We start from the raw sequence: 72,089 nt of genomic DNA, 5'->3' as shown, positions 1-72,089 counted from the left end.
ATGCTAGGAGAGGTGGGGAAAAGTATATTGGTAGGTACAAGGTCGATGGATGGCACGAAGGACTCAACGCTGCCTTCGAGTATTACGGATGTTTTTTCCATGCCTGCCGCCATTGTTTTCCCTTTAACCGTGACGCGGTTTTGCACGATGTACAAGACTCGTACAATACGATGGAAAAACGCTATGAGCAAACCATGCGCCGCCGTAAGTACCTGAAAAGTATAGGTGTAAACCTATATGAAATATGGGAATGTTCTTGGGATAATAAGATAAAGACGGACAAGGAAGTGCAAAAGTTTGTTAAAGAACGTTGTACTAATCTACCTGATTTTCTTATTCCTAAGAACTGTTACAACGGTGGTCGCACGGAGGTCTTTCGTTCTTACGTCAATTGTACGAGTGATGAGCGTATATCTTATGCCGATGTAACTAGCCTTTACCCATGGGTAATGGCACGTAAACCTATGCCGGTTAAATCACCTAAGATTCACACGGGACCGGACTTTCCAGATGTGGAAAGTATTCACGGTGTAGTCAAATGCACAATTGTCCCTGCAAAGGACCTCTATTTTCCGATCTTACCATACGTTGCGGGAGGTCGATTACTTTTCGGCCTTTGCCGCACATGTATGGAAGAAGAAAACACTAATGAATGTACTCATAGTGATGCTGAGTGTGCTCTCACAGGAACATTTTGCACTCCAGAGTTACACCTTGCTCTTAAAAAAGGTTACAAAATAATCGATATACATGAGATATGGGAATTTGAACTCTTAAATCCTGAAGAGGGGAATTCAGGTGGACTGTTCGGGAGCTATGTCAATTCCTTCCTTCAGATGAAGCAGGAAGCCTCTGGTTTTCCTGCTTACTGTACCACTGAAGAAGACAAACATAAATATATCGAAGAATATTATGCCCATGAAGGCATACGATTAAATTATGATAATATTAGGACGAACCCTGGATTGAGGCAATGTGCAAAACTATACCTCAATTCATTGTATGGAAAGTGGGGGCAGCGCACAGATATGTTACAGAGTATAATTGTTAGTGATGAGGTTACATTTCTTAGGTATTTAACTACGGCAAGGTATGAAATTCAAAGTGTGGTACCAATTGATGATGACCATCTCATTGTCACATACAGAGACATTGAAAACGAAAACGTACCGTTAGCGTTTTCTAATGTGATACTAGCCGCATTTATTACTTCGTGGGCTAGACTTAGACTTTACGAACTACTGACGACTGTAGGACCTGACAGAGCAATTTACTGTGACACTGACAGTATCATGTATCTACAGAAAAAAGATGAGGAACCCTTGTTACCGCTCGGAAACTATTTGGGAGATCTTACAAATGAAATTCCTGAAGGTTGGGAGTTTACAACCTTTATAGGTCTTGGCTGTAAAAACTACGCAATGCGGCTAACAAATGCCCAAGGGGATGTTCGCGATATATTCAAAATTAGGGGGATAACACTAAACGATAGAACCTCTCAAAAAATTAACTTTGAGAGTTTCTATAAATTAGTGTCTGGACAATTAGAGTCCACAGTAATAGAAAACCCAAACAGTATCGTTCGTAGACCGGGGTTCCGTATCTTTAGCTGTAGAGAAACAAAGACACACCGTGAGGTCAACAAAAAACGAAAACGTATTGACGAACCTGACGTAACTGACGATGAACCAGTACAAAAACGTGCAAGTGTACCTTACGGTTATAGACCCACGAATGAATGAATGTGAGTTGTATGAATGTCTCTTTTTTTAAACCGCCTCGTATGCACAGCATAACCGTTCTTAAAAATATTTAATTTATTCCTAATTTATTTTAATTTATTCATAATTTATTTTAATTTCATATACCAGTGATTTTTTTTCATTTCAAGCTTTAATTTTATATCTCAGTGATTTTTTTCATTTCAAGCTTTAATCTTATATCCCAGTGATTTTTTTTTATCCGTTTCATTAGTATGTATACTCCGAACAATCAACGATTGTGAAAATATTAAAATTCACATGTTCGAAAATATGTGAATGTATGAGTGTGAGTGTGTATATAAAGCAGAGTCTCTATTGTATGCATTCATTTGATTACAAGATGTTAAAGTTTCAACATCCCTCTACTATTTTAATTGCTGGTCCTTCAAGGGCTGGTAAAACTTGTTTTGTAAATCGGTTACTTAATGAATGTGATAAAATGTTTAGTATAAAATTTAATGATATTGTTTGGTGTTATGGCGCAGTAATACCAAAATTAGATGCAAATGCAAAAATACGTTTTGTAGAGGGGATACCTGACATGAATAATTTTGAAATTAAAGAAAATTCATTATTAATACTTGATGATTTAATGTCGGAAACTAATGGCGATGTTGCTAATTTATTTACAAAGTATGCACATCATAAAAAGTTAACTGTAATATTTATTATTCAAAATTTATTTCCAAAAGGAAAACATGCACGTGATATTAGTTTAAATGCACATTATATTATAGTATTTAAAAATCCACGTGATAAATTACAAATACAATATTTAGCAAGGCAGATTATGCCTCGGTATAGTAAAGAAGTCGTGAGTGTGTTCGAAGAAGTAACACGGGAGCCTCACACTTATTTATTATTTGACTTGACACAAAAAACAAACGATGCATTGCGAATACGTACAAATATTTTTCCGAATGAAATAATGCATGTGTACGCTAACGTAAAAGACATGCATACAGAAATTTTTGTTTAGTCTACATCAAGATGTTGAAAGTGAAACAACACTACAGCACGCTCCGTGCTCTGTGCAAATGCAAAAATGCAAAACGAAAACAAATTTTACAAAATGCTTCAGGGGATTTAATAAGAACAATATCTCAAGTAGCTAAAAACACAATAAAAGGAAACATTCCTTTAAATTCTCGTCAGAAGCAACGTTTACGTAGACATAAAAAGATCTTACGTGCTCTATCTCAGCAGCGTACTGCATTGAATAAAAAGAAGAAGTTGTTATTACAAAAAGGTGGTGCGCTTTTACCGTTAATCTTGGGACCACTTCTTGCAGCAGTAGGAAGTAGTATTTTCAGTCGTTAAATATGTCAGAATTACGTAAAATGATTTTAGTTCCTGAAAATGCTGTACATGAAATTCAATCAAATCTTAAATCCATAGATTCACATCAGTCACGTTTAGATGAAGAAATGAATAATATCTTAAAACGCCGTGATCTTAGTGTACAACAAAAGTGGAAATTATATCAACAAGCTTTGCATCGTTATTTACAGTATACATCTTCTTCTTCACATAAGCCTATTACTTTACCTATCATTCAAGAAGAAGAAGAAGAAAAATTATCATCAAGTTCCAAACAAGATAGCAATACTTCTATTTTACCATTTGTATCAGACATTTTACAATCAGTACCGAAAACACTTCGTAGGAAAACAGATCTATTATTAAAACAGTTGACAAGTTCTGATAAAATTCAGTGGGATAAGTCTGGCATTGTACGTATTCAAGGAAAAACAATACCAGGTTCAAATATTATAGATTTAGTAAATGATGTTGTTCGTACAAGAAAATATTCAAAAAATCCTTTAGGTATTCATGAATTTAAAAATTTATTAGAAGATCTTAATGTTCCTAAAGAATTTATTGGTACACCTATTAGCACACCAGCATCAAAAGTAAATAGTAGTAGTAGTAGTAGTAGTAGTAGACAACGTATTCGTAAAGTAAGAAAATCTACTAGTCCTGCAGTAGTTGCTAATTTATTTAAACAGTGGAAAGAATATAGTATGTAAAAATGACAAAATTATCAAAAATATATTATGATTATTCAAATCCTGATTCTTTATCAAGTATACAAACATTACAACGCAAAACAAAGTTATCTAAAAAGAAAATTAAAAATTGGTTAGCTTCTCAAGATGCTTATACATTACATGCACCAGCTCGTAAAGTTTTTGAACGTAAAAAGTATTATGTTAGTGCACCAAATGAAACATTACAAATGGATTTAGCAGATATGCAAAATATTGCAAAGTATAATAATAATTATAAATATATATTATGTTGTATTGATATTTTCTCACGTTACGCATATTGTGTTCCGTTAAAAACAAAGAAAGGTCCTGAAATGGTAAAAGCAATAACAAAAATTTTTAAAAATTTCAAGTTACCCGTGTTTAACGTACAAACAGATTTAGGCGGTGAATTTTATAATCGTCATGTAAAACAATTGTTTAAAAAATATGAAATTAATCATTATAGTGTTCATTCCGAAATTAAATGCGCATTAGCAGAACGTTTTATACGTACATTAAAAGAAAGATTGTATCGTTATTTTACTGCAAAGAATACTTATCGTTATATTAATGTATTAGATCAAATTGTAAAAAATTATAATCATTCATACCATTCAAGTATTAAAATGGCACCTGCACAAGTAAATGATTCCAATGTGAATCAAGTGTGGAAAACATTATACGGAAATAAAAATAATAAAAAGAATATAACATGTAAATTTAATGAGGGTGATTATGTACGTGTTAGTAAGTATAAACATGTATTAGAAAAAGGATATTTACCTAAATGGTCACAAGAAATATTTATTGTTGACAAATGTATTAAGGCAGATCCTGTCACTTACAAATTAAAAGATTGGAACGGTGAAGAAATTAAAGGAATATTTTATGCACAAGAATTACAAAAAGTAATTATAAATTCAAAGAAAACATATCTCATTGAAAAAGTATTAAAACGTAAAAAAGGGTGGATGTATGTAAAATGGTTAGGATATCCATCAAGTATGAATTCGTGGATTAGATCAGATTCTATTCAGTCTGCAAAATGAATTCGAACTTTACACACGACTTTTACGTTACTCTTCCTTCAAATGCAAGTAGCAATCTTTTTGAGAATAATACTACATCATCATTTCGAGTTAAATTGGCACAACCTATTGATTTAAGTGATGGGGAATGGGGTGTTGCATTAACACAAATTAATATTCCGTGGAGTTTTTACAATGTTGGTGAAAATGAGGAAATTATAATTACTAGTGTTATCGATGATAAAGTTGAACGCTACCATGTTCCAATAACACCGGGATATTATTCATCAATTGAATCAATTCTACAATTAATTCCTGAAAATGTTCGTATGTTACACTATTTACAAAATAAAAATCAAGTTGTTATTAAACATTCTTTAAAATTAGAAGATCAATGTATGATTGGTGTTACACCAGGTTTACAACAGATTTTTGGATTTATTAATGAAAATACGCTTGATGTTAAAAATGTTATATACACAGAAGTTAAAAATGTTGATTTAATATTAGCACGTGGAAAATTTCCATGTGATTTAGATTATAATATTCCCAATACAATTAATGTTTGCATTGATATTGTAAAACAACAACAAAATATAGGTCCATTAGTTCGAAAACTTAGTGTATATAATGTACAACACGGTCATGTAAAATCTTTTGTATTTCACACACCACATTATGTTAAAGTTGAAAAGAAATATTTTGATACAATAGAAGTAAACTTAAAAGATGAACACGGGTTAAAATTACCATTTCGTTTTGGAACTTCAAACCTAACACTTCACTTTAAACGAAAATGATTTCTGAAAGTATTGATGATAGTTTTTACATTACATTAGTTTCAAATGCTAGTGCTAATGTATATCCTACAAATAGTCCAACACATTTTATTAATCAATTAAAAAATAATATTCGTTTATCAGAATCCGATTGGTATGTAGGATTAAGTGAAGTACATATTCCATTAACATGTTATAATGTTACCGCGGGTGAAAACGTTATATGGTACAAATTTAAAAATGCAGAACCTATGAAAAGTAAAATTCTTGTTGGATATTATCCATCCATTCATCATTTACTAGAAGAATTAAACGCAATATCGAGTTTTATAAGATTTAGTTTTTCAAATGTTGTACATGTTGAATGTGATGAACATGTAGAATCAGTTACATTGTCGCCTACATTAGCTTTACAATTAGGTTTTTCTGAAAAATCAGATCTTGTAAAAGAATCTCACGGATTCAAACAACCATACATAGATATCGGATATCCACATCAAATTTTTATTTATACAGATATTATACAATATCAATTTTTAGGTGATACAAAAGCACCATTATTACGTATAGCAACAATCTCTGATATTAAATATGGAAAAGTTCAAACAATTACATTTGAAGATATTCATTATATGCCACTTGCAAAATTTTGTTTTAATACAATTGAAATACTATTAAAAGATCATGCAGGACGAAATTTGCCATTTCGTTCTGGGACACTGACCGTAACACTACATTTTAAACGCTCTCCGGCATCTTCTAAATAATAATAATAATAATAAAAAATGAGAGCAAGACGTGTTACTTATCATCGTGGGCGCGGAATACCATATTTTTCAGGACCTGTATATCAAAGGGGACATGGTATAGGTAGTTTCTTTAAAGGATTATTTCGTTTTGCTTTACCATTTCTTAAACAAGGTGCAAAAACTGTAGGACGTCAAGCATTACAAACCGGTATGCAAGTTGCGGGTGATGTATTAGAAAATCGACCATTTAAAGAATCGGTTCGTGCACGTGTAAAAGAAGCTGGTAATAGTTTAAAGACAAAAGCAATTAATAAAGTTGGGCAGTTGCTAACTGGTAACGGCAAGAGACGGTCACGCAAGAGGAAAGCTCCTGCAATTGTAAAGTTTGGACCACCAACAAAACGTAAACATATACAGGACATCTTTTCATAATGGCGTTCCTAAATTCAAATAGTTTTGAATGTTGTACCAATGAATTTGATTTCTTTTCTATACCAATGACACAAACAGCTATTGAAGCAACTACAAATGCTGAATATCGTCCTATTTCCACATTAACCTCAGAAGGACCTATTGAATTTGTTATTCCGGGAGAAACAGGTGAATTTATTCATCCTGCATATCTATATCTTTATGTACGTTGTAAAATTACTAAAGCTGATGGTACAACTTTAGCTGACGATGATGTTGTCGCACCCGTAAATAATTTCTTACATTCTTTATTTAGTCAAATTGATATTTCGTTAAATGATAAATTAATTAGTTCTTCATCAGGATCTTATCCTTATCGTGCATACATTGAAACATTATTAAATTATTCTCATGATGCTTCTCAAACACATTTAGCATGTGCCATGTGGCATAAAGATACTGCAAAAAATTTTAATAAATTAGATAATACAAATGCTGGTTTTCAAAAACGTGCTAATATGGTGAAAAATAGTAAATCTTTTGAAATGTATGGACGTCTTCATACGGATATTGTAAGTTTAGATCGTATGCTTCCTAACAAAGTAAGTTTGCGTGTAAAACTACATCGTAGTAAAGATAATTTTTGCTTAATGTCTGCTGAAAATACAAGTTATAAAGTTGCACTTGAGGAAATTATTCTTCATGTACGTCGTATTGATGTAGCTGCAGATTTAGCTATGCAATTAAATACACGAATGGGTTCGGAAACAGCCAAGTTACCTCTGACGAGAGTGGAAACAAGATCTTATACTATACCTGCACAAGTAAAGTCTTACAGCCTTGATAATCTTTTCCTGGGTAATGTTCCTAAAGGCCTGATTATTGGTTTCATCTCCAACACAGCCTTCAATGGGAAATCACATCTTAATCCCTTTGAATTTCGAAACTTTAACGTTAACAAACTGCAATTACAAGTCGGTTCAAAATCATTTCCTCCCAACCCCCTCACACCTGATTTTAATAATAATTTATACCTTCTAAGTTACTATACTTTGATTTCAGGTACTGGTATATATTATCAAAATTATTCACATACTGTTACTCTTGATGAGTATCCAAACGGATATGCTCTGTATGCATTTATTCTATCTCCAACAGGAACTTTAGATGATAACACGTGGGATGTAGTACGCGATTCCCCTGTAAATTTAAAAGTATCATTTTCAGAAACTTTAACTGAACCTGTTACATGCATTGTGTACGCACAATTCGATTCTTTAGCACAAGTAGACAAAGACAGAAATATTTATACTGATAACACCTTCTAATTTATTTAGTTGAGTACAATGCGGGTTGTTGTTCACTTCTCGGCGTATCATGATAACGAAGATGAGTTTATTATAAAAGAGCTAGCCATTGTAAATCCTGACGTTCCCTTTTTTCAAAATTGGGTTTTTAAACCACCATTTCCTTTAAATAACTTATCTGAGCCAATCATAAGCACAAACAAATATCTAGGTGAGAATGTGTATGGCATTACCTGGCACGAAGGGGATGTAGAATATTCATATCTTAAGGAAATTCTTCAAACATATTGTTCAAATACTACAACCATATACACATACGGAATAAATAGAAAGTGTTTTCTTCAAGAAATTCTTCAAAGAGAAGTTACAAATTTGGAAGAAATAAACTGTCCAAAGTATACTGCATTAAGTTTTCACGTTCATCGGTGTGCACATAATAAGCATCGTTTCGGACAATATAGATGTACTGTTCATGAAGCATTACTGTATAGTGAATATGTGAAAGTGTATGATTATGTGTTACATGTGAATAACAGTGATAATTACATACCTACTACAATTAAAAATAATCTTTATCATGTATAGTGATGAATTATTAAAAGTGTTACTAACTGATAAAGTGACTGGTGCAAGTGTTACTGGAATTTACCCTATTGACAAACTTCCTGTAACGGTAAAACCTCCTGCAGCACTTGTGATTAATCTTGATACATCTGATTCTGCTGGTTCCCACTGGGTTGCAGTGTACATCAATAAGAAAAAACATGGATACTACTTTGATAGTCTTGCTATGGACATTCCCAAGGAAATAAAAAACTTTTTGTCGAAAAATACTAAAATGTACTTTACAAATATTCAACAATATCAACATGATAATTCTGTGTTATGTGGTTATTTTGTCTTATATTTTCTGCATCATATTATTCGCACTCAATCATTTGAAAAGTGTTTAAAATTGTTTAACAAGAAAATTTTGAAAAAGAATGATGCTATTGTTTATAAACATGTAAACAAATTTTTAAAAAGAAAACACAAATAATTTTTTTTTATTTTTTTATTTATTTATTTTTTTTTAAATTTACATTTTTAATTTACAATAAATTTTTTTTAAACTTACACCCATGCATTTTATTTACAATTCCACATTACAATCTTGATAATGCATTAGTTAATGCTGTTGATCTTTCATATTTCCACCAATAATTCAACTGTTGTGCATTACGATATGCACATCCTGATTTCTTTACAATACTTGTGTGAAAAGAACAATATTCATTAAATGTATTTCCACATAATTCATTTAATGAAGGACAATGTTTTGTTTCTAAATCAATGACATTATCTAATGCAAATATTCTTTTAATCCAAAGAGATTTCTCTAAACCTTTACAATAAAAGGTTGAATTCTTTGCACATAATTGATATACAAGGTTTCGTATGCATGATACAGTATATCCAGTTTTGCTATTCCATTTCAATCCATGCAAATTTAATGTTAACCAGTCAATTTGTTTTTGACATCCTAGTGATAATAAATTATATTCAACTGGTGATTTTACCAAGCAATGGATATTTACTGTATCATCGCATGCAGTTAAACAAAACTCACGAATAATAAATTCGTTATCAGACATTTTAAAACCTTGAATATCAATAATATACTGATTTACACATGGTGAAATTTCATTTGTATGAAAAATAAAAAACGGAATTATCTGTCCAACAAATTCTGTATTTTGTAAAAGATCACAAGTTTTATGCATAAAGCATCGAAGTGAGATTTCACTATGTTCTTGTTCAAACACTTCAAAGAGTTCACTAAGAGTTTTGTCAAGAGATAAATACTTCACTGCAAATGATCCAGTATTATGAAAATGTCTACATTCATGAGGAAGATGTAACTTGCATTCCACGCATTCCATTGGATTATTGTTGTGTAAGTATACTTTTATAGTTTTTAATACACAGTTCACATTAATGTTTTCACCATTACATAACACACATGAAACACTAGCACTATTCGAATACATTTTTTCAATCTGAAATATTCGCTTTCCGTTTGTCTTTTCTTATGAAGATCTCTAGTAATTCCGGTAAATAGTCTGTATCACTTAATAATTCCACATAGGCGTCATAAAATTTTTCTCTTGTTAATAGTCCGATAATATGCGTGTTTGCGTACAAATAAAACACATCATCTTCAACACTAGGACTTGCTATAATACTCCAAGCACGGATTTCCAATAATTCTGGACGTGTCGTCATACAATCATGATCAAAATCATGATTAGATCCTGTCGTACAACCCTCACATATTAGTGTCTCATTAAAATTCCATTTTTCAATAGCCTTCTTTATACATTCACGATCCACTTTTTCACTATTACAAGAACAATCTAAAGCCCAAAATCGTGATGTTCTTGATAATACAATTGGAGATGCTGGCGGTGTTGGTGAAACTGTTAGCGCTGGTGAATCTATTGCATCAAAATCAAATTCTTCATCTGACGATGATTCGTATATTTCTGTTTCAGCATCAGATATTGCTTCAATATTGCTATTGCAAAGATCCTTCTTCTCATACGACTGCATGATGTATCTTTATATATTTTGTCTCTTATAACCTGTATTTAAAGTAATTTCATAACCGCAAGGTAATCACGTGTTCGGCATTCCCAACCTTAAAGTTATTTTTATTAGTTTGTCCCCAATTTGTAATGCTTATCTCCCACGTCCGCAATCTTCCTTTTGTTCACCTATCGCGGCGCCAAAGTTATTTCTATCAGTCTGGCGGTATTCTGTAATGTTTTACCAAACGTGTCAACGGTCTTCCTTTGTATTAAAATTCAAGTTTTAGCACGCCCTGCAAGCACACATCATCACTCTTACCCAACCGGTTTTCCAAAAGCGCGGGAAAAGTTCAGTTCATGTCTTAAGTTCATCAGCAACAGACATACGGAAACCACGCTCTGTATATGTACCATCATAGTGTATCATACCGTACACGAGGTTTTACCACGCTCACCGAGTATATTCACACAGTGTTCGAGTAATAATTACAAAAGAATAAAAAATACGATCCAACAAATTAAAAAAAGTCCCGCATGAATAAATATTTCCCTCCCATCATACAGTATTCAGCTCCAATGATAAGGGTCCCGAGTTCGATCCCCGTACAATACAGCATTCATCTCTTGTGCTAAGGGTACCATATTCAATCCCCGTACAATGCAACGTTCATCTCTGGTGTTAAGGGTCCCATATTCAATCCCCGTACAATGCAGCATTCATCTCTGATGCTAAGGGTCCCATATTCAATTCCCATAAAATACAACATTCATCTCTGTTGCTAAAAGTTCCATATCCAATCCCCGTACAATACAGCATTCATCTCTTGTGCTAAGGGTACCAGGCTCATTTTCAGTACAATACATTGTTCACCAATAGTGTTAAGGGTCCCAGGTTCGATCCCAGTGCGTATCACACATTATAAGTGTTCTAAGCTTCTTATTTTTAACAAATAAAATAATCATCATCTCCTTTAGCCTAACAGGTGGGACTCAAATATTAATTTAATCACTACTACGAAAGTACGTGATACAGAATGACGTATCACCAGATTTAATTCAAATTTCCATTATTATTATTTTTAAAAATACCCAGTATAAAGTCTCTACAGACACGTATACACACTCGAAAAAGAGTACATGACCTTTCCATGTCAGCACAACTAAAAACAGAAATATAACAACTTTCCAAATCCATGTCATCAACCCCTAATGACCTACCAAACCGTCTGACAACATCCATTAAAGAACCATGTTAGAACATCATTATTACGTAAAGTACCGCTAACATTCCAGCTTTCGGGTGTAGAAGGTCGTCAGGTTCTACTTGCCGACTGATTTTCTATTTTTCTGGTTGTTTGTCAAAAACAAAGGAGATAACTAGATAATGGACAGAGGTTAAAATGAATGTCCAGGTGGCGAAGTCAATGCAAGCATCCCACAGATTTCCGTGAATTAGATCTTCCCGTACTACAAACTAAAACGAGTGGAGCTATTTTATTCGGAGCGCAATGGTATTCTGCAGTTCGTAACTTTGTTGTCGAGAGATGTTTTGGAAGTAGTTTCACTTGTAGCCACTGGCAACTCACCGTTTGTCGACCTATAATAGCATCATCTGTGTGGGGGGCCACTAGGGGGCCAAGAATTTGAGCAAGGGGCCCTGGCCCCCCTTGGCCCTCCCTTGGCTCCACCACTGCAGAATCATAACCAAAATCAGAATACTCATTGTCATACTGAGGAAGTGGTTTGTGGAGAGTGAATAGGCAACCGGGAAAACTGTGCTCTGGTATGAAGATGGCAATAAAATTATGAAAGGAACAAAGTAAAATATCAAATAAGAAAGAAATGAAAGTAAAATATCAAATGAGAAAAAATCAACTTTCAAAACATTCCACACAAAGTGAGTGGACAACGATTTTTTTTTGTATCGTTATACTCAGGCGATGGCACAAAGGCTTGAGGTCTAACAATAAAGTAGGCTTTTATCATTAATGAAATAATTATTTACAAACTACTATATATATATATATAGAAGATAGGATAATTTCATTTCATATACTATTCAAAAGAAAATGGAATTCAAAATAAAAATATTATAGCATAGTAATTATTTACAACTTTTCTATAGAGCGTCCCACCCTTAGATTGCAGTACAGGAGTAAATGGCAATGCTTTTCCTTATGCCCATTGTTGCCAAACTTAGCCTGAATTTTAGAAATAGTTTCTTTTACTAGGTATGAATAAATTATTGTAGAACATTGTATTCTCTATCAAATAATCTGTTTTTCTCACATCGAGAAGAATTTTCAAGTATTGAAATACATTGAAAGAGTGAAATCTTGCTAATGGCAAATTCTAACGTCGCGTTAGATATATCACGTCATAAGTTCGGAACTCTAAGAGATACAACGTTGAAACTTATACAGCTATTAACACCATATTTGTTGCCAATGTTGGAAAAGTTTGCATTCAAAAAAACTTTTTGAATTTTAAAATAAAAAATAAAATGTAAGAGAAAGTGCGTATACTATTGCAATGCAATATCTAAAAAGTTGGCTAGTGAGAAACTTTTTTATTTTTCAGGTTAGATGGGGGTGCAAAGCGAGAAAAATACTGAGAAAGGATTGAAGTTATTTTTAAAACAAATTGCAGGTCGATATCTTTCTTTATTTAGGTTTTATGACTTTTAGTGTTAAGAGTCAACTTTCCAAAGCGCGCGCATCTGACCAGAAGAAAGGCAGTGACAAATCTTGCCAATGCTATTTTCCTTATAATGTTTGTTTTAAAGTTACTGATGTAGAGTATTGTGCTATACCGATGAGTGTTTACTGTTGATGCTATGCGAGCAGGAATCTACTGCTTAACGGAAGCATATTCGCAAAATCGAATCCTGGACCTCACCTACGATAAACATTGCGTCAACTCCACTCAATCTTACGTTCCACTACTTACTTCGCTTGTTTTCCTTGAGTTGCACGCACGCAAGCACGTACACACACAGACACACACACACACACACACACACACACACACACATATATATATATATATATATATATATATATATATATATATATATATATATATATATATATATATATATATATATATATATATATATATATATATATAATATCTATTAGTAATAAATCTCCTCATTCCTGGTGATAAAAAGCTATTAGTTTTGTAATTGATTCATTATGGTTCGCATGTAGTCCTTAATGCTGTTTCAGATGCTGACAATTTTGACAATAAAAGTTGGTTTCGTTTGCAATTCCACTTCTCTTATTTACTTGAATACACAGATGAAAATGACAAAAGCGTTCATAACAAATAACTTTATGAGCTCACAAACCAGAATGAAAGGCCTCTTTATTCTCCCCCCCCCCCCCATGCTTCTTTAGGAAGCAGGGTTTGATAATTCTGTTTTGTTCCTCGCCCAATGATTTGTATCTTGTTGCGCGTTTGTTTAGAACTGATATAATGGGGTTTATTTTCATTCTTCTTCTGTTTCCAGATTGATATTGTGTGTCTGAGGTGTCAGAAGTGAGTATAGAAACTAGGAGGTTCAGTTCCTATTCACCATTGCACATGTCATTATCATCATCATCATATTTTATTGGCAGACCACTTGCTGCAACTCAGAAGCTTCCATAATCCACGGTCTTCGGTTAACTTCTTCGTCTTCACGCATGATTTTTCTATTTTGATATCGTCCAGTAATTGTAGTCTCCTTTCGTCCCCTCCCTCTTTTTCCTACCACCATACCCTCTAGCACGTCCTTCATGATACAGTCTTAAACATCGGAAGTGGGGAGAAGCCGCCTTCACAATATACTTTATTATGTAACTTGTTTGACAAACGGAATCGGATTAGCGGATATTTTGCGTACACAGACGAATGAGCGTTCTCGTACGTCACATTTTCTCGTCACTTATCACTATCACCCTACTCCAGTTTTCACTCTTATCCAACTTCAATAGCAGTATCTTACCCATTGCTATTCCTTAGTTTTCCGCACAATCGGTGCAGGAAATTTCTGTTTAGAACTGTTTAGCCTGCCATTTATTTCAATCACATGTTTTCTATTCGTTTCATATGTTCTCTCGATTTCGTATTGCTTCCATCAAAATTTTATTGCAACGATTTATAAATCATCATTTAAAAAAAAAAAAAAACCTTCTAACACACAATTGTTAGACTTATTTCGTACCCTCCAATTCGCCGTTCTAAATGAATTTGCGCGATTGGAATGACAAAAGAGTTGAAAATATATGAATTTAAGAAGGATTTATTTTCAGACTTATCACCCTTTCTTTCTTCTTCTTTCTTTGAAAGAAAACATACGGCGGAAGAAATGTGGCAACAGCGCGCTCCATTTACGCTGTACTGCAATCTAAGAGTGGGACGCTCTATAGTTGGCATCACTGACTTAAAAACTCGAACGCAGAGCTGCCAACTAAGCCATAATTATGGTAAGCATACCATAATTTGTCTTGTACCATAGAACTTAAATTATGGTACTGGTACGCAACTGCACGGTCTTCAACATTGGGGGGGGGGACAAGTAAGACCATTCTTTTTTTTTTTTGCTAAGCGATTCTCAAGATAATTGTGAACTTGAAAAACAATCCTGTGGAGGATCAGGGAGCAGAGATTCTTTAACATTGGAGGCGGGCAGATTTGAGGTTTATTTTGGCGGGACAACAATTTCATCTCACTTTCCTTTGTGGTAATCGGACACAAATCATCATACTTTAAAAAGAAATTCAAATCAGATTATTGGGGGAACAGTCCTCCAGTTCCAAGATTGGAGGGGACATGTCCCCCTCATCCATCCCGGGATTTGAGCCAGTGCTGATACGCAAGATATAAGATTGTCATTTCTCTTCGTTTAAATATTAGAAAGTCAAACTGATATGGAATTTTTTGTAGTTTTCTTTTCCATATAGAATATCGAGCCATAGGTATGTCTACTGGTTTCACTTCCGTTATTTTTTTTAAAGGTATATCTCCAGTTTGCAACATATACGCAGAATCGGATTTAGATTTTGTGGGGCCCTAAGCTATTGAAGGAAATAGGGCCCTTTAAATATCAAGATGAATGTAGGAACCCTATTATACAGAAATAAAGAAACTAGTGATATTTTAGGAAGCAGGCTAGCAGAAGGGGACCGGATTACTTTCATTACAGGAGTCTATACAATACGAAGCACTGTTGCTATATGTAGATTTTATTTTATTTATTATTTTTCTTATATTTTGGAAATGTATATTCAGTTGTTTCCTTTAATTTTAGAGACCCTCAAGAGAGTGGGGCCCTGTCCGGCACGCTGCATATACGGTACTACTACTGATTGTTCTTTTATTTCGGTTTTCCGAAAAAGACAACTTTGTTGCATTTCAGAAGTAAGTGACTGGAGTGGTTGTCTTTTCGGAGAACTGTTATTGCCAGATGAGAACTCTCTCTGTCCCTTACCGCTAGTCTCTGCGCCCCAACAGAAATTGCGAAGGGGAAGAACAATAAAAGGGGGCCATGTTTTTTAATGTATTGCAATTTTATTTAAATAAAAATTTTTCATGTATTATAGATTATTAAAGGCACGAATAAAATGGACATGTCTTATAAAATACATATAATAATAATATAAAGGGTGATTTAAGAAACTTTTCTTTCGAGAACGTAATTTTGTAGTGCATATAGATTGATTCCATTGTGTGCATGTTAATCTTCCCCACATACCGTAATGTTTATGTGAGTGCGTGTTTAAATATTTTTTTCAAGGTATAGTATGTGTTTATCTTTCAGCACAAACAGATTTAATGTTTCCACTGGGATGAAATTCGTAGCTGTCTCGTCTCAAAAAAAGTGTAGTGAAAAAACTGCCTCGTCTCGGAAACCGTATATGTTTCTATTTGAAGAGGCCTGTTCATCTCGTATTTTGGCACGAAAATTTTTTCTCTTGCCTCTCCTCATGGACAATATTAAAGACATTAAATTAATCGGGACCCGAATGGCAGGAATCATATCGGAAATTAAACTCAGGTTTTAAACACAAAGAAAAAATAACACGAAGGTTCCTTTTAAAAATTGAATATATCATCGAGCGAGCGTAAGTGATTGGTAAGTACGGGTGCTTTGCAATTAAAAGGTACTGGATTTAAATCTTGAGGACGCCCATCCTGATTGAGATTTTCCAAAGCTTTCCCCAGTCTCACCAGGTGAATTCTGGGGTGGTACCTTTAAATGTATAGCCCCAGGTAGACTTTTTTAAAAAAATTTCCGTCATTAGTTGCTGATAATGTTTCAGCTTAAAATGTCTCTTCAGTTGCTGCATTTGAAATAATTTAATAAATAAAAGAATAATTGTATAAAGAGATGAAGTAGTTATTTACAAAACCATCATCTATTGTTTTGTGCATGAAACAAGAACATAGCTGAAATTTATCACAAATAAAGTTTTGCAAGTGTTATTTTCAATAAATTCTGGGTGTGCATTTTAGCGTTTTCTCTTTACTTTCCTCATAATGCAGCATGCTAAAAAAAAAAAAAAAAAAACCCTGATGCAATGGTCTTTTAATTACTTTTATTATAATTTGCTGCACAATGTGGATGTGGTATAATCCATCATATAAGAATGAGATCATGTAATGTAATATATATCCTTCACAGGGACTATACACACACAGGTTGTATGATTAGGGACTATACTAATACGTAAAACAAAGAAAGCTCATTTTATTGTCACAAAAAGAAAATAAAGCTAAAAGTGCTCGGTGGGGGTAATAATTACTGTATGTCACGCTCGGTTTTTGGAGCGTATCATAATTTCCTACAAAATACTATAAATGTGATCATCGCGCACAATAATTGGCAGGGAGTGAGTTGGCAGCGCTGCTGGGATGACTTTCGGACGGTGATGCTATAGCACGGCCAACAAGAGATGGTCTCTGACGTTTCTTACCACATGCGGTGGGACATCGCAGCCCCTACTTTGATACCAGTGTTACCAACCACAATCACTCTAACTTATACCATTAATTAAATTGCCACTACAGTTGCACCGAAAAAAAAAACTTGACACGCGAGTAGTGGCAATGTCACTGCGAGCTGTCAGAGACGTTCTCTTACTGGACGCACTATAGTTTGAGGGAAATTTCCCGTGGCGTAGGGAGATGTAAAGAATTTTTTTTAAGGAGGGGAAAAAGAGAGATTTTACGTATATGAAATAAAATGTAGGGAAATTTAACTTTTCAACAAATTTTGTTACTAAGTACTGCGGCAATATGACGAAAGACGGTGGCGTTCTTTTCAGAATCACACTCATAAAGTGACAATTTTTTTCTTTTTTTCACAAGCGTTCCGGGACCTGTCTTGAGGATGTCATTATACAAGATAACATTGAAGTACTAATAGAAGATCAAAAGCACAAGTATAAGTTGTGGAGATATGAGCACAGTATAATAATCTATAGATAGCACTAATGGTCCTCTTAAACAATGATATGTATATAGTGAATTAAAATTAGGGAAATTTTATCCTAAAACGGGAATTTTTGAGCATTCATGAGGGAAATTTTAACTTTAGGACCTAGCATCACTGCTTTCGGAATGAGTTTTCAAAACAAAGTGATGAGTTTGTGGTACATAAGAAAACGCAAAACGCGATAAAGAGTAACCCAGTATTTTTGACAGTAAGTATGGTCAGGGTTAACGAACTATGATATTATTATGATTTCCTTGGCATTTTTAAATTTATACGAGACGAAAATTTTCTATTACAATTTGAGACGTAACAGTTGTACTATTATCATGTTTCATCAATTGCATAATTAAATCACTTAAATCTGACGAATAGACTTCCTGACTGCAGAGACTGGGATAACTCCTAAATAATTAAAGTCCACTGATATAAAAAAGTCAAAATAAAATTGGTAGTCAATCGGAGCAGTTGCACATTAATAATAGAGAGTCAACTTCATATAGCATTGGAGCTCGTTCTGTAAATCATTTGGAAAATGTTTGGTTCACGGTACTATCCTCTTTCAGAGCGACACACATTATAAAGTACTATTTTAATGCGAAGCGTACTCTTAGTGCGTTAGAAAATGTATCGTAAGATAGGTGTTGGATTACTGGGTTTAGATTGACTTTAGAAAGGCTGTTTAAAACAAGAATTAGCTTTAAAACACCAACCAATTTGTGCTAGGTGGTTACGGGCAAATTTCGTATGGAAGAAACTACTGGACCCCGTTAACGGAACATTGGCCGTAGCCGCTTGAAAGCAGGAGTGCATCTAACCGAGTCAAGGAAAAAGCGACAGGAGGCCCATGATAGTGCGTATGTAGGGAATAGGCGCGTCAGCGACGGTGGTTATACGCATAATCGAGACTAGTGGAGAAGGACTTCATATGGCATAAAGAAACATGCCTTGCATATGACACAGCTTTTTGTCACTTCTATTATCACTTTATACACCTTCTTCACATGACACTTTCTTATGAAGTAAAGTTCAACACCTTTTACACTGAGGAGGTTCACCTCCGGTGCTTGGGGCCCCTGATTCGATCCCAGCTCGCGTCGTGTAGACTGTGGTGGACAAACACCGTGCTCGTGGGTTTTCTCGGGGTTGTCCCGTTTCCTCCCACTTTCTTCATTCCACCATTTCATTCATTTCTCATCATCACCGTCTCTTTTAGCCTAACCGGCATAATCATGGGACGTAAAACTAAAGATTTCATTTTTTACCTTTTACACTGACAGTCGGAAACGCTCGAAAATGTTCTTTTTGTTGCTGATTTTCCAGTAACATTTCACAACATTGATTCTTGCATTACATTTGGAAACCTATATTTTTTCCATATCTTAACATCTTTCTACACTTTCAACATTGCGTCTTTATGTTCATTAATCTGGTCTTTCACAGAAATTCAGCAGATTTTCCTCATTCTTGATATTGAACTGCACAGAACTAAATAGTGCACTGCCAAATCACAGTCTGGACATATATTCGCCATTTTCTCAATATACTCCATAATAGAGCAACCTTCCGCCAAAGCAAAATGGATCCGCCTTCATGTCACCAATATTCATAAATTCTAATTTCTACTCTTTTCTTATTCTATCGCAATACAACCACCACATTCATCAATTATTCGCAGTAAATTTTGCAAATTTTCAGTTATTGCGGCGGGGCGTAACGGAACTTAAAAGCCCCTTTGGTAACTAACTTGGCAAGGTTAAAGTTACGTGCAGATAGAGAATAAGAATGATACTACAAAATTATTGACCTTTGTGCCGCAGAGAAGGTTCAAGATGTTAAGGCTTATGATATCTTTCAACCAACTCTCCCGCACTTAACCCTAATCATTTTACTTAAGAAATGCCCAAATATATTCTAGAATATTTTCCTAACGCGTGCCCAAGTAACTACGTAGAGATTGGTAATATGCCGGCAGACTGATATGCAATGAAAACCATGGTTGGCTTTTGTGCCGGAGAATAGATTCAGCATTTTAAGGTGTATGTTAGCTTAGGATAAGGCAGGTTAGGTTCAATACTCTTAGACCAACTTTGCGCAGGGTTGTAAAGGACCCTTTAAAAAAATGGCACAGTGGGTTGTATTGGTCAAGTTGGGTTTTATGAAATTTTGTACGCAAATTTTAAGTTGTATTTGTACTTAATATAACCACTTAAGCATGCTCTGTTGCACACGTTTGGAATGAGACTATAAGATTCCCGTGTCGCACAAAGGGAATTCATGAACACCCATCCGAGTTTCGTTGGAAACACTTTTCTACTTGGCACTGGCTTGTTTCGATTTCTAGAAAGGAATAATAGACAGATTTTAGAGTAATAAACAGGTAATTCTGTATGATATGGAGTAGGGATAAAATCTCATATTACTTTCACGATTCATGGGCCAGCCATCCTGATTGAAGTTTTTTTTTTTTTTTTTTTCTCAAAACCTTCTAGGCAAATACTAGGATAGTACCACAAGTCAGAAGGCACAGATGGAATTAAAAAAAAAAAAAGAAGAATGTCAGTATTGTTTGTGGCAGGGTTGGCTGGTTTAAACCAGCTGTTAAAAAAAAAAAAAACTGGTTTAAACCAAAAAAAGAACGAAAAATGCTTTAAATTGTGTGAACTTCGTGGTGACATTTCCACATAACAAACCATCCGCATTATGTTTATCTACTTTTCACCTTTTAGTCAAGGGGTCCCGTGTTCAATTCTCGGTCGAACCCAACCCATCTTTCAAGTGTAAAGCAAGTAGCGATTCAAGGTGTCCCTTTAAGCGAAAGTGTTCTCCGTGATAACCTTGGTATTTCATAAGGATGTTAAGCCTAAACATACGAAATGAAACCAAATTATATATTTCTACTTTAATGAATGCCTGTTGTTCTATAAAGAAGCCAACGTTGCTTAAATATATTGATAGAAATTGGCAAAATTTATCAATTGCCTACGTAGCTTCCAACATCAACTTGGATTTGAGTTTAATTTTATTGAATGATATCTACATACCAAATTTGTAATTTAATACCTCAGTTTTAGCGTAGTGATTATGATACGTTGACCTTAAAACTTTACATACAAGTATATTTAAAGTAATAATAGGATTTTGCCAATGGCTAAGGCGGGAGTTTCCCGATTTATATATAATTCTGGTATAATGTTTTTACTTGTGTAACTGTTTATCTTTTTGTCCTTTTGAAATGACTCTTGACAATTATAGTAACAAGTAGGCCTATGTAAAGATCAGTACAACGTATTTTTGTCTGGAATCCTTCGTGAGTGAATCTGCAATCGCATTTCTGACCAATTAGTCCAGGTTTCGTGTCGAAATGGACAATTTCTCTTGGATGTAAGTCGAGAATCGGTTTGGATTCCGCTTTAAGATTATGTGGCCCCTTCCAGCATAACCTTGTTGTTGCATAATAAGACCAAGGCAAAACAAACTAATTTCTGTTCATATCTGATATAAATACATAGAATAAATTATTTAAACAAAAAAAATCCGGGTTTAAACAAAAAAAACTTTTTTTTTGTTTTTTCAATAAAAACCTTGGTTTTTGCAAACCCTAGTTTGTGGGTACTTTAGGTCTACAGTTCGGGCGCTTATTTTACATAATGGTCATTATAGCATTGTCCCATTTCCTCTCTCAGTATTTCCCTATTGACAGCCAGAAAATTTCATATGATTTAGTTCCAGGGTTGGCAAAAACAGTGGTTTTTGAAAAAAACAAAAACCCCGTTTTTTTGTTTAAACCAGGTTTTTTTTTTTTTTTTTAAATAATTTGCTCTATGTATTTATATCACATATAGACAGAAATTACTTTTGTTTCGCCTTGGTGTTGTTATACAACAACCAGGTTATGCTGGAAGGGGTCACATAAGCTTAAAGTGGAATCCAAACCGCTTCTCGGCTTACATCCAAGAGAAATTGTCCTCCATTTCAACTCGAAACCGGGACTAATTGGCCACAAATGCGATACGTCTGCCAACTCACTCCCGAAGGACTCCTGATAAAAATATGTTGTACTGATCTTTACATACTTGTTAATATAATTGTCAAGAGTCATTTCAGAAGGACAAAAAGATAAATAGTTGAACAAGTGAAACCATTACACAGATTTACATATGGACAATTTCAAAATACTGCAGAGTACAGAAGAACTAATTTAGTCCAAGTTAGTTCACTACGACTTTTATTAGTCCAAGTTAAAGAAATACAACGACTAAATTGGCGTATCAGTACGAAAAGTGAATAAAGATACGAATTATTTAAGTCTGTTTTGACCCATCTATATATATAAAAGAGAACGCACAAAATCCTTTGTCCGCTCATCACGCTAATACGGCTGAACCGATTTCTTTCATTTTTGGGGGGTTGTTAGGATTTGGACCCTAGATGGTTTTTATCATATCACTTTAATTTTCAATTACCAGTGTCTTGAGATAATTGACCAATCAGGTGTCAATACGTACAAAAAATCCTTTGTCCGCTCATCACGCTAATACGGCTGAACCGATTTCTTTCATTTTTGGGGGGTTGTTAGGATGTGGACCCTAGATGGTTTTTATCATATCACTTTAATTTTCAATTACCAGTGTCTTGAGATAATTGACCATTCAGGTGTCCATACGTACAAATCCTTTGTTATTAGTTCATCATAGGTATAAAAATAAACGTATTTATATGCAACCCGCATGACCCTGTGACTCGGCGGGTTAACATAACTGACAGGCGCTATAAATCACTTGAAAGCGAAAAAGTAAAAATTATCTAACAAGGAACCCTAGGTATCTATCAGAGCCCGATCTTCATGAAATTTTGTATATAGATAGAGTACCTCGGGAAACACTCACAGCCAAAATTGTAGCTGCAGAGTCCAAGAGGTTTGGACACTAGGGCTCGAGAAAGATCAAAAGTGGAACGTCAGTACATTAAGGACATGGTGAGAAAATGCACTTTTTTCTTTAAAACTGGTAATTGTAACGACACGAAATGAGCATACATGGATACGAGTTGGTAGATTTGATATGTTAAAAGCGATAAAAAGAATATCCGCCATCTTGAAAGAGGCCATGTTGAAACTGGTGCGATTGGTGTAAATGGGAAGAGGGTCATGCGATGCATCAATTTGAACATAAATATACACAAAAACCTGTTGGTGATGTATGTTGTGGGATTACGTTATTCCTGTGCTTCCTGTGCTGTGAGTCGTCTATGGACAAGATGAGCAAACTGTATCTCATGACACTGGAGCAGATGAAGAATACGGAGCGCTATGAGTGAACTGATAGACGTTCTGATTTCTGTTCGAATTAATGGCAATATAATAAATAGTTACAAATTAATGCTAACCCTGGCATTATTATGAAGAACCCGTTGTATCAGCACATCCACACCAATTATATATTGACTCTGACACTAATCATGTACTGCTAAAATTATATTTTGCTCCGTTTTTCTAGTTGCACTCATCCTACTCATAGCGCATCCTAACCTGCATCTGCTCGAGTGTCATGAGATACACTTTGCTCATCTTGTACCTAAATCACTCTGCCAGAAGCACACAAATAATGTAATCCCACAACATACTTCAACAACTGGTTTTTGTGTATATTTATGTTCAAATTGATGCATCGCATGACTCTCTTCCCATTTACACCAATCGCATCAGTTTCAACATGGCCTCTTTCAAGATGGCGGATATTCTTTTTATCGCTTTTAACATATCAAATCTACCAACTCGTATCCATGTATGCTCATTTCGTGTCGTTACAATTACCAGTTTTAAAGAAAAAAGTGCATTTTCTCACCATGTCCTTAATGTACTGACGTTCCACTTTTGATCTTTCTCGAGCCCTAGTGTCCAAACCTCTTGGACTCTGCAGCTACAATTTTGGCTGTGAGTGTTTCCCGAGGTACTCTATCTATATACAAAATTTCATGAAGATCGGGCTCTGATAGATACCTAGGGTTCCTTGTAAGTAACAAAGTTTATTGCGTTCCGGGATGACCGCAGCGAAGCGGGGCGGGTTGGGGTGACCGCAGCGAAGCGGGGCGGGTTAACATAAATGACAGGCGATATAATGTTAACATTAGTGCAATCTTCTATGGTTTTTATCATATCACTTGAAAGCGAAAAAGTAAAAATTATCTAAGTAACAAAGTTTATTGCGTTCCGGGGTGACCGCAGCGAAGCGGGGTGAACGCTGCTAGTTTGTACATAAATAGATACTTCTGATTTCAATAAATGCCTCTCGTGGGGTTTGTATGACCCCTTCCCCCCAAAAAAATAACTATGACATTTCGATGTATTATATCAATAGTTAACATTATTAAAACGAAACAATATTTAGAATTTTTCTTTGATCGCAAATGCATAACAATAATAACAAACTATTAAAATAAAATCACAGAAGAAACATTCATAAACTTATAAAAACAAAAAAGTTGCTCTTGTAGTATAATCTCTGAGTAATGAATGGGGAATTTAGGTCTGAATATAATACGAATAATATACGGGAGTGAAACGTGATAACGCACAAATGTGTGCTCATCAAGATTTTCCGAACACACACTTGTACGAACATTTTTCGTCTTTTGGTTTAAACTTTTTTACCAGCTGGTTTAAACCAGCCAACCCTTTTTAGTTCTGAACCAAACAAGGAAACTGAATGCTGTTTTAGCTGCAATTTATTTTTATTGCATTTACATTACAAAATGGTAATAGTGGTATATTGTAATGTGTGGTATATTAGAAGGATCAGAATGTTGTTACTGGTTTCAAAGGTCCGGTACTATCTTATTTGTATTATCAAACAGGATTGAGAAATATTCTTTCCCTCTTAACTATTCTAGATATTGCAACGTAACGACATACGCATTGCTTATATACTATAGTGTTTTTCAAGGTAGATTATATTGGGATACCTGTAGAGGAACAGCAAAATTTCTAGAAATAAAATTATCCCAAATCTCTCTCTCTCTCTCTCTCTCTTTTTTTTTTTTTTTTTTTTTTTTTTTTTTTTTAAACCGTACATTGTGATTATATTTGCATGGTACTGTTCGAAAGCTTGATTTATCCTGAAGAGACTGACGTATTAATCATAATACTCAGATATACAGTACTGTATAGGAAACTTCTATTTTATATATATATATATATATATATATATATATCCTACATTTTCCCTATTTATATATGAAATTTTGGTATTGGTAAACAAAATTGGTTAATATTCCCCCCTAAATTCTAGATATTGTGATAAAGCCTGGCACACACATTGCATACAGACCATAGTGTTTTTCAGAGTAGGTTATGTTAAGGTATCTGTAATTGAGGCCACCACGAAAGAACGCCAAGTTTCAAAATAGAGAATTTTTGGAGGTACATTTCCCTTCTTTCGTGGATCATGCACATGCACATGAGACCATTTGAAATTTTATTTTATTCTGCAGAGATTGTTGTATTAGTCATGATACTTGGATGAATAGTACTGATGCAGTAGCTACTTAATTGAAAGTCAACATTTTCCTCAAAAAATGCGAGAGCGTAAAAAGGTTAACTGGAAAGAAACGTTTTTGAAATAAACTGAAATATTAGATTTTAAAAAAATCTTATTTTCAGTTGACAAATTGCTTTCTTACAATATATTTTACGATTAAAGGCTCTTTGTCACATGCGATAATTGTACTATAGGCCTGCGCCAAGTATTCCAGTAGGTACGCAAGAAGAATTCGGGAGTTTCCCAATGTTTTTTTAATGCAAATGTTTTTCGGTTGTGTGTGTATAATTACCCATATACTGTTGAGAAAATAGATCTTTAGTAATTTTCTGTTTTAAGCAAAGAGCGTTTGTATTGTCTTTAATTCAAATTATGGTATTACAGAAAACACACACACACAAAGTCTGAATTGTGCATTTGTAATTATCATAAAAGAGTTGTTTCCAGGTACACGGTGGCTCAGTCCTACAGCGCTTACCTCTGGTGTATAGACCCCTGGTTCGATCTCCGGCCGAGGAAATTTGTAATGGACAAATTCGTGGGTTTTCTCGGGGTACTTACGCTTCCTCTCACATTATCATTCCATCATTATTCATTGTCTTAATCATCCGTCTCCCTTAGCCGAACGAGCATAACCGGGATAATAAACTTAAAGATTCGAAAATTTTGTTTCCTTTTGATTTACCTCTTTCGTTTCAGTGTGTGTAGTTGTCCAAATGTAATATTGAGAAATCCTTATTAATGAAACATTTTTGATTTGTAATTAACTAATACGTGGAGAAACACATTTTATTTGTTTGTACTTAACGCGTGTATGTACTATCAAAACGCAGGAAGCATAATCGCATTGTTTTTAAGCAAATTCTGAAACTGGGCGTGTACTGTGAAGCACAATTGAAGAAACTAATTATGATCAAATTAAGTTTAGCATTTCAGTCCAAGTTTTGAATACATTTTTGGAAGTTTTTAAGTAGATTTTCTTGAACTGAAGAAAATTGCAATAAACTTGACTTTGCGGCCCAACATATCACCCCTTTACGGCTGCACTGCTGTGAACTTGTTGCAGTATGTGCTCCTTAGTGGCAACCTGGCACAGAACCCAAACCAACTTGTGCTAGGTATCCACTAAAAAGCACGAATGCAAAAAGTTTATTGTGGTGGAGCCCCAAAAACACGATGCATTATTATACAGTGCCAGTTGGCCATAGTCACTGTCACTCCGTACGTATTCACCGTTTGTTCAGGTTCGAACAAATACTTTAATATCGTTTCATTTAGAACAAGTACCTTGATAAGTTAAATATCTTATAAAGAAATTTTTGTTATCGTGAAGCATATATAAATTTATACTTCTGTTACTAATATTACTAAATGCTTATGTTGTATGTGTTATCTACATAGTACAATATGATAGTAATACAGTTAACTTTTTAGTGCTGTTTCTACGTTATTATTTGAGTTAAAGGTTTGTCACATATTACATTAAGTTCTGATGCTAGTCAAGTTTTGGCATACCGGATTTTGAAAATTTTACAGGTTAAATTCAATACTCGGCTTGTGTATAGCCCGCTCCCCCCAGTTCTTTGTCACCGGAACTGGAAGAGTCGTCACCACTACCACCACCACCACCACCCCTACTACTACTACTACTACTACTACTACTACTACTACTACTACTACTACTACTACTACTACTACTACTACTACTACTACTACTACTACTACTACTACTACTACTACTACTACTACTACTACTACTACTACTACTACTACTACTACTACTACTACTACTACTACTACTACTACTACTACTACTACTACTACTACTACTACTACTACTACTACTACTACTACTACTACTACTACTACTACTACTACTACTACTACTACTACTACTACTACTACTACTACTACAACAACAACAACAACAACAACAACAACAACAACAATAGTACTACTACTACTACTACTTCTTCTTCTTTAGAGAACAGAACCCAACCAACCCCTGCGGGGCTTCTAACCCGTTCCTACTACTAGTACTACTACTATTGCTACTAAATACCACCAATACCACTACTACTGCTACTACTATTACTACTACCGCTACTACTACTACCTATACTAAAGCTTTCTTACCACAAGATTTACATCTTATATCTTTATAACATGCGATTCCGATTCATTATGAACTAATATGAATCGTTAGAATCACTATGATTCGCTAAAAATCACTGGGGGGAGCGGGCTATACTCAATCCCAATACTCTCCGTGAATGGATGTGTTTATAAGAAAAAGTGATTACAGGCGGCATAATTAAGTAGTAATACAGCTGTATTTTGTGTTTACAAGTGTAAGACTCTGGTGAAAAAACATTACAAGTGTTTTATGGAAAATGACTATATCAGGTAGCTACTATTTTCCGCTGGCAGAGTAATTCTACAGTGTACGAAGGTTGTATTTTGTGTTTACAAGTGTAGCGTTATTATTAGTGTGAAACCATAGCAAGTGCTATAGGAACTGGTATCATTGCGAAACTTATGTGTTTTCACTACTCTTGCATACACGCATATCCACCTGACTTGCTCCTGATCCCTGCGGACGCACCCCCCGCACTGATGTACGACCGTCCATCTTCCTACCCTGACTCAATTAGTCTTTTTAGTGGCTACCTAGTAGAGGTTAGTTTGTTTTTTGTAAACTGTAGTTTTTATGGCATGTCCAAACGCTGTATTTATACGCAAATCCTGAAAGAATTGTAATTTTTTAACAATCAACTGTGGTAGTCCTGTTATACTTCATCAGTATTAAATGGAGTTTTGTCGTCATCCAGCGCAAATCTTTTGGAGAACAATGGGAAGGAAATTAGTGAAAGAATTATAATTTTTCAACAGTTATTTCGAATGATGTGCCTAACCTTGACCTGCACGTAAGTTTCTTAAATATTATTTATCTTTTGTGGCTTAACACATTTTATCTATACATTAAAAAAATGGACCCCATATTTCATATCTGCTCTTAAGGTTCCTGAGCACCACCACAAACTTTTTTTTTTTTTTTGACATAATATCCCATAGTGCTTTCGATACCCTTATTTGCTTGGTTCCTGCTCACTAACTGTATACAGTTTATAATATGTGTGCAAACTAGGATTGCCAACTGACCGGCATTTTTGTGACAATCACTGGTTTACTGATGAGACGGACCAGAAATATGTTGGTGAAAACTAATCCACGGTTTCCTTCTTGTTTATGTATTATCCATTTGGATCCTTGTGTGACATATTGTCCGAATCAGCTATGTATGTCAGGATTTTAAATACAATTATTCTTCATCTGTTTTCAGTATTATGAGGAGGTACCGGTAATTTTACTTTTCAGAATTGAGAATCATATGCTATGAAAAAGACTAGTGCTAGAAAACATACACTAACCTGTGGTAGATATTCACTAGAAGTTACTTTTGCTTCTATCCCGGTTCAGGGGAGGGCAAAGCTGAATGTTGTCTTATGGGGTGTGTTCGTAGGAATAGATGCATTTGCGACATAAGGGGAAACAACTGCTAAATACACGTACTAACTTATGTTAGGTGCTACTAGCTTTGCATTACATTTGACATCGTATAGAGGATTCTAAGCAGAAAATTTCATATGACAATTTGTCCTATTCTGAACGGTTTAAGAGCCACAGGTTTTGAGACATTTTTGACCTTGTGATATTTATTGCTCATCCTGTCTACAGAGGTGAGAAATAGGCCATGGTAATGAAATGGCTTTTCCAGTGATGTGTAGCATGTGGTAGTTCTGTCTGAAAGGAAGTTATTGGGGAAAATTAGCAAAATTTAATATTATTTAGGGCAATTGGATGGCTACACTTGGTTTCCATACACGTACGTGTAAGAAAGAATCATTCCTGATGATACAATGAGTGTTTGATGGAGCCCCTTTTGATAACAAGTCAAGTTTCAACCTACGTGACATGGTAACCAGTTAATTCATCGATTGCATTATGTAACCGGTGATACCATTCGCCTCAGAGTGTCTCAGGTAATTGCTGCGGTATTTCTTTGCGTGCCTGTGTGACTGTTTGTGCAATTTTAGATGTAGGAAATGCCAAATACTTTATAGATTCAATTCCGAGCTACGGCAGAGTGCGAACTTCTTTTAGCCTCTTCCAGCAGCTTACCCTATGACATGGTGCTCCGACATCCATGAATTGTTGGAGTCCCCCAACATTTCGCGTACCTTTAAATAAGGATAACAATCCATCTTGCAAGATCTCGACGTATTTCGCAGTACTGATCTGCTCGCAGAGTCCACAGACTTATTTTTCAGGTGTCTATACTTACCTTCAGGCTAGGGTATATACCGGGAATGATTATATTCTTACACTTCGAGGATATAGTAATTTTAATATCTTAAATGGTATTATATGATTTTCATGAACACAAAATAAGTAAGTGTCAATGTATAGTATGTGTCAAATGAAAGAGAACTTTAACTAAAGATTTTTCTTATTATTTATTTATTTGTTTTCCCAGGATGTTTCAGATGAATATTAAAAAACATGCCAACATTTGTAACTCGTAATCGTCATGGCTATGCAGTGCGATTTTCACCGTTTCATCCTCAGAGACTGGCGTGTGCATCATCACAGTATTTTGGAATTGCTGGTATGTAAGTAAAATAATTATTTACTTAGTGATAAAAATAACAATTTTAATAGAAATTAATAGAAAGACAAAGATTTGGGAATTGTCTTCTGCATCAAAAAGAAACAGTCTTACGAATAAGTTAAACCAGTAGATTGAATAGTTCTGTGTGTGAAAAATGACTCAGTGGTAGAGCGTTCACCTCTGGTGCTTGGGGTCCCGGGTTCGATCCCAGCCCCCGCCAAGTGAACTTTGTGGTGGACAAACACCGTGCTCGTGGGTTTTCTCGGGGTACTCCCGTTTCCTCCCACTTTCTTCATTCCACCATTTCACTCATCTCTCATTATCACCGTCTCCTTTAGCCTCCCCGGCATAACCGTGGGACGTAAAACTCAAAGATTTCATTTCATTTTCGTTGAGGAGCCTAGACCCTTGAATGCATTTCGTATTCCATGAAAGATTTTTTTTTAAATTATTATTATTATTATTAGTGTACATTGTAAAAACCTTCGATTGGAAGTGAAACTTATTTTTACACAAGGCAATAAAGCTTTCAACTAATAAATAATGTATATGTATAAATAGGTGTTGATTTTTTTTTTTTTTTAAATATATTGTAATTATTTGGAATTAATGTGATTCAAATCATGACGGACGTGCTAGAAGGTGTGGTGACTGGGAAAAGAGAAAGATTGCGAAAGAGGTTACAGTTGGTGGACCGTATTAAAATACAAAGATCGTACGTGAAGTCGAAGGTTTAGCTGAAGAGCTTGATGCATGGAAGCTCCTTTGTGGCAGTGACCTACCAATAATGGCAGAATACCTGTGGTGATGATCATTATATGATTTAAGGGTCTCGAAGGATTATCGCTGCAGAAACAAAAACTCTTTAAGTGTATTTTGTTTATCATAAAGGCAACATATTTGATATTGATTGCAATCTGTCCTATCATGACATCTATCTATACATGATTCTCTGCCTATTTCTTGGTATTTTTTAAAAAAATCAAAAACTCCATTTATTTTTTCCATACGAGTAACATGGCGATATTAGACATCTCAGTCCAAAATCTCTATTAATAAAGTGCCACGTCAAATAATTTGGAATCAGTCTATTATAATGACCATGTCGGAAGATAGTTGTTAAATACAAATTACAAAATAATTGGCAACTGTAGCAATCTGTAAGAAACGGGACAACATAAGACGAAACTTAAGGGTTTCTTGGCGGCATGTCTTCATTCTGAAAGAATATGTCTTCAGTTCGATTATATTGTTATTAGTGTAGAGAGTAAATTAACCGAGAGACATTGATTTACTTTACTAAGTAGTAATTTGTGTTCTCTAGAAACTCACACAAATGTAATATTTTTCTTTCATTTCTGAACAATGGTGAGTCTTGCAATATTGTGGTACACAACATACCTCTATTTATTATAGCACAATGAGATCAGATTAACATTAAAAGTGTAGCCCCTCGTGTTAGAACGTGTGCAGCCACCTTCCTGTTACTGGCTCAATTGCACGTTGATACCACGTCTTCCTTAGAGGCGAAGAAATCAGGCACTCTTGTTTCTACCTGCTGCCGATTGGTGAAACATCGTGATTTCAGGAAATGTGCCATGGACCGAAACAGGTAGTATTTCGAAGGGGGCAAGATGAGGACTATATTCCAGGTGTGGCATCAGTTCGGTGCCGTCAAGTTCCTGCATCTTTTATAGCATTTTTCGAGCCGAGTGTGATTTCCCTGTTGCAGCAGGGTACGTTTTCGATTCAACAATGCGATACATTTCTATTGTAGAGCAGCGTATATCTGTTCCAGCTGTTCGAAGTAAAGGTCGACATTGATGGTACGACCTTAGGAACTAACTCGAAGTGAATTACTCCCTTGTAGTTTATCAGAAACACAGCATGAACTTATGGTCAAAACGGCTCTGTTTGACGACCGGTTTTGGCAGTTGGTCCTTGCTCAACTACTGTTTTCGCACATACGAATTTCGGAAGAAACACCCACTTTTCGTTACATGCGAAAATCTGTTTCAGAAAACGCACATGATGCGGATTTTACAGCAGTTGTCGCCACACATCTAGTCTCGTCTGGGCCAAAGCTGGGGTCAACTCAATGACACAATACGGAAGCTCTTGATGGTTTTCCCGAGTTCGTGATAGAGATGCACTACAGGGACTGGGACATACCGAATTGGTCTGACAGTTGTCATGTGCTGGTGGATGGATTTCCCTCAGTGGCATGTCGATGAATTCAGAATCTGTCACCGTGGGGCAGCCAGACCGTGGCTCATCGTAGCCACTTTTACGACATACACTAATTTTCTGGAACCAGTGAGTTACTGTGCTGCGGTTCATTGCATCTTCCCCCTTCACATGACAAATGTCTGGGTTGCTGCTGCATTATTATGCCCGAGTTCGAAATCATATTGTAATAGTTGAGCTATCAGGCGTTGTGGACTATTCATTGTCACTCCTACAAACTGACTGAAGATAATGATGGAGGGTGGCATCCCCGTTAAATAGTCTAATTGGCATAGTACCTTTTGGACTAGTTTGACCTTGTATTCACGGTGGGTGTAGGCGCGCCTGCTGTTTAGGTTGTGAAAATGTTGAAGGACTTATGTCTCGTTCTTGTATTTTGAAAAAGAAAAATGGAAATTGGCGTGATAAGCACCTAAAGCTCTAATACACAAGTCACAAGTTGCTGCAGATACACTAATATCATATTGTTTCGTGGGGGAAGCTCGATGCTACTACGCTTTAGGGATTGCTTGTCTTCGTCTCGAACTTTTATAAATTGAGACAAGATTAAGCTCACAGTCTTGAAAGTCTTGGTCTCATCTCGAATATTGACATAGAAGTAACTGAACTTAACTTTACTTAAAATTCTTGGGTTTTGAAGTTAACTGTACGATAGTGGAACAATTGCCCTTGTATGACTGTAGTCATAGACATAACACGGGAGAAAAAAAGGATAAGTGACACCAGTCATCGTAATTACTCAGACCATGTTGCCAACATCTAAAACATAATTTTGTTAAACAATCACGTACGATTTCAGTCTCCCAGTATTATTTGTGCACACAGTTCAGAATTTAACCGGGAAAAGATTTGTTTAAGTTTTCTTTGTTTTAGTACAACCGCTTGTGTGAGTAAGGGTACCAACTTTTCTTTGAAATTGAGGGTAAAATCTCTGTTACTGGAAACCTTTATTTTCGCACGTGTTAATGGAGGAAAAGCAATGTAAATCCAAGGTGGCAGCAGATGAAAAATCTGATGATTTTTCTTAGCATGTCATTAATGAGGTAACCTTTGGTGAAAATATATATATATATCCGATGGTCGATGAGTGGATGATTAGACATGGAATGACCCTCAGATCTGCGGGCCATGTTATGAGTAACACTACCACAATTCACCTACAGCTCTTTGACTTTCGCGCGCACACTGTCCCCCCCTTTTTTTTCTTAAGATTTGGACACTAGTTTGTATATCATTTATATTAATTATAAATTGCTTCTTAGTTACAGTCAACATTTCTGCGCAGCAGAATTTCGTTTGTTTTTCTTTCTTCGTCTTGTTTAGAAGCAAAAGTTGACTTTTCTTTCTTTTTTTTTTGGGGGGGGGGGGATATAGAAGCTTACAGTGAAAGGAGAGTCAGATGTTAAGCGAGTCTCAAGAAGCTATGTAAGCCTCTTCTTCCTTAAAAAAAAAAATAAATAAATAAATAAAAATAATAATAATAATAATAATAATTGAAGTGAGGTGAAGATGATTGACTTTCTCAGTACCAAATTTATAGAATAAAATTTTGGGTTTAGTACTTCCGTGAATGAAGGGAGAACTTAACTGAAGGCGAACTGAGAGCTAAATTAAGTTAGTGACCAACCAGAATGATGGTGGAAAAAAGTTCTAATTAGTTAGTTATGGCGTTAGGAAGTGTTCAAATTAATGGAAGCAAAAAGTCCTCTTGGGAACTTGAGAAACTTACAAGGAGTGGCTTGTAAACCGAAAATCTTAGGTAATTCATTATTAAGCATTGGTACGCTGGGATGCGTTTACTTCAAACGTTCGGCAAAACATAATCCTGCAATCTGTATCAGACCGCCTGACATCTCAAAAGAAGTTTTACTGCTACATAATATGGTATATAGCATTGTCTCATTCATCCTATAAACCGAATGTAGTGGAATAAAAGTTTGTAGATTGTTTTAAAGTCCATTCAACGAACCTTCTGATCCAGAAGTAAACATTGCAGAATGGTATTACTCCGCCAGTCATCGAAAGATTGGCTATCGGTCAGCGCTTCTTTCGAGAAGCACGGCCTGTCCGTGTTTTACATACTTCCCGCACGCAGCCATATTGTAAACTGTGATTCGCGCGTCAGATGGGTCAAAGCCACCTTCTACGCATGCGTATTCTCTTTTATTGCATTAATTCAATTTAGTTCTTACATACAATGTTGTTTCTGTTATTTAACTGTAAGGAAATTGCATTTCTGATAATGAGCCTTATAAGCAACAAAAGCATTAAAAACAGCTTACTTAACAATGGACTATTTTCTTCTGCCGCATGGATGTTCCAAGGCTCTTTAACCAATAAAATGAAACAATCACCACGTGTATTTGTTTACATGAGGTACTGAACGTTCCTTGAATAAACTTTAAGCAGTTTCCTCTCTTACCAGTTTTTGCGAAACAACAAACTTGCTGATATGAATTTCTATTCACACTTACTCAGATTAATGTGTTTTAAACTACAATACACTAAAAACTGATAACAAATTTATACATTGAAAGAAATGATTTTAGGATTATTGCCCACGAAGTTGTTAATCTTTCTCATTACTCCTATATACAAAGTCTTATCTCACAGCAACTCACTGCTTAAGTGGTGTAAAGAAACGAAACATAAGAAAGAAAACTCAGCGTTCTGTCAGTTCGGTTCTTGCACAGTATTTTGTGATAGTAACGAGGATTTATGGACAACCAATATAATAAATAAAAATGGATGTGCTGTATGAAAGTATATTTTAGGAAGTTTGCTTCTACAGTAATTCTTCTAAGATCAGTGAGTAGTGCATTTTTGTATTTGAGTGAAAGTGACTGGTGAAAAGTGGAAGTTAAGTAACTTATATATACTTAATATTTTATTTACTTCTGAACATCTTAAGTGAAATGGAAATACTCAAAGTAAATTGTATTTTTTTTTCTTTCTTTTTAGGAGGTGGAACATTATTTATCCTCGAAGTTACTGAAGTAGGAACCATTACTGAACTTACGTCTTTCCAGTGGAAAGATGGTCTCTTTGATGTAGTGTGGAGTGAAAACAATGCTGATATTGTGGTTACTGCTAGTGGTGATGGAAGCTTGCAATTATGGAATACCAGTCTTCCAGAGGTAATTTTTATTTTTTTCTTTGTTTAATCTTTTTTATGTATTTGACAAATGGAAATTTAGAATTCAACTTATATTCAGAGACCAAAATTAAACAGCGGGTGTCAGATAGAATACCTTGTTCTGCGTCTTTTGCAACTTCTTGAAATTAATTCGTGTATAAGTTTCGTAAAGGCCATAATTCGTTTAACACTTTAAGTCCTGGCCTTATTTATGCCAAATGTCGTTTGGTCCTGGCCAGATTTGATAATTTTACTGAGTTTTTATTTATTAACATTCAGTAATGAATCTTGGTCGGCTTATTCTCCCCACCACAAGCACTTGCGAAAAGAAAAAATATAACTTTTTCGAAACTTTTTTTTGTTGAATTCATAAAATACTTTGTGACAATGTGAAATTTTATTTAGGTATAGATTATATCTGAAATTTTATTTGTTAAATATCATTAGGTTTATATATTATTATATATGGCGTAGGTCCTTAGCGCCGTTAAATATCAGATATGTCTTTAATAGATCTGCAGCGAGTTATTTTCTTTCTGTTGACATGAACTTTGATTCTGAAGCCGTAGAATTGCAGAACTTACGTATATTTATAATTATACTCTGGATTTCTTCCCGTAAATAATTGGACTACTGTATGTAAGACCTGTCACGTAGCTTGAGAATAATTACTTAATTTTGTTGGTCGTCTTGCTTTTGAGACTCTTATTGAAAGGAATTGTCTTAAAACTACAATAGTTGTAAGTAAATGATACGACTAACTTTAAGTGCCAATGTATTTATTAGAGCGAAATGATTTCGAAAGCCCTTACTACTCTCATCCTCTGACGCGCCAATGACTAAAATCATTGAATGCACAGAACTGCAAATTTAGTGGTCCATAACTAACATTAAATAAACCTGGACATATTATGGTTTGCGTTCCCATAAATGTGATAAAATGCATTGATACTGTAATGTCATTTGGTGAAAGAAAATGTGCAAGATGGTTTCTGTAGTTCATTATAATATGTGAAATCGTTTCTTTCAGATGCCACCGCAAGTTTTTCGAGAACATTCTAAAGAAGTCTATTCTGTTGATTGGAGTCAGACGCGGCAAGAACAGTTGATACTGTCTGCGTCGTGGGATTGCAGTGTGAAAGTAGTAAGCAATATATATTCTCAGATAAAATATATTTGGTAATATTGTTTTGTGATTTTTTTCTTGTTTCTTACAAATAAAATACTAGAATTGCTTTGTGTCCAATGAAGTAATCGAGCAAGAGAATATTTACGGGCATGAAACCAATTTTTTAATGAAGATTTGCAATATAGGGAGTCTAAAGTCTTCATCCGATTTCAGTGTTGTAGCTTGGAAACGACTAATCGTATTCCAGTGAAACTCCTAAAGTTTCCTGAAGTTCGAAAGAGGAGTGTTCAAGTTTATACACATATTAACTTCATATGCATATACGGTTCGATTTCAGAGTGTGGTATTGGCTTAATACTAATAAAAGAAAGATTTTTATTTCTTTTGAAAAAAAAAAATATCCATTCAGTAAAGCCTGTTGCTCCTGAACTTGAGGTACTGTCCCAGTATTTGCCTGCTGTGATCAAGGGATCTAAAGAAATCTTCAGTCAGGATGGCTGGCTCAGCGATATGAATCCTGAATGTAAGAGGGGATTTTATTCTTATTGTGTGTTACATAAAATTATCCACCTCTTTGTTATTCTAGAAAATTGAGCACTTCCTACTTTTTAGAAATCAAAATATAAGCGAGTCTCAGTGGTGCAAAGTGTGTTGCACGAAACACGGATTTCTTGCGCTGCGGTTTTTTCTTTCTTTCTTTCTTGTTTGTTATTTTTAAGTTAGTTCAATATCTCATGACTATGCACCGGGGCTAAGGGAGACTGTGACTATAAGATAGATGATAATGATGTCATGACGAATCTGGAAGGAAACAGGAAAACCCATGCGCATGATGTTTTTCCACTACCAAGTGCATTTGGCGGGAGCTGGGATCGAACTAGGATCCCGCGCCAGAGGTGAATCACTGCGGCCCCACAAGGGAATTCCACAGTGTCATGTGTATAACAGAACATGAATGTTTAAATGGTATTTTAAGTAGGAATATTTGTTTTAAATATACTTATAGAATATAATAAAACGCAATATTGCCCAATAAAATCCAATTTTACCCAGTAAAACTCTCTGGGTGTTTTTAAAGAAAGAATATGGAGTTTTCACAACCCTGTCCACAATACACATCATAGGTCAGGAACACATTTTTTAAGTCAGGAATGTCCTTATTGTTATAAGGGTCCTGGAAGATCAAAAAATCACATCCAAAGGGAGAGGCAGTGCAACTCACAAGACGTATGCTAGGGATCAGAAATATTGTGGCCTGTGAGAATCCATTATCACCACATATTATGGTCAAACGTTTGTATGTGTCCGAATCAACAGTGAATCGTACAATATATCACAGATGAAGGCTGCAAATTGTCAGCAATAGAAATTTGTTGTAATGGACGAAGCATAAAACTACCTAAGCGGCTGAAAAGTTTCAGGTTTCTCAAAAGGTTTTGTGGTTATTATTGAGTTTTGCTACGAGTGAAGCTCAAGATTCATAAAGTTGAAAAAAAGTCAAAAATCAGTGTTGCTTGTTAGTTGGTTGATTTAGAATGTAGCGCACCGTTCAGCAACGAGCCTATAAGAGGTGTGGATCTATAGCTTAACGTGGTATCCGAACCATATGATTTCCCAACGGAAATCGAACTCGAGTCTGCCACAGGGAAGGCTCGTACGCTAACCATATGGTAACTAGAAAATTCAATGCTGAAGGTTCCCAAGAACATATTATATCCTCAATTTACACAGATGAAATATCAACATTCGATGGTGATGTCACCCATTGTGTGGAACTGCACTAAGGACGAAGTTTAAATTACATCGTCAAAATATCGCTGGCCTTCTACCAATGCACACCACTTACAACTGGTATGCATGCTATTCCGTTCATGTATATTCCCGCTAAAAGCCCTATGGATTGCTGTTCTTTAAGATTTCTTAAATGAAGCGTGTAATCGTGTTGGGTTCGCACGATAAATGAGCACTGAAAAGCCTGGAAGCAGTAGTGAGATAATATTCTCCTGTCACAGTCGCAAAGAAGTCTTCTGCAGTGGGAACTGTGATGTCGTACATTATCCATATCTGTGGCCATTACGTAGCTATGATCGATGGTGGCAGAGTAAAATATTTTTAAGTAATCAACAACTTCTATTTGTTCAGATGCAAACGGATCAGCTTCAGGATTAATTTTCTCTAACTAAAAGAATGTGTAGTTTTGTTTGAAGAAAGAATAAAATAGTTTTTGTTGTCAGCATTTTGTATGCTCATAGATAAGACCGGGTGTTATAAAAGAAAAAGATGACTTGATTATATTTTAAGATACTATTATTAGTATGTGTATTATAATGTTTACTCCATAGGATGGCGATCCAGATAGAGCAAGCATTATATTTGATAGTCGTAAATAGGACGTTTGCTCGAGCGTTGACGATGAAACAAGTTATCCGAAGAAAGCTCCTTTCAACGCCAGCTACACATAAGCAAAATTCTACGTACAACTTTTAGAGACACAAAAGATTCAGCATCATATTTTCGGAAAATTAATGAATTACACACATAATTAAAAGTAAATTTTGCACCATGTACTCAATATACAGCCACGAGGCGTAGGAGATGACATGCACAATCGCAGAAAATACTCGTCAATCGATTCGAAAATTTTAATTATATTGATACTTACATAGCCTCAAACAAGGAAATAACGATTAAGAGAATAATAATAATGGATGTGTCTTAAAATGTGAAAAATAATTCGATTCGGTTAAGTGCAGAACATTATTACGCAGTGTCTTGTTGCAGCAGGGTAGAATGTGCTGTTATATGTCCATCTTGTTTGCGCCAAGTAAGTGTCTCCCGCTAAATCTCTTCAGCTCTCGCTGTTCGCGTGGGTTTCACGCGTTAAATGACGTAAGAGAGGACAGAGCTGTGATTGGCTGAAGAAGTGTTGATCAAGGTCACTCCGCCCACATGCGTCCGATGAGTGAGAACACACACACACTCACACATAGAAACGTCGTCTGCTAGTATATGCTAGTCCTTTTAAATTAAAAAGAGAATTAAATTGCTTGAGCTGCATACAGCCAAAATAATGAATAAACGAGTTTATGACAAATGGCACCCGAACAGCTGATAGGTAAAGTTCTGATGAGATACGTTTATCCTAAGAACCCTGGCAACACTTATAGTTTGTGTCTGCGTATGACGAGGACACACTGTAAGTTTTTGAAGCACTCTTCACTTGGGTTATAGTTCACATTAATGCTTGGTTAACACTGCACTCACTAAAATAAAATGTCTATTCAGTCCATAAATATGAATAAATGTATGGATATGTATTCATTGTAACCTATTAGTTCAAATGTAAATTCACTCAATACTTAAAGAAATTGAATATTTAACACATACACTAAAATATTGCAAATAATGTGAATAAAATGAGAAAACACTTCAAGCAATGAATTAATTTCAACTTTTAGAAACACTTTCACCTTTGCAATTAATTGAACATAAAAAGAAAAATGAATATTAAAATAAATATAAATATATTTTCCAGTTCGAATAACAACACTTCACTGTTCATTTATAACACATTGTTTATACTTTTACTATCTGCACACGTTACACTGTCCAAATTGTCCACTATTCACAATCTACACCATGTTCCAGCACAATGTCCAGTCCATAGGCCATCCTCTTCGTTCATTCTCTTCCGACTGAATGAACACTCGGCAATTAAATCTTCTGCTCCTATCCTCTTCCCATTGGATAGGGCTAGGTCCATCGGTGGAAGTTCTAGAAGGTCTCTGCATGCTATAGTCCTTTAATAGCGCTGGACTATTTTTCAAAATTCGGCGCCAATATGAAGATGCATGGAATACTATAACTTATTGCGTATAAACTTATTAACGTATAATTTGCATCTTCCTTTCTTTCTTTTTTTTTCTTTTTTTTTTTTTTTTTTTTTTTGTGACTTAAAATGTGCTGCATTTGCTACTGCTGCATTCGTATTAAGTGGAAGTGAATAGAATGTGTGTTCTTCTTATTGTTTGGACCTACGTGTGTTCTTCCTTGTGTTGTATTCTTCGTGTATGGATATCGAGTGTATGTTTCTACGTGTTACATGTAATTACAATAATAAGGTTAAAATAACATAATTATGGTTAAAAGGAAGGTGACTTGGGATGGGTTAACAAAAGAAATGTAAGTATTTTTTTCATTCTTTTTTTTTTTTTTTTTTTTTTTTTTTTCAAATCACTTCACGAGCATAAACTACGACAAGCACGTCCCAATCCTCAACGCCTTCGTGCAACATCATCAAATAAGTACATGGTACATGATAAATTAATACTGAAATATACTTATATAGGACATGATGCTGAATAAAATATATAGATACTATAATAAGCCTATAGATATAACCTTAATGATGACTGTTACATGAATACTAAAATGAAGAGAGAAATAAACCAATATAAGCTCGAATGATGGAGAATTATATTGAGGCAATGTCAGATGTCTACAGATGCCAACCTGTATCCATCTTAGGGATGGTCTGACGACTAAATGAAGAAGAGCCAACCCACAAAAACCATATAAACCTACCCACTGTAAGTACGACCACGAAGACACACAGAGATGTGGTTACAAAAATAAGTTATACTAAGGAAACCCCATAGAGTTTTATAGAAGAAAAAAAGAAAACGATGCACATGAAATTGATGGCGAAATGTGGTCGTAGGTCTTAAGGTAAAACTTCAATGTTGTTCCAATAACAACAAAAGGAATACTCTAATAAACGTGTATATTACTCTAAGATCTCCTAACATATCTCTAAATTCAAATTGACTTCTTCGAAGTACTAATGGTAATATTTCTCTAATAAATTCAACAACTTTCGCTCATCTAAATAACCATGTCGTATATAAAATACCACAAAACATTTTCGTCAACGAAACTAGAATGTACTCTCACTTCTCGATCTTCATTATTGATACTACACAATTGATCTTCTTTACTTTCCTCTTCTTCTTCGTTCATGTAATCTCCGTTGGCTTCTTTTTCGGCTCTCTCTAAAATATCACTGAACTGTTCTTCATCCACATGCTTCTTCAGAATTTCTAGCCACTTTTTCCTAGTAGCTGGTGTTGGTCTCCACAGCTTCATTCTAGAAACATTCTGAAATCCGATATATTTGCCACTTTGCGGATCTAGTACTTCAAACACATTTTCACCAACTTGTTTCCACAGTAAGTAAGGTCCACGGTACACTTCACACAGTTTGGCTATACGTTTGTCTACCAAGCTACTAATATTATACTGACGTAAGAAAACTAAGTCACCTTCACACAAAGTTCTTCGAGCTCTCTGATGAACGTTCAACTTTTCGTTTCGTTGCTGAATGATTTTCTTTCGCCGTAAATCAGCCATTATTAATTTTCCATTCCAATCTATACCTTCTTGCTCATCAATTGTTTCGTTGTTTTTCACAATTCCAAAATGTGACAATGTAAATTCTTCTGGCTTGATGTTAAGATGCAACTCTGCGGGCGCTATTCCCAAACTGGCACTAATGGTATAGTTCAACAATAAACAAGCTTGCACAATATATTCTGGCCATGAAGAATGAGAATCGCGGCACAACACACGCAAAATTCTCTCTAAATCAGCATGGAATCTTTCGATGACATTTCCTTGTGCGTGATAAGGCGTAGTATAATGTATTTTGATGTTATATGCTTCCATAGCTTGTACGAATTCCTTGCCAATAAACTGTGGTCCATTATCTACTAGGATGTTCATGAAAATACCAAGATGAAGCATGTATGACTCAGTAAGACCTTTTGCTACACTTGCACTTGTTGCACGACGAAGTGGATATGCTACTAAATAACGTGAGTATACATCACAGACTGTTAACAGGTAAGTTTCGCCATGTTTACCTCGAGGTAGAGGACCAACTAAATCTGCTGAGACCAAATAACGTATGTTTTTCGCTGGCACTGATTGCATTAAACACTTCACTGGATGATGGTCTACCTTCGTCCTCATGCAGACTTCACAATCAAGAATGTACGATTTAATGTCACTACGCATGGTTTTCCAATAAAACATACGGGAAATGATATTAAACACTTTCATAAATCCAAAGTGACCGTAATGATCATGGTAGCCAATTAAAATATTTTTCACTAAACATGGAGGTACACACAATTTTAATCTGTCTGGGAAGTGAAAATCTCTCACCATCAGAATACCATTTTCCAAAGTGTAATTTTGTTTCCAATTTCGAGCACTACTACGAAAAGAATTCTTATTTGCACTGCTTTCACTTTCACTTATATTACCTTGTAAGTAACTAATAATAGGACGGTACTCGTCACATTCCCATTGTAATTTCGCAATTGTAGACGGATCTAAATCGAACACTTCTGATTGAACAGCCTGTATAGGATTCACATTCACCATTAGATCTTCCTGTGTTGGTAACATACGATATAAACAATCACTTAGTGTGTTAGTCTTGCCTTTGATGAATTCTATTTCATAATCATAAGATTGAAGTTCAAGAGACCACCTCATCAGTCTTGCATTCCAATTACGCATACGTTTTAACTGCACTAAGCTTTTATGATCTGTTCGTATGTATATTTTCGCTCCTTTAAGCCAAACATGCCACTTACGAATACACCACACGAACGCAAGACACTCAAGCTCAATTATGGCATAGTTCTGTTCGTGTTTGTTAAGAGTACGGCTTGCATATTCTAATACACACTTCTCACCGTCAATAATTTGGTAACACACACAAGGCAACCCGAGTTTGCTTGCATCACTTTCGAGATAAAACGGCTTATCGAACTGTGGATGGTGTAACTTCACATCTTTCACTAATTCAGCCTTTAATGATTCAAATGCCTTTTGGTGTTCTTCTTCCCACTTCCATTTCTTTTCTTTCCCTAAAAGTTCGTAAAGGGGTTTAGCGATAACAGCATGACCTTTGATTGTTCGCGAATGCCACTGCACAGCACCAAGAAATGAGCGTAACATTTTTAAATTTTTAGGCACTGGTAACTTCTCGATTGCTTCAGCTGATTTCGGATCCTTTCGTATGCCTTCTGAAGATACGTAATAGCCTAAATAATTAATTTCACTTACACCAAAAATGCACTTCGATAAATTTAGTGTCATGTTCGCATCACTTAACAAACTGAGTACTTCATCTAACTGCTGTAAGAATTCCGGTACGCTTGTACAACCAAGAGCTACATCGTCCATATACCTGATTAATTTCTCTTGTAGCGGTAAAGGGAACACTTTATTCAAGCACAATTGCAGTACAGACGATCCATTTTTCACACCAAACACCATGCGTGTGTACTCATATAACGTTCCTTCAAACAAGAAGGCTAAGTATGGCATAGAATCTTCTGTAATTCCACATTGTTGATACGAACTAGTAAAATCAAGAGTTCCTAGCACACGTTTTCCACTAAATTTAGCAAAGAGGTCGGACAACTTTTCTACACGCAGAGCTGGATTCTTAATGTGCACATTTAATGCTCTACAATCTGTTACTATTCTTAACGCTCCACTCTTTTTCAATACTACGTGCAACGGTAATAGATGACATGATGAACTAGGTCTAATGACACCCCACTTTAACAGTTTTCGGATCTCTTCACGCACTCCTTCCTTATATTTGTGCGGAATATCATAAGGACGAGCAACAATGGGTTCATTTGTATCCACTTCTAATCGGTACTGAAATTTATTACACAGGCCAGGAAAACGGGCGAACACTCTTCTATGTTTCATTAACAACTGAAATAATTCTTCTTTCTCATTTTCACTAAACAGCGTAGCGCGTGTAACTGCATCCCTTATTTCATCTACTGTGAAATATAGATCCGGTGGGAAGTCCTCCACTAAGTCACTAGCTTAATTTTTCTCTAAAGGCTCGGCGCACCCACTGCGGAACACATTCATCGTTCTCGCATAAAAATCATTAAGGTCCCTTATCTCGGACAACACGACAATAGGGGCTACCTTGCACTTAATTTCACTTACATTAGCTACAATGACATTTTCACTATTTCTCTGTATTAAAGGCACTTCACCACTAATTCCCTGAAATTCAACACGCAAGTTACTTCGCTTAAAATCAATGACACTGTTTAATTTCTCAAGAAGGTTTGCACCGAGTATTACATCTTCATGCAGTTCTGGTAACACAAGAAACTCAACTGGCACTTCCACGTTTTCAATTCGTACCGGTAAAATAACCTTTCCTTTTACGTTCTTTTTCTTTCTTCCTAGAAAATCGCACAAAACGATATGCTCTCCTTTTTGCAAATGCACGTTTGCTACACACTTTGTTACTTCTCGAAAAATATTGTACCGTAGTAGGCACAGTTCTGATCCACTATCTAACAAACAGATTTTGGGTTGATCGTTTAACAAAATTTTTACTCTCATTGTATTATGACCTAATTCACATTTGATCACTTCTTCTTCATTATCATTACTTATATCATCTTCTGCTTGTAAATCTTCCTCGTTGCACATATGTGGAAAAGTAATCCTGTTTACACTACTAAAATCCCTCCCCTTTTCAGCGACCAAGTGGGAGGGCGCTACTAGTTTAAAGGCACAGAACGTTGCGGGTAAAATCCACTTTGTTGGTATGGAAATTGACGTTGCTGATTGTTACCGTTATTTACACCAGGACCTCTATTAAATGTTGGAAACCAATTATTATTTTAGTCGACGCACTACTTTGATTTTCGTTTGCCCTTGCACCTTGCATTTCGTTTCGATTTTCATTTGCACTTGTGTTTTGTCGGCCATTGCCTTGCGACTGATTACCACCGTTCGAGTTGTTATTATTTCTGTTAAAATTACCTCGCCGTCCACGTCTATGAAATTTCCTTTTCCATCCCTGTTTGAAATTCGGACGTGCACTATTATCACTACTCACTTCACTACCGTGTTCTACTTTTACATTATTCACGCTAACGCCGGCACTACCTTGCTGTTTCTGCTTATTACGCTGATTATCGTACATATTAGTAATTCCTGACAATCCTTCGATGGACTGCACACTCGCAAGGAACTGATTTATGTTATCAGGCATAGAACCCATCATAGCTAATTGGTACCGCTTGGGCAGGAGAGTGATGATGTGTGACAACGTAATGGTTGGATTTTCGTATTCTTCCAGAGCTTGAATTTGACTAAAACGCTCTGTCACAAAATCAACAACACTACTATAACGTTTTGGGTCAAACGGAATAGAACGCAAGTTACGCAGACGTGTGGCTTTCACTAAAGGACTCTCAAATGCATTCTGAAACTCTATCACAAATTCTTGAAATGTTTGACACTTCTTACCGTGTAAATCGTACCACTTAAGTGCACTGTCCTTAAGAATCAACGGCATGATCGTCAAATATTCACTTTGAGGCACTCCGGCGAACGACATTTCTCTACCGAAATTTTCTAAAAATGCACTTGCACTTTCCTTCATCATATCACCTGAAAATGTAGAGAGTTGCTTAATGTCTGCTAATCGCAATGAACAACGCCTTGCATTCACTTCACTATTTCTTGCACGTTTAATACGCGGACTTTCTTTTTCGGTTTTGATTCTTGGCACGGTTCTTCTTATTACATCACTTTCCTCCTCTGTATCAGACACCGTTTGAGACTCACTGCTCGATTTCCTCTCGCGCTTCACACTGTGCACGGAACCTGTGTTTCTTTGTGATATATTACTTCCAGTATCATGGCGCTCATTTGCTAATTCTATACGTTGCACACGCTCTGATAGTCGTTCCACATCTTGCTTAGTTCGTTCACTTAATTCACTGGTGCGGAGACACGTTTCAAAACACTGCTGGTTAAATTTACCCTGCTCGTGGCACACTTGAATACACTCTTGCACTGCTATACTATATTCACTTTGTTTAGTCTCGCACTTCTGAATTCTGCTTTCACGGTACTTGTCGAGACTTTCGACCAAACGCAACCTTTTTTCATAATCATCCACTCTATTGTAACATTCATTTAATTGACGTTGTTGGTCGTTTACTTGGCGCGTATTTTCTTCAACTGTGCCTCGTATATCATGCATTGCATCTGCTAATTCACGTACGCTTCTACGTATGTCTTCACTCGTATTAAAACACTTTAATTCCACTGCTTCAATTCGTTCTATCAATTCATGCCGCACTGCACTAATACACTTACTCACATTGTTAATTTCACCTGACAAATCATCTTTACATTGGGATATGTTTTCACGACACTCGCTACGTAATTCCTTGATATCATCTTGCATTTTCTGTTGGTTTACATTTATCGCCTCAACGCTTTCACTCACACGCTTTTGATTATCACTCAATTCGTTTTGGCTTTCATTCAACTTATTCTGATTTTCTTTAATTTCATTAATTGACGCACTCAGTTCCCTTTGCATAGATAAGAGAACTGTTCTAAGATCACCCTCAGCCATGATGTTGCAAATATAACAAACTCGCTAACACAAATAATTGACTAATTTCTGCAAAAATCTAAGAATGCAAATAATAAAAATATTCTAATTTAGACAGGATTTAGGCTTCAATATAGAAGGATGAATGCACTGGACAAGGATACAATGACACGAATTTCATGTACTATTAACTCTCTGAGATGGCGGCAAAATTACGCAGCAAGTTTTGAACATCAAGTATACCTAGGCCTATGCTCATAAACACAAAAACTGAACATTTATACAAAAAGAAAGGTTAATGCTTCGACACATTTATCCCTGCACCATTTTATAATGTTTACTCCATAGGATGGCGATCCAGATAGAGCAAGCATTATATTTGATAGTCGTAAATAGGACGTTTGCTCGAGCGTTGACGATGAAACAAGTTATCCGAAGAAAGCTCCTTTCAACGCCAGCTACACATAAGCAAAATTCTACGTACAACTTTTAGAGACACAAAAGATTCAGCATCATATTTTCGGAAAATTAATGAATTACACACATAATTAAAAGTAAATTTTGCACCATGTACTCAATATACAGCCACGAGGCGTAGGAGATGACATGCACAATCGCAGAAAATACTCGTCAATCGATTCGAAAATTTTAATTATATTGATACTTACATAGCCTCAAACAAGGAAATAACGATTAAGAGAATAATAATAATGGATGTGTCTTAAAATGTGAAAAATAATTCGATTCGGTTAAGTGCAGAACATTATTACGCAGTGTCTTGTTGCAGCAGGGTAGAATGTGCTGTTATATGTCCATCTTGTTTGCGCCAAGTAAGTGTCTCCCGCTAAATCTCTTCAGCTCTCGCTGTTCGCGTGGGTTTCACGCGTTAAATGACGTAAGAGAGGACAGAGCTGTGATTGGCTGAAGAAGTGTTGATCAAGGTCACTCCGCCCACATGCGTCCGATGAGTGAGAACACACACACACTCACACATAGAAACGTCGTCTGCTAGTATATGCTAGTCCTTTTAAATTAAAAAGAGAATTAAATTGCTTGAGCTGCATACAGCCAAAATAATGAATAAATGAGTTTATGACAGTATTTAAAAAAAAATCAATCTTAAGTTTTAACAGATAAATGTATATCACAATATTGCGAGCGGTGATTATATTCAATGAGAAAAAGCGGAAAGGCTACAACCAATTTTAAAGCATTTTTTACTAACCCTTTACAAAGCAGTGGCGTCTATCGGGTGAAATGTCAGTGTGATAAAGTGTATATAGGTCAAACAAAAAGGAACATTTGTACTAGAATAACTGAGCACGTTAGTACCTCGAAATCTCGGAATCCGCAACAGTTATCCGGTCTAGCAACGCATCTTAGAGATTATAACCATCAAATCGTGGAATCATGTTTAATTGAAAAAGCAAAAAAAGCAACGGAACGAAAAATTAAGGAATCATATTATATTCACAAAGAAAGGCTCTCACTTAACCTGGATAGAGGAGAAATAAATATTATTTGGAGTAATCTTTTCACTACATACTTTCACCATTTGGAAAGCAAGAACAAAACAGTGAACAGCAGTGTACAATGTCAGTGAGTTTCTATTCCCGTGTGTTTTAATGTTTGACAGAAGATTTGTTTTTTACATATCCTAACCTTTTAACCATTTTTAAACTTTTTTTTTTTTTTAATATCCTTTTTGAAGTTTACCACAGGCTGATGAAGGAAGTAGCATCTTCCGAAAGCGCTACCTGTTGCATGTAGAAGAAAATTCTGCTACATATTTTTTGCGATGAGTAATAGCCTTTCTGCTTTTTCTCATTAGATAAATGTATGTTTAGCTGAGATATCGCAGTTTCTTTTGCACGTAAATTTAATGAGCTCGATCCTTATGTATACATAATCAATAATCTGTCTTGACGAAGCTATAGGTCATTTTCCTTCTCAAACCAATACAGTCATACAATATTTTAACTTGTTCGAGAGTATTTAGTGTAACGGTGTTTAATAAGCATTTCCCTATACTTATATTCTTGCAGGAGAGAGAGAAAGAAAAAAAAAAGAGAAAGAGAATATTATATTACTGCATTCATGATTTAACTTCTTCCTTCAACAACTAGTTGATAACAAATGATGCGTACATTATTATATTTTCTTGCTAATTACTGTATTATTTGTGCTTTCAGTGGGATCCAAATAAGACGTCTTCTTTAGCTACATTTCTCGGACATAGTGAATTAGTATATAACGCAATGTGGTCCCCTCTTATTCCTTCATGCTTCGCCACAGTATCAGGTAAGACGATACTACTCATAAGATGTATAGTAAAATATGAACAATAACTGACTGAACAAACTGAAAAATTAACCAATTTTATGTGACACCAAATCCTCTATAGATGCGAATTTTAATGATATATGGGGGGGGGGGGAGGAAATGCACGACTGGGCGTTCGAAACCAAATCTCCAATTTAACCACTACACTACCCAGTGTGCTCCGTGAATAGCCATAAATTCTTCCACTCGTGATGTTTGTGTTAAACCACCCAGATCACATGGACCGTACTACGACTCCTGCTATGCTTGGATAACCCAGTGTCTTCATTACAAAACATCTATAAATGACTTGATGAGATATAAAATTGATTATTTCCTCAACCTATCATATAGAAGAATATAGATCAAATTGTCAGAGGGGTTCTGTACTGTAGACGTGATTGTCCAAGCACAACAGGAGTTGTGGCATAGTCCAAGTAGTGTGAGTGGCAGAGCATCGACATCAAGAGTGGATAAATGCATATCTGCTCACGGAAGGTACTAGATAGCGTAATGAGTAACGTATTAGAGTTCGTCTGTGAATATACTTATTTGTCAACTTTAGCTCAGTATTTAAATCAGATTTACAACTTTATCAGCATATAATTTTAGTCTGAAATTATTTTTCAAACTATCATTCTCCTGAAACACTGAACATAGAATGTCATAGTGGAAACATAGTGATGGAAAATAATCAGTAAAATTAATTACAAGTTAGTATTTTTGCGGTGTGTTTTAGTCAGTATGTTAAAGTAGTGATTAGTAGTCAGTTTTTGTGGTGGATTTATTCCAATACCTGAAAAATTAGGGAAAGCCAGAAATGGGTACCATCAACTATAATTTGATGGTATGCTGAAGTTACTAGTTTCTTGTTGAGAAGAATCAAGTGGGAACATTTCCGTTTAAATGAAATGTTGAAGAAAGAAAAAAAAAAAAAATTCGGATGCCACCTCAAATTATTAAGTAGTGTTGTAAAAAAAACATTTTTTTTCTGTGAAGTGTTTTTTCAATAAAAAACAGTTCTTTTTCATGTTTTTTTTTTCAATGTCTGTTTTTTATTCTGGCAACTATTATTTACTGATTTATGTTGCAGATAAGTGAAACAATCGGCAGAACTTGAGTCGAAGCCCTCGTAACTTACAAATCCTTTGTTTCTTTGTACCTATACGAGCAAAATTGTGTGATTATTGTACATTTGAGCACATTTTTTGATTAGTAACTCGTGTTGTTGTAGTAGTTATAATCTCATCTAGTAATAGTGTCGTTGTAAACAATAACTTTTTTTTATTTATTTTTTTTTTATAGATTCAATAGTGATACTGAGAAATACAGGATGTTTCAAAATGAATATCGAGGTTTTAAGGTTTTGTAGTACTTATTACATTTAACGTACAGTTATAAACAATACATCACATAAAAGAGCAACTCAAACAGTCTTTGCTACAAGTGTTCAGTGTGAGCACCATTCGTCACACGGCATACATGAAGTCGATAGGTGAGAAAGACCCATAAACTTTCCGCCATATGGCACAAAACACATTCAATATAGAGGAGTCTCATTGCAACTGCACCATTTCCTGACGATTTGCAGACCCCCAGATGCGAACATTATAAATAATTACATTAGCACTTAGATGAAATGTCGATTTATCACTAAAGACGACACGATCCAGAAAATCTTCATCGTCGTGCAGCAATATTTCATTTGCAAAATTGGCACGTAAACCGTAGTCTGTAGGCTTGAGACCTTTAGCAACTACAAACGATAAGGACGTTGTTTTCTCCTTAAAATTATTCACACAGATGGTTGCACTGTAACTTCAGATTCAGTCTTTGCAAAATTAAAACACAAAAAGCTTTCTGCTCTCTAGTTGCCATCTTTGCTACTAGCTTTTTCTAACCGCAGACAGAGGAAACTGTGCATGTGCATGTGTGCGTACAAAACTGTTTGAGTTGCTCTTTCATTTGATACTATTTATCATTGTAAATTAATTGTAATAGATACTACAAAGTTTCAAAATCCTAATATTCATTTGAAACAACCTGCAGTGCTTCAAATTATGTTATCTTGTATTCATGTTTTGTATGTTCGGTACATATCATCAGAACCGGTCCTAGACAATTTGCTGCCCCGTGCAATGGCATCATTTGCCGTCTCCCCCTTTCTCCAGAAAGAACAAATCTTAAAAGTCACGATTTTAAGTATGCTACTTCAGCATGAACAACGAAGGGGATGGAAAGTACACTCGCACTCAGAAAGTCTTCTCGTTGTGCCCGGTTTTTCTTCTTTAAATAATAATCTATTATGTTACTGAAAGATAAAGCAAACATACCTGAAAGATGGTAACCCTTTTTATAGAATTCAATATCGAGCTTCAATCTTAATATATCAGTTTGTAATTCCAGTGCAACTAGCTCTTTTATCTTTATTTCTTGATTTTCCTTCTACATACGTTATTTTTTTAAAAGTTGTTTCCACTTTCAATAAGGAACTTATTTGTAACAAAGACAAGACTAGCTTTCATATCAGAACTGTGATAACTAAGTAAATTGTTAATGTAACAGGTGTTCGAGAATTGAGTTCTTGTATTTGATAACAATCAAGCAGTTTATGTTGGGATTTGACCATTTGCTTTATCACTGTCCGTGTGACCGTAAACTAATGCGACCTAAATATGATTTTTGAATATTGTATTCAAATAGAAGGTCAGCTTAGTAAACGTAACTACTATCATCATGAAGTCTGTTTCCAAGGAAAATTTATTTTAAATAATATACTTATGACAGATTTTGCCGCTCCATTCAAATGCACGTGTTGCACATATCGTCGCATGAGAACCAGAGGAACGTAACTCCAAAAATACGGTTTTCCTTTTCTTTATGTTTGGATATAATTTTGAAAGCCCCACTTGGTGTAAATGGAACGTAACGCCATCTGTTCTCCTTGTCTACCATCTGATATAATGAAGCTCAATTACCAACTTATTAAAAACACATCTTTCTAAGAAAATAATATTTTTGTTCTCTCGCCCGTAAACCTACGAAAATGGAGTTACGTTCCTCTGGTTCTCATGCGAGATATGATAGAGCCGGCCCTGTATATCATAAATCTGATTGTCAAATTATTTATGGGTGATATTTAGAAATATACTGGTAGGCAAACTATTAGTATTAACTTTTACCTTTAGACAAGTTATTTGCATTTTGTGCTGTACGTGATATTATTTTAGTACTTATTAAAGGCCTACTTTCACGGAAAAAAAATTCGTTTATACTTTTATTTCTTGATTGATATTGGTGAAACATTGTTGAAACCTGGATTATTAGTAGGTATGCTACTCATATATATTCTAAAATATTGGTTCCGTATCAGTATCAAGCGTTTAATTTACGTTGCATTTTATGGTAATTACCTACATAAAAATACTTCATACTTAACCCTTTCTGCATGATTTTTGTCTTTTAGCGAAAAAAAAATAATCAGTATTGGAAATCCTCATATGGGAACTTGAAAAATGAATTAAAACTTGAATTTTAGATTTTTCACTTATTCCGACGAGAAATAAGTAAGTGCCATATATGACACACTTACAACTCACAAAGAACATGCCAGATGACACCAAAATCTCTTACTCATACACATCAATATCTCACACAGCAGGCAAAACAGTCATTTGGTGCCTTTGATAAATCACAGAAAAGCTAAAGTGAAAAAAGGGCATGTGGCATATATGGCACGGCATGCGGTAGGGGTTAAATAGACGTTAAATGCATTACAAATGACTACTTGAAAAAAAATCGAAATTTAGAAAGAAGAAGAGAAAAACGAAGGGCAATGGTATTTTTTATTTATAACACTACTATGAAGTCCACATTTCATACAGAAGTTGATTCATTTATATTGAGCCGAATTTGAATGTACCACGTATCTAGGAAATGCCATGTTTCCACAACCAGTTGTATTCGATCTGCAGGCTACTTTTACTGTCTATTGCTCGGCATCGGAGTTTCCATTGCAAAAGACTGCGTTACAACTGGACCATGGGTACTGCATCCCACTCTGTTTTGCACAGGCCGAAAACCGTGCGGACTCGACGATGGGACAGGTGCTGCTTGAGAAGTTCTAAAGCACAATAGTCTATTGGACTGGACTCTTGGCAGGGATATCAGAGAACGGGTTACCGAAATTTGTGTGCCATACGCATTACCATATATATACGCAACCATATACATTAACATCGGGGTCCTCTTCACGGGAAGCAGGTTTTTAACTGCTCTCGTCGATGTGGTAGCCCCAGCTCTATCCGTACTATACGATTCACAGTGGCACGACACACACAAAAATTGCTCACTTTACACTTTATACGATGCGCGACGCCATAACTTGAAAAAGGCCACAATAAATCCCTCCCAGAATTTGTTCAGTTTTGGCGGCATCAGACTACGCTTGACTACACTGCTGTACTGCGTGCATCGTGGCAATCTCACAGCGATGAGTTACATGCACAGTACAGTTGCACATTGACTTCGGCTCGATATAAATGAAATCAACCTCTGGCTAGCCTCGGTGCTGAAAAGGGACGTTAAACATCAACAAATAGCAACAGTAAAATCCGTAATATTCAACACTCCTCTATCATACTCATTGTTAACTGGAGTTAGACAAAATGTTCACATATATTATTGGATACTGTTTTGGATGCTTTTTTAACTTGAAGTTTGCAAACTCTAAATAAATCTGCTTATTCAACTTAGCGATGTTTACTGTACTAATCATTATAAATATTTAATTGTATCACTATTAGTTATTTTGTTTGATTATCGGTTTAGAAATAAAAATGTGTCATATAAATAATTGAAAACGCCAGAATGTAGTTAACATTGAATAATTAGTGACCTTTTTTTTTTGGTTCTAAATTAGGATTTAATGGTTAGGAATTCAGTTGTAATCAACATTGAAGCATATTGATATAAATAGCGTAATTTTTGTAGTAATATGTTTCATCCGATACTTTCAGTGTATTTTAGCTCTTAAACTATATGAATGCCACTAGCTGATATGTGTATTTGTAGGTGATGGCACGCTCAAGATTTGGGATGCTAAAACTCCACAAAGTTGTACTACGACGATAAAAGCTCACGATGCAGACGCGTTAAGCTGTGATTGGTGTAAATATGACCAAAATATTCTTGTTACTAGTGGTTCGGATAGTCTTATTCGTGGATGGGACATAAGAAGTTTCCTACAACCTGTTTTTGAACAGAAGGTAAAGTGAATTTGCAAAGAAACAACGTTTTCTTCATTTTAGAATATAAGAAAACGAGTGTGAAGAGTCTGAGAGAGGTGACTATTCATTTTCTTTTTCTTTTTCTTTTTTTTTTTTTTTTTTTTTTTTTTTTAACATGACTATATATTAGAAAACAATTTTAAAATGTTGCAGAAAAGAAAAGAAATCGAAACGTAGAAGAAAAGTTTGTAAATAGTACTTGAGTTGTCCTATTGTACGTTTCGGGTGTCTAATTGAAAATAGTGAAAATCTACTGAAAGAGTAAATTTGCACGTATTGTTAGGTATCTAGTAAAGAAACAAGAGTGTACCAGTTAAGATTCACATACGCACTGCGAGGAGTATCTTGGACATCGAAATTGCCAGAATGGAAGCGACTTAACCATTTTTTGGTTAACATATCTTGCGTGTAAACAACACAAATTTCTGCACGGACCTGTGCAGAGTTTGCGCCTTTATCGGAAACAATTGTAAAATATATCGCAGTTTTGTGGAAAGTTGATCGATCTTCACGGCGCAGTACTTTTCCTCTGATTATAAGAACTCTCAACATTTTTTGCACATGTATGGCTTCAACTATCAGCTGTCAAATGACGTCACGCCTGACCCACTGCCACTTATATATTCTGAGATTTGGGATATTAAGCCCGTCATGTGCGGAAGAGGCTCAATACTTTTTAGACTACCTATATATATAATATGCAATGAAAATATTTTTTTTTATCAAAATTGAAGACAAAAAATGGGTTGCGTCTTACGCATCAATAAATACGGTTGCTCTGCGTGTTTAGTCCTCATCTAACCGCATAAGATGAAGCGAATTAGAATATACCATTGTTGTGCAGAATGCTTCCACAAAATAAGAGAATACTTCAGCTTGCAATAAAGGTCTCTTTTTAACACCCAAAAGAGATTCATTTTGTTTAATCTATGGATAATTGTAGTCAATTCTTCAAAGAAAAGTGCATGGTCAAAATAGATTTTAACATAACTATAGTGAAAAAAAGGTAAGATTACTCGTATCCTCTACAGCTTCCTAATAAATAATAATAAAAAACAAAAACTCTTTCATACTATTTCATCGAGTGAGCGTCTGTACTCATCATCGAAGCAAGAAAGTCGGTTAATTTATTGGAATTCAATTTCGAATATTTGTTTCTGGACAGTTGCAAATTCGCGTACCTGTGAATAAACATTTTAATGGTGTATATTCATAATTGAACCATTTTTCAACACTTGTGGCAGTGAAATTAAGAAATTACTCAAAAACACTCAAGAGTTTTGTGATAATATGCTTAAGTAAAGTGAAAAATAATTCTATTTTGATGGGTTAAAAACATATACGCAAGAAACAACCCATGATGAAGACGTTATTCAGTTTAAGCTTAAATTCCAAAGGTCTGTAGTCCAAAGTTTTTCTAATTTAAAATCAGTTACTTCCTCTTATGAAATGACTTATCGAAGGTCGTAGCTACTGACCGAAAATTAGGTTACACATTCTCTTCATAAGAAGTTTAAATATGTTAATAGAGCAAATCTTACAAGAGCATTTAAAACTAAAACGAATTTAACTGATAAAACTGTCATTTTGTAACTAGTTCGGCATACTGTCCGTTCATGTCAAATATGTTAAAGATATTGTCAAAGAAGAGAGTGTGTATTTAGATGCATTAGCCGTACAAAAAGTAATTCTTTATCATCAACATTTATTCCTGTTAGATTAGTTCTTCATTTTTGCTTGATTCTTTTATTTCGAGTTTCTTTCTTTTTTTTTTTTTTTTTTTTTTTCTAGGGTTGTGAATACGCCATAAGAAAAGTAAAATTTTCTCCATACCATTCGTCTGTTCTGGCGTCGGTGTCATACGACTTTACTACTAGGTAAGTAGTTTCAACTGTACGGAAAGTTGCCCAGAGATCTGATGGGATGCATTAGATAAAAAGATCAATAATTTTAACTCTAATATCAAAGAAAGTGCATTTCCGAAGACATTTTCGATGTTGAGCTTCATTATAAAAAATTTCATCGCCAGAATGTGACAACTCTTCATATTTATTTATAAGGAAACAAGAAACTAATTTTAATTCAATATTTTCTATGATCTCTTTCTTTAATTTTAAATTAATAGTAAAACTGCGTTGACACATTATTCACCTGAGGACCTACATACGATGAACTATACATGAATGGTTTTATGGTGCGCCACAAAATCATAGTAGTAGAATAAATTGAAAACTATATTTTGATAGCCTGTAGATCCCTATAGTACGAGGGAGGATCAAATGAAAACCTTAAAGGTTTATTATAAATTTAAAATGTTGTGCTATTGCTTTGAAAGTTGGCAATATTGTTTCTAACAGTATTCTCTTTCTTCAGTAGGTGGCAGAAGATTCTAGTCAAACAAGCGCCAGCACAGGAGCAGTTTCAAGATGACCGCCCAACTGTCCATATGAACCGCATTAGAACAGCGTTTGGTGAAATTCATCGCAGGATGGCAGCAAAGTATGGTTGATTGTGTTTGTCCCTGCAGCAAGTATACGAGTGGCGTAGGAAGTTTAAAAGTGGCGTAACATCTGTGGAGGATGCTCCTCGACCGGAACAGGCTCACCGCGTAGTGACCGACGCCAACATTGCGCTAGTGGAACAGCTTGTAAAGGACAACAGGCGTATTGCCCTAAAAGAAATCGCAACAATAATGAAGATTAGCATTGGTTCAGATGGGTCGCACGTCAGTTGACAGCTGAATTGAAAGATCGTCGCGTCGACGCCTGCAAAGAACTTTTGCGTCGTTTCAACGCCGAGGGTGATGCATTTCTGGACAGGATTGTTACAGGCGATGAGACCTGGGTTCATTATCATCAACCAGAAACCAAGAAAGCGAGCAAGAAACGGCGGCATAGCTCTTCGCCGAAACCCAAAAAATACCGTACTCAACCATCAGCAGGAAATGTCATGTTCACTCTCTTCTGGGTTCTAATGGAATAATTTTGGAACAGTACATGGAAAAAGGAGTGACAGTAACCAGTGCCTCGTATTCAAATATGCTGAAAAATCAACTTCGCCCTGCAATCAGACGTAAACGGCGAGGACTTTTGTCCTCAGGAGTACTCCTACAGCATGACATCGCCCGACCGTATACTGCCCGTTTGACCGTTGAGACTATCGATGACATCAAATTTGAGTCTCTCATTCATCCACCCTATTCACCACACGTTGCCCCCAGTGACTTTCATTTGTTTGGACCACTCAAAGAAGCGATGGGCGGCAAACATTTCAATAGTGATGAAGAGGCGAAAAATGCGGTGCACGAGTGGCTACAATCTCGATCAAAAGAATTCTTCCACCGAGGTATCCATGCACTTCCGAAGCGGTGAAATACTTGCATTGAACGTCAAGGGGACTACGTTGAAAAATAAAGAGGTTTCGTTTTCACTGTTACATTCGAACATTTACAGCACTTTTAAGGTTTTCATTTAATCCGTCCTCGTACAAATAGCTGTATACTGAAAAACTTGTGAAAATATATACCATATTTTATTCTTTTTTCAATAATACTTAGATATGATCATTAAATATATAACTTTCACGTTGTTTTGTTTCAGAAAGAATTTCAAACAGTGAAAAGTAAACTTTGCATAGAAGACAGGGTAGTAATGGTACTTGAATATATGAAAGAATATTGCACATATTTTCATATTGACCAAAGTAAAATGAATAGTGACCTGTGAAGAATCAAACTCGAAATTCCAGGAATTGGTTTTCGAATTTGTAGGAACTTTTTAAGTTACAAATGCTTTTACATAAGAACAAAAAATTGAACCTTAAATTTAGACAAAAGAAACCTGGATACGAAACGGAATACTATTGTCATCGCAGAATAACATCGATTCTAATAAACGATATTCGATATAGAACATATGAACTATTGGTCGTATTGAAATATTTAAGATATCATTGGAAAGGAGATTAACTGTAGAGTTCATTGGGATTAAAATATTTTAGAAACAGTTGCTTTCACACCGAGAAAGTAGTGAAGGAATGAAAAAGTACTAACTTCAAGAATATACTTTACTACTTGAAAACAAAGGTACAATGTGTTTATAATTATGTAAGTCATACTTAATACATGTTTACCAGAAATATTAATTGGTAAGTATTCTCTTTTCAGACAACAAAAACTGAACACGTAGGCTGATAACAATGTACCACATTTCAAACCAACACCAAGGATGAAATACTATCTAGAAATTACTTCAGTGTTGTATTCTTGCTTGACTGCTACCAGTAATTCAATTTTTTTAACATATCGAATATGACCCAAGATAGTCCGGTCGACCATTTTAAATCTCTTCTTTCCCTCACGCTACCAGTGGGCTGACAGGACCAAAAACCCACATCTATGTTTCTTTTGTGATATACTTTCTTATATATTTTTAAATAAATATCGGAAACGTATGAGCCACCAACATGGCCCGATTTGACATGGATTGGCTCAACCATGTATCTATTAAAATGGTACAAAAGCAATAAAAACGCCAGAGCTCCAACCTCTAACTTTTGATTTTAACCCTTTGATTTACGGTTATTTGTGATTTCACGTTTAACGAGGACAAATATTTGAAAATATGTGTACTTTAAATAAATAATTTAAATAGATCTTTTTCATGAAGTGTATCTTTTTACAATTATTGTTCAAAGCCTTTGTATTTTAATAAATCTTCTCCAAAATCAATGCAAATGAATTGTGCTGCTATCTTTGGAGTTCTTTTAAACTATACGTTTGTGGACGTTTATATGTTTGTGGCCAATCCTTTCAAAAATGATATCTCGGAAACTACAGGCTCTAGAAAGATGACGTTTTTACTGATCAATTGCAAATTTTGCGTAGGTTGTCCAGTTCTAACTGAATATTAAAAAAAAAAAAAAAAAACATGACCATTATTTCTTTATTACATTTTTACGGTTACTCTGGAAGCGTTGAAAAAAAAACTAACTAAAACATCATATCCTATGCATAATACATTCCAACAGCACATGATTGTATGAAAGGGTTGCATATCTCTCAGGCGTTTGTTTCATGGCCAAATTCTAATGAAAAACGAAGGATAACCATTTCTCCAGTCTAAGTTGAATCTTTCTTGTTTGGGGTGTTTTGCCCAATGGACACCATATATCACTGACATTATTTATTTTTTGTGTAATGTATTTGCTTATTATATGCTGCATGCAAGAAGAAAGAAAACACTGATCATACATGAATTAAAAACTCCAACCGAAAGTAGGCTTAATCGTGCAAACTGTGCGAAATATTGAAAAAGTAATCGGAAAAATCTCCCCTTTACGGTATCTCCTGCCGATTTTTATCAAAACGTTTTTCACTTGTGTCTGTAAAGGGACATAGGGGCGCGGTGGCTCAGTGGTAGAGCGTTCACCTCCGGTGCTTGGGGTCCTGGGTTCGATTCCCGCTCAAGCCGTGTGGACTTTGTGGTGGACAAACACCGTGCTCGTGGGTTTTCTCGGGGTTCTCCCGTTTCCTCCCACTTTCTTCATTCCACCATTTCATTCAAATCTCATAATCACCGTCTCCTTTAGCCTAACCGGCATAACCGTGTGACGTAAAACTTAAAGTTTTCATTTCATTTTTTGTAAAGGGACATGTACAGATGTGAGGAATAACAAGGACATTCATGCTCATATGTGAATGACGCGCTATGTAGAGGGCGCAAGTTCAGCTAGTTAATATTTCAGTATAAATTTAAGTGCAATCTGTTTATCATCTTGCAGATCTAAAATTAATATATGTGTAGTGGAACACAATTTTTGTGAAGTCGACGAGCCAATTTTGACTAACTTCAAATAAAACGTTTAAAAATTCACTGTCATCGACGACTTCATATTGTATTAACTTTATATACATATTTATTAGTGATGACCAAAATTTTCAGGAATCGGAAATTTCACTTTCCGGATTTCGGGAAGTAAAAATTCCGGAATTGGCCATACCTAATATATATATATCGGCCAAAATCTCGCGGAGCACATCTTGCTGTTCCTAAACTTACAGAATGAAATCTCGCCAGGACAAAAACTCGCCATAACAACACACACAAGAGTTTCTGGGGTCTAATAATAATAATAATAATAATAATAATAATAATAATAATAATAATAATAATAATAATAAAAATATTAAATGGAACCAGAAATGCTTAATTTAGACACTTGGATTTTTTTAAAGTTCAAAATAATGGATATATATTCGTAAAATGAACATAAATAGGAAGAAATTTTATCCATCGAAGCTATTTTAATTAAATTATTTGTTGCTCATGAACTGCGAATATTTTTTTCTAAGGATGTGTTATATTAATATATGCAGGGAAGTAACTGCTAAGCTTTCTTTTTTCTTTTAGTTTAACGTCCTACGATTATGCACCGAGGCTAAGGGAAATAGTAATAATGAGATGGATGATAGTAGTAGAATGACGAAAGGAGGAGGAAACGGGAAAACCTCTGAGCAAACCCATGCACATGATGTGGACACAAGGTCCAATACAAAGCCTACTCGGCGGGATCTGAGATTGAACCAGATAGCCCACGCACCAGAGATGAGTATTTATTCTACCACTGAGCCCCCTTTTCTCTTAGTTAATCTAATGAATTTTTTCGTTATGTTCTATGTATTGTCCTTTACTTATAATAAATATTATTTTATAAGCGTACGTTGGAGATTATCTTCCGCCTTATTTCACTTTATTGCAGTAAAACCTCTGATTAATGAGCACCGATGAGACATGATTATTTGCCCGTAAATGACAGGTGTGCAGTAGAGAGAGGTTAGGCAAATTTAGATTACTCCTACCACATATGGTAATTGAATACAGTTGGTAAATACGTGATGTGCACGAGAAAGTAGTTCGTGTGTATATTAAATCCTAGGAGCTCTTATATGCAAAATTGATATACAGGAATATTTCTTATAATGCAGTTCATTGGCTCCGTGCTATACAAAATCGCGTTGTTCGAGACGTAGTTACGATGTGTTTTAATTGAATTTTTTGTCACCAAAATATAGGATAATAAACAGAATTAAAACTTATTTTAAAAAAATGGGTGAATTGGTAAGCTAGTAGTAATTTGCAAATAATGTAATAGTAAAAGTTATGTTAAAGCAAAATCCACGTTGTTCTGTTGCTGCCTTTGTCCAAGGTATTCCGTAATATGTCAATGTAATCCCTCAAAGTTTGGGGTTTAGCCTCCTTCCAGCAAAATTTTCTTGAAGAAAGCTTGCTCTCAAGTTAATGTTATCATCTCTTTAAATATTCCGTAACTCATATACTGATTGTACTAGATGTAACGCAACAAGAACATACAGCATTATCATTAAATACTAAAATTTATTGTGAACAGAGAAGAGAAAAATTTCAAATTCAGGTTGGAACTATTCTGTGGTGGTGGTTCACCAAGTTTTGTAACAAAGACCTTTTGTGGGGAAAGGATTTTCTGTCTACTGAGCTGCAACTCAGATTTATTTTGAAATTGTAGAAAATGTTTTCTGAAAGTTTAAAACTTAAATAAAAGTTTGGAGAAAATCTGTCCGTATTGTGGAGGTGTCCGTTAATGAATGTTTCACTGAGGCTTTAAAAAACTTGAAGCCAGAACCTCGTGGGACACAAATTCGCTTGGAGAAAACCTCGCCATAGTGATCTCTTCAGTGTAGAACATTCAAAACATTGGATATATAAAACCAATGTTTTGAATGTTCTACACTGAAGAGATCACTATGGCGAGGTTTTCTCCAAGCGAATTTGTGTCCCACGAGGTTCTGGCTTCAAGTTTTTTAAAGCCAAATCGCTTTTGCCATATCTTACACAAAACTTAACGAGATACAAAAGGTCTTTTGTACCATTTGTGTATGTATGAATATTCTAAGTATTTTTTGACTAATATCAAATATATTTCGTTAATTATAAGTAAATAATTAAGTTGATTTGTATTATTCTCTTTTAGGATATGGGATTTCAAAGTTTCGTCAAGTGCTGTGGAAACTATTAAGCATCACTCAGAATTCGTGTATGGTTTGGACTTCAATAATCACATCGAAGGTCAGATGGCTGATTGCAGTTGGGATTCATTAGTACATGTGTTCATTCCTAAGAGCCTTCAAGTTACAAGGTCGCTTTAATGTTTGTGTATATTTAGAGGTTTATTAGAAAGTATAAGTGAACTTTCATTATGATTTGTTTTGCTTTTTTAAATGATTTGTTGTTAAGTTATTGTACAGTCGTTACTCGTTTTTGACATTCCGAAGATATTTTGTACAGCATCAGACATTGACTAAAAGCTTAGTGTAGTGCTCAAAGGTGTATTTAAGTCTCCAACTTTAGTTTCCAATAAGGCTGCGGTGGCTCAGTGGTAGAGCGGTCACCTCTGGTGCATGGGGATCCGGGTTCGATCCCTGCTCGCGCCAAGTGAACTTTGTGGTGGACTCCCGACTCGTATCCCACACTTGGACACTGGAAGAAATACAACTTTGGCTTCACCCCTATGAAGATTTCATCGATATGGCGGATCGAGACCCAAATTTCGTTAAATCATGTCACGGGCGATGAGACATAGTGCCTGAGATACGACTCCGAAGACAAGCGTCAAAGTATGGAATGACGAGGTCTATGATCGCCGAAAAGCAAGACGGTGCGAAGTGAGAGATCCTGCATCAAGACAGTGCACGTGCTGTACTTGGACTATGAGGGGTCTCATCCATAGAATTCCTCCCTGAGGGTATCACGTTAAATGCCGCTACATACAGTATGTGGAAATAGAGATGCGCATAATCGAACGACCGTAGTCGATTGTTCCATTTTTTCTCATAGTTCGAACTAATCGATTATTAGTTCATAGTCCGAACGATTCATTCAGATGTTTATGAAAGTGTAATCGACGAAATCTTGATTCCCGGCGGGAGCTCATGTGGTTCGGCTTCCACGTTAATCAGCCTCGTTGCTGAAAGAGACGTTAAAATCAACTCAACTCGACGAAATTTTTCAGTTGTTCATATATTCGTTTATATCAGCGTTCATGCCTAAATAAACAAATTTTTCAAACGGCTTCTGCTTCATGCAAAAGGAGGAAAAGATATCCACTCTCTGTAACTGGACTGTGCTTTTTTCAGCACATTCTCGTTGAATGTGAATAGACGGAGTTTAGTAAAAGAGAGAGAGTAAATGCATATCTCATTTTGAACGCAGCGCGGGGGAGTTCTCGGTTAGAGAGTTTTTTTTTTTCGTTCGGTCATTGTAATCACGAACCTGTTTGTCCGTGTCATTCTGTTGCCTGTGAAGAGGAACAGTGAGGGAAGGAATAAAATAAATGTGGAGAGCGCCGTAAAAGGGAGGATAAAATACACCTTTGTTGAGCAAGCGTTTGTCTCTTGTGTTCATGAAACCAATCCACGCTCAAAAGAATGAAAAAAGCATTTCTAGAAGTGAACTCTGTATTAAATAATGTAATGTGTAAATTCGGAGTACCTGGCTGTATTATTTTATAATGGTGGAAAGCCGAAAGCTATTAAAAAAAATATACGTAAACGTTTTTGCAAACAACTTCTAACCTACTTCTAAGTATGCATCAGAACAATACCATGTTACGTAACCATGATTTCCATCAGCTCGGTTCGATCAGGAACAGTAGTGTTACTACGAGACGAGATTTTATGTTGTCTCGACTCGTCTCTTGAAAGCACTGTCTCGTCGTAAAAATTGCATGTGTCTCATTTTGTGGCAGTGGCATCACTAATCGACAAGAAACCAGGTTATGGGACTAGAATGTACACAAAACAAAATTTCTTAATTTTATGGTATTTGCTAAGTGATAATTTTTGAGATTGACTATTTTCTCGGAAACTATTTTATTTTAAAAAAATTAGTAACATAGTTTGTTGGAGAGATTTAAATATCAACTAGGCGTAATGTAACAATCAATAATGCTGTGGCGCACTCAGTATTTCTTTTCGCCGGGGTTCCATGAATGGTTCGGAATACATAATGCAAGTGGTTTAATGTATTTGCTCCTGCAGTTATACTGATTTTTTTAAAAATTAAAAGTTCTGAGGGAAGTCCAGACAGATGTATGTCGGGTTTTAAAAAAATCTGAGTGAAATATGTAGCGCAAACTTCATGCAATACATTTGACACCATGTGACACGATGTATTTGTACATCAAACGTATTTATATTGGTTATTTATGTTGGCCAAACAATGCATTTTATAATTTGAATGGTACCGGTATAGCAGGCGGGTGATGAATGCATAAATAAATAAGCTAAAAGTGCTTATGATCTGATATGTATTAGATCTGATATGTATTAATTTATTAGAGGAAGAAGTCTTTCACCTTGACTTCCCTCAAGAACCGCCACTACTTTTACTCAAACAAGATATCCCAGTCTGCCACACAGACCGTTGGTGGTATAATATCATGATTTGCAGAAAAACACAGCACACTATTCAAAAATAGTAATAAGCATATCGTCGGCGGCAATTCAAAACCTGCTATGTGCATTTTGCAGGAGAAGCGAAAAACAGTATCCTGGTTAGCTTTTTGGCTTTATAAAAGTGATGTTATAAGTAATATTTGATGCTGCACGTAACTGGTACCTTCTCAAGTTACTTGAAAAGGTATCAAGTTACGTGCAGCATCAAATATTACTTATAACATCACTTTTATAAAGCCAAAAAGCTAACCAGGATACTGTTTTTCGCTTCTCCTGCAAAATGCACATAGCAGGTTTTGAATTGCCGCCGACGATATATTAGCAAAGTCGCGCAAATGTGTGCTGACATCTATCGTCGTGGTAAAGAAGAAGAAAACAAATATGCCTGTCTGCTTCAGAGGAATTGTTCTGTTGACTGTCTTAATTGCAGACTGTTGTATCGTAGTACACACGATATAATCATTAATACATCTATAAACTTCATAGTAAATATTTACACATAAACCACATGACACCTCTTTATTTACATAAACAGAAAGTTCATCGAGTTGGCAGGAGTCTCGTTCCGCAGACATCTTCTCGAAAAAAGTTATGAGGAGTGGGTTCGATGAACACTTTTAAATTTACAAAATAAGAATATAAACTACTCTTGCCACAGTAAACCGCGATGATAAATCAATTAGATTTTTCGAAGTGATTCTAAGAATAAATAAATTTTATATGACAACGTTTAACCAAAACAACATTAGGATCTAGTGCTCTACTACTTTCACGATTTCGTGCACGCATTGAGGGCGTGCCCGCGACCTTTCGGCCTATTTAATGGACAGGTACTGCCAAACAAGCGCCCTGCTCCTTGTTCCTCAGTATTAACTTCAGTCCTCGTGCACGAAGTGCACTGTCAGGATCTGACCCTTAACCTTGACGCCTTAGCATGTAACCCCTATTCACTAAGGGAGTGGGATACGCCCACTGAGTGCCAGAACCTAAGTCCTGCCTACCAGTTAACTACTGGTGGAGGCGGTTCTGCTAGCGAGTGAGGTCCTTCCGTGCTCTGTAGGCATGGTCCCCCTGCAGGCGTAAGAACTCCGATTAAATATTTCTCCAAATATATAGAGGATAGTGTTTTTGAAACCATGTCTGAATGTAAGATGAGTGACAGCCTCTGGTAAAAGTATAAACACAATACCAGGAGAAATTTCAAAATTCTAGGACAGCGGTGGCTCAGTGGTAGACCGTTCATCTCTGGTGCATGTGCTCTTGATTCGATCCCACCTCGCGCCAAGTGAACTTTTTGGTGTACAAACACCGTGTGCGTGGTTTTTCTCAGGTTTCTCCTGTTTTATCCCACTATCTTCATTCCATTATTTGATTCATTTCTCATCATCACCGTCTCATTTAGCCTAGCCGGCATAATCGTGGGACGTATAACTAAAAGATTTCCTCTTGTAAAAATTCTGGAATGTTAGCATGATTGATTGGGATCCCGTAAACTTCCCATGTGCTGAGAAAGTGGAACTAGATATCCACTAGTAAGTGACAATATTTCAAGAAATAGACAATACAGTTTACTATCTCCTTTGAAAGTTGTTGATGATAACGCTGTATGAGAATAAGAGGAAGGAAACTCATTGTGGAAAGTAAGACCACATGTTCAGAAAATAAGAGGTGCTTGTAATCAAAATCCTAGAGAATGAAATCTCAGCATTGATGAACAAATGATATCATTTCACGGAATCTAAAAATGAGCAATGTGTTAAAGGAAAATCCAATCCAACAGAAATGTAAAATTTCATAGCATGCTTACCGAATGACATTGCTCTTGATTTTCATTTGTATAATGCTTTTGTTGGATTGGGTAGCTAAAATTAACCATAGTGATATTACTGATAAATGCAAGAATTGCCACAATTAAGTTTCATTATGCGAATTGTTAAAAATTACGTATTAACAAGAAATTGTATTTTTTTTTTTATTAAAGGTAATAAAACTTATTTTTTTATATTAATGGTCATGTTTAATTTATATATAGCACTGAGAAGCCTAAATTTCTCATTTAGTTAAAAGGTCATGCACCAAAATCTATAAAACTAGTTACTTTCTATTTGTCATCTTATTGTCTCATAAGCCCATTGTAGCATATATGGTACATCCCTCCCCCACTTCATAAAACGAAGTAACGTAAAAAGTCCACAAATTTATTTTTTTGAGGTCTTCTGAACAGAGAAACTGATTTAACGTTTCACAAAACGTCCACTATTTAATAGGTCGTTACAGGTAATATACGCTATTTACCTAAGTACATGTATGTATACTCATGTCCAGAATTATTGTCGCATGTCTATAAATATGTTGTAGGAATATAATTTGGTAACAAATTCGCTCGGTATTTCTTATAATATTAGTATGTGTATAATCGGCAGAGACATGTATGTGGCAAATTTCATGTCAAACGAGCAGTAAATAAGAACAATAAAACGAAAATAAAACTTTCTTGTCCATTTAGCAACATTTTGTTTTACTCATTTTAATTTTCGAATTTATAATTCTCTTCCTATGAAATTTACCCCAAATATACATTTCCTGATTATACACATAGTATCAGTGTTAAAAGTACCCAGCAAAATGATTATCATGTTATATTCTTACAAGAAGACAGTTATAGATATGCGACAATAATTTTAAACATGAGTGTACATATTTTCACTCCTATTGCAGACGTCCACCAATTCCGTTAGGTCTCTGTGGGAGAATTCCTCGTTTTTGTTGCAGCATTACGCAGTATCTTTCTTTACAGAAAGTTCGTCACTGCATTTGCGAACTTCTCCATGTCATTGCATAGTGCTTCAGAACGCAGAACGTCCCTTAGCGGCATATGCAGTAATCTTTCTCGTTGAGCTGGGCATACCTGCTGCACGAGCACGCACTCTAGGACAGTGTGCTCAGGCATGTCTAAAGCAAGCCCGCATTCACATTGTAGCGCTCCAGCTAACCCCAATGCATGGCGTTTTAGCGTTATACGGACCATATGCCGTCGTAAAATGTACAATGCCTTTTCCTGTGCTTCAGTGCTTGAGCACCAGCCTCTCGACTACGTTCAGTAGCACGTCATGGGTCTTCCCTTTTCAGAAGCATCTCATTCCCCTTGCCAGCCTGCTACTAGTCTTGTCCCTCGTCTCTGCTATGGTAAGACGAAGTTGGCCTAACAGGTCAACAGTTCTTTCAGATTCCACATGCCTGATTCAGTAGGTGGCAGCTCGTTCGATTATTTGTAGGTGAACAGGCACTATCCCTGATGTAATTACTGGATTCCATATATAAGTTCCTGCGACACTACATGTCTCTGAGACGCCCAAAGAGGGTGGTCAGCAGAGATTATCAAATGCTCCAGAGATATCAACAAATATGCCTATGACATAGTTTGTTGTTTCTTCCTTGATTGCCGTCAACGCATGGTTGATGGCATCTTCAGTAGACTTCCGAGGTCGGAAGCCATACTGTTGTGCTACCGTCCCACTGCAGATTCAACCTCTGGGTGAGCAGCTTTTCTTGCACGTTGCCCAACACGTTCATCAATTAAATTGGTCTGTACGATTTTGGATCTTGTGGCTCTTTGTCCTCTCCTTTGCTAAATATGATCATTTCTGCCTCTTTCCAGACTTCCGGTACTCTCCTCTGGTTCGGACATGCGTTGTACAGGACAGTCAACGTTTCTGCAAGTTGATTTGAACATTGTTTTTACGACTTCTGTTTTGATCCCATCTGGCTCTGTAGCCTTTCCAGACTGCAGTCCGGAGATCACCACTTTTGACTTCTGCTTCCGAGAACATTGGGATATTCTGGTCAGCATCATAATCGTTCTCAATTTCATCGCGCATTCTTTGTTGGTCTGCATCGTCTTCCTCAGGATTGTCATCTGGTAGAAAGACCTTCATCAGGAGATTACCTGTCTCCTGCCCTCCCTCTGTGAGTGGATTCGAACTTTTTGGAGGGTTTGCATAACTTCCGGCGCTGTAATCATTTTGCTGACGATTTTGTAGGGCACACCCCTGGGATCGTGTTCCAGAGTACCCTGGACGTCCTGGCTCCCATGAGGTTGTCCTGACATTGTTGAGAGCCCGTTCAAACTCTCGTCGCTTATATGTATCTTGCAAGTCTCTCCCTTCGGATTTCTGGGTCCAGCACGGACTGATATTACTTCCTCCTTCTCCGACTGTTCGCTCTCAGTCTAGTTAGCCGTTGCGTCCAGTGAGGCTTGGCAGTCATACCGGCTGGTGAGGCGGCTGCTGGCTGCGTTCGATCGCACGTACAGTGGCATCTTCAATGTTTCAGATGTAAAGCATCACGAGTAGTAGCCAATGCTGCACAATATGCCGGATTGCGGACTTCCCTTTCCCTTCTCGCTGTTCCTCCAGCTGGATTGCAACAAGTACATTGGTAATATATTCACAATGTAAAATTCCAGCAAAATCTAGAATTTTGGCTGTGCTTCCTAGAAATATATATAGCAACCAAATTACTTATCTGTTAATTTATTCCAGTGAAACTGCTAAAGGCTCGTCTTCTACACTACTTTTGTCTGAATCTGTCTTGTAAATTTATTATTATGGGTTCCAAAATTTCGTTACGTCCTATTTCTTTCATGAAATCATTTTATTGTAATTTGTCCATATGTTGTACACAAGATTGCCAGTCGTTTTGTGTTATGCGATCAATTTCTTCGTTTATCAGTCAACGTCTGTCAATTTGAATGTCTTATTTCTCATTGCAACTCCTCTCTTTAATTGAGCCCATATAGGCTTGATCGGGCTGTATTGACAGAGATAGGATGATAACCGTACTATTTCGTGTCCATTTTCATTTGCCAGTTGGTCTAGTTCGTACATTTTAGATTCGTTTTTGAACGGCATTACGCGGTGCAACAGCTCAACCTTAGTTTCTGTTGCCCTAAATTCAACACCTTTTTTGGTGTAACCATTCAACAATGGTATGTATCTGTTCTAGTTGATGAATTAAGAATTTTATTTGTGACGACCGAATGATATGGGACATTATCCATTATTATAATTCTACCCTCCTCCAAATAATTTTTGAAATCTGTTCAAAAACCATCCTTCAATGTAGCACTTGTAATTTGTTTGTGATAGTCGGAAGTTGATTTAGACCGAAATATCCACTCTCAGATATAAATCCAGTTTTTGAAGGTCCTACATGACAGACAATAACTCTACTTCCTTTTCCCGGAGACACCTTTAATCCACCGTTATATATATATATGAATCTTGCCAAACTGACTTATGTGAATGGTTCTGATTTACCCAAGTCTCGTCCATGTAAAATATTGGTCTTGTGTAACCAGAAGTTCGGCTTTCGTGCATTTTCCGAAGAAATTTTAGACTCGCCGCGCCGCCCCAATATCACTCGTCTCCATTAAAAACTTACATCCATCGGACATTTTCTTATACCTGAAATCTAAAGCTCGGAGTATTCTGTAACTGGATGACTTGTAATCTGTATAGGAAATTTGTTTTTTAAAGCATTTGAGATTTTTTGTAAAGTCGGAAATTCGCCCCCGTGATAAAAAAAAAAGTCAAAAACAGTACTGCGTCCGTGTCAAAGTCATTAAGGTTTGTGAGCCTTTTGGGAGGCCCTTTGTTTTCTAGGAGACAGAAAACTGGAATATAAGTTTTCTGTGATGGTTACTGTAACGTTGTTTGCTCGATAACATGCAGGATATTGCAATGATACTCACAAAAAGTTTCGTACGCGAAGTGACACATTTCAACTATACACAGCCACAAGAAACAAACAAAAGAAACTAAAAAAAAACACACCTAGTATATCCTAAGTTATTACAAAAAAATTGATGGGCTAACTACAGAAGTAATACATCACTTATATAGGTTACCTACTCATCATTTATAATTACATCATTTATATAGGTTATTACTCATCAAAGCAGTCACCACAAAAATATTTAGTTTTTGTCATTCGACAGTATGATTGAGCACAGGTTTCATGTACCCAAGCACTACAAAGAGTACATTGAATCCAGTTTTTACCATCTCTAGAGTCATCATAATAATAATAACCGTTACACTGTCCACAAAAATCTTCTTTCCTTGCCTTAGATGATTCCCTAGTCATCACGCGAGTAGAAGGCCCAGCCTTAAACATGTCCGATGTATCGTTGATCTATATTCCTGACGATGAAGAGATCTAGAGCACTTAGGTTTTGTAGCCGCGGCACGTGATTTCTTTCTTTTAGTTGTTGGATTTTGGACGGAGACAATGGATTGTAAATCGCATTACGATGTGGCCTCTTTCGGTTGGTAGGCTGCACTTGAGGGATTGGCGAAATATCTTCAAATGTCACTTGTCGTCGTTCATCAGGTTGTGTATGAATTGTCGTACAATCAATATCATTAGGCAAATTCACAGATCTGGGTGCCGGTGATGAGTCAGATACAGTGGATGTGTTGGGTTGAGAAGAGCTAATTTGATTGCATTGTTGACTGTCTTCACTGCATTCCTCTTGTTGTTGGCTTTCGAATGTTTCCATGTGAGTCTGTGTGTCCACAGAACCAGAATCTTCACTGAAAGCATATGCTTCTGGAGGAATCTTATAAGGATTGATTGGAAAATTCCCACATGCTTCGAAGCCTCTGACACCG

At 35.8% G+C, this 72,089-nt stretch overlaps 1 protein-coding gene across 1 annotated transcript; it reads left to right on the top strand.

Moving 5' to 3' along the window:
- The first annotated feature begins 18,188 nt into the window (after positions 1–18,188).
- Positions 18,189–67,423, top strand: Pex7 (peroxisomal biogenesis factor 7). Its single transcript, XM_081759883.1, has 8 exons — positions 18,189–18,331; positions 30,196–30,327; positions 35,539–35,714; positions 36,744–36,857; positions 49,509–49,617; positions 54,712–54,905; positions 56,718–56,803; positions 62,934–67,423. The coding sequence occupies exons 2-8, from the start codon at positions 30,222–30,224 to the stop codon at positions 63,106–63,108; spliced, it is 960 nt and encodes a 319-aa protein (XP_081616009.1). The 5' UTR covers positions 18,189–18,331; positions 30,196–30,221; the 3' UTR covers positions 63,109–67,423.
- Positions 67,424–72,089: the final 4,666 nt, after the last annotated feature.

Source organism: Thermobia domestica, chromosome 5 (assembly GCF_964235325.1).
Source record: "Thermobia domestica chromosome 5, izTheDome1.hap1.1, whole genome shotgun sequence".
Classification (NCBI taxonomy): Eukaryota; Metazoa; Arthropoda; class Insecta; order Zygentoma; family Lepismatidae; genus Thermobia; species Thermobia domestica.
This window is presented reverse-complemented; position numbering and strand designations above follow the sequence as displayed.

Excerpts from the sequence above, each read along its gene's own strand:
- Pex7 (XM_081759883.1), top strand. The coding sequence starts at position 30,222 with ATGCCAACATTTGTAACTCGTAATCGTCATGGCTATGCAGTGCGATTT. Across the intron at positions 35,715-36,743 it reads GGAATACCAGTCTTCCAGAG|ATGCCACCGCAAGTTTTTCG; the intron begins GTAATTTTTATT and ends CGTTTCTTTCAG. Across the intron at positions 49,618-54,711 it reads ATGCTTCGCCACAGTATCAG|GTGATGGCACGCTCAAGATT; the intron begins GTAAGACGATAC and ends GTGTATTTGTAG.